Source organism: Gavia stellata, chromosome 16 (genome assembly GCF_030936135.1).
Source record: "Gavia stellata isolate bGavSte3 chromosome 16, bGavSte3.hap2, whole genome shotgun sequence".
In the NCBI taxonomy this organism is placed as follows: Eukaryota; Metazoa; Chordata; class Aves; order Gaviiformes; family Gaviidae; genus Gavia; species Gavia stellata.
The window spans coordinates 13,210,769-13,265,328 of record NC_082609.1 but is presented as its reverse complement, the minus strand read 5'-3'; the positions used below and the strand labels follow the sequence as shown (position 1 = coordinate 13,265,328).

The following is a 54,560-nucleotide window of genomic DNA, read 5'->3' as shown; positions in this document are numbered from 1 at the left end:
AAAAGATGTTAGGAAATATTTTATAAAACTTTTTTGCAATAAATGACGCATGAAATTATTAAAGACTATATGACACTTACATGCAAGGAACCACTTGAATTGTTAGTATGAAGAATCACTGCAAATAACTGGGTTTTTTTGTAATGTGACAGTCACGTTTGTATGTTTTGATAGGTGCCAGTGATGGAGCCAATTGCCTGGGAAGCTGACTGTAACTTTTGAACTTTTATTTTAATTCTTAACTTTAGCATTGCAATTTTCCATTCTATGAGGCTTAGTTAGTATTTAGTGCAGGTGTTAGCAGAGCTGTGATCTGTGATCAAAAGCATGTCCAAACCCAATTGTATTGTAAAATATGAACAGTCCTGCTATACGAGACCAATATTTCCTGTAGAGGTGATGGAAAGGACAGTGACCACAAACTCCATGTATCTCTGTATTATGGAAAGCTCCTTCTGTGTGAATATGGTTGCATTTTATTTATGCTATTGTAACACTTAGGGAATTGAGGATTGTGGAATAACGTTAAGAAGGGCTACAACGCAGAGAGCAGCATTTTGCTTATAATGCTATAACAAGATGGGAATCATGAATGGAGAGTGATTAAATGGAATGGCATTTCTATTTCAAATCATGGGTTAATTTTTCCTTTCGACATAAATATTTTTCAGATAGGTAACTAGTAGAGCAAAAGTTTTATTAGTGTTTCCAATGGTTGTTGATCTGAGTTGCATTGACTTCTTTGAATAGCTGTAAATCAAAAAAAGAAACCCAGTGGGTTTTATCCATTTTCTTCCCCTCCCCCAAACGTGTTTGGTAAGACTTATTTCAGTGGAGCTTGTGAAAGCTGGACACGCTGCTGAAATATTGAGTTATTAAATATTAATTTATTTGTCACTGATTATTTGACATTGTGTGCACACTTTCTCAGCAGTATCATGTCTTACAAAGTTCTTAGCAGGGGATTTACTAAATAACCTGGGAAAATAAATATTTGTTTTGAAGAAATGAAAACGTGCACATAGTCTAGTAAAAGTCAAATTTTTGTTTCTATAGAAATGAGAAGACTTGTAGTAAACTCTTTTCCTCTTTACTAATATCCTGATTCGAACGGAGAAAATAGAGTGTCTTTGTCTAGATCATTTAAAAACAGAAATACCTTTCAGAGAGGCATCTATCAGCACAAAGGCAGTTTCACAGCCTTCGTGTATGGAGCCTGAATTAACCACGTAGAATTTGAAGTTAGGACAACTCTATCGTTTGGCTTTGATATTGGCAACAGGTTTATACTTGTTAAATAATCGGAGAGGGGGGAGGTGAGAGGCTGGGACAGGCACCCAAATCCAGGATAGGCATATCGGCAATACACACATGCTGAGGCACTTCTTGCTTCATGTTGGTTCGGTTTCTGTTTTTCAGAGGTAAATTCTTTATTTATAAAGCCAGAAATTGAATACTTTCTGCCTACTGCTTAAAAAATAGCTATGTAATGCTGTACAGTAGGTTCAAATGGTACCATTTTTCATAATAATCTATAAATACTTTTTTAAATTCAAAATTAATATTTCTTCTACAGTGCTTTTCCTTTTCACCAGTCAAAGAGGAGCAGCAGCCTGGTCTTGTTCGTGGCCTGAGGTTTGACTACAAGTTAGAAAAACTAAGACATCCGATTTAAGGAAAGGGGAAGCGATTAGATGTCGTGTATGTGCTAGCCTTTCACCTCTGGAGACCGAACCCCGATTGTATTGACAATGAATGAGGGTCTTGGCCTGATAAATTACATTTTTACCCCCACGCACAAAAAAACCCAAACAAAAAAGAAGCCACCAAACAACACGGCACAAAACAGTTTCTGCTCAGGAAAAAGGCCCAGGACTGTAATAGCAGGGTTATTGCACATTGGATTGAAAACGGATTGATGTTGTAAGTAGAAGCCAGTAGTGCCTGCCTGTGTGACATCTGACTCTTACCCAGTGCTCTTATTTCCTCACCTTCGTGAGCACTTGTGCACAGCAGCTGAAATATAAAAAATACACTTAAGAGAGATGCAGGTCTCTGCATTGGAGAATATGGGTATATAAGCAAATAGCATAAAAATAGACAAGGTAGCTAACTCTAGTTGCGTTTCTTTTCACAGAAAGTATTGCAGCCATTTTGTTTGAAACCAGATTTTCATTTTGAAATGAAATTGTCAGGGATATTCTAATGATAGAGAATTACAGTAATGTATTGCTTTTCACTTTTTTGCTTTAGTTGCTTAATATTTAAGCTTTGCTCCGTGCTACCTTCTTGTCTGTATATTGAATGGTCACTATGCCTCTTTCATTTTGTAGACTTGAATGAGGAAAATATGATTCACCCTTTAAGGTTTGCTGAGAAGTAAATGATAAAGAATGTTGTGTAACATTTATTCAAATAAAGCCTTGATTTTTTTCAGTGCTTTTCTAAAGGGAAATAATGTTGAATAATGTTTTGATGTCTTAACTTTCTTGTTTTATTAGTCCTTGACCCAAAAGCCTTTGATTTATGTTAAAATCTTTTTTCTGAATTAAACAAAGATTACACTGAAGTTACTAGTCCACTGCTGGAAGTCTATCACCTGGACAAGTCTCTATCCAACCTGACCTTTCACCACAGTGGCTAAAAGATACCAAGTCATGCTCAATCAGCCGGATGCTTCCTACAAGCAATAGGAAAAAACTTTTCTTTTTCTTGTGTAATTAGCAAGAAAAAATCACGTGTACGTTGTAGAGACAGGTACAAAGAAACCCTGATGGCTCTGTTCCATGGCTGCGACTGAGACGCACTAATTCCCGGTTAAAGGAGGAAGGTGACTGTCATGGGAAGAGGTTGCTGCCCCTTGCAGACGCGATTCCAGCGCAGTCAGTGAGCGCCGAGCGAGCTGCAGAGCTGGGGGCCAGCTCAGGGCTCCCCCAGCTCCGCTGGGCAGAGCGAATCTCACTGCAAGCAGACGAGGTCCGTGCTGTCGCAGCAGCAGCAAGGCACAAAGCAGCTGAAACACAGAAAAAGTGTTGGGCCTTTGAATACCTGCCCGCTGCCCGCTGATCTTTTCTTTGGCTGGTTTTTACTGCAATACTAACAGTTTCAGACAAGTCTGTCCATTGCAGGTAAGTGTAATTGGGTATTTCTCCATTTAGGGAAGAAATGCCTTGCACTGAGTTGTTATATCTCACCATGGTGCCCTATAGGAGGGGGAGCTAGTTGTGCTGTAACAGCTAACTCCTGTACCGGAGCTCTCCATCACCGGCACTGCGGTCAAAGGACGGCCACGTCGGCAAATATTTCTTGAAATGGCTGAATCTGTAGAGTTGCACTCTCCCTTTAAATAGAAGGTAGCACTTATATAGATTTTTTTATTTTCCACTTGCATTTTTACTACTGTAAAGAAAATATATCCTAATTTTGGTTGAGCTTCTAGGTTAAACAAAAAATAAGCTGCTCAGGAAAACTTGATTTCTTAGGAAGTTCTTATTTCAAGGAAGCATTAATGTTTTTATGGCGCACAGTATGCCAGGAACTAGTGGGTGATACAGAGGTACTAGCATTTTTGTGAGTAAGGTGTTTTGTTGCAGTCACCTTTTGTCGATAGTCAGAAGTCTTTCCCAAAAATCAAATTATCTTCTGGAGCGATCGTGCACGTGTATGCTGTCTGTAGCGACTGTTGGCTTGGCCCTGGGCCTCTGAGGCTTTTGAAACCAGTTGGTGCCTCCTGTAACTGTGAGCGAACGTCCACATCTGTCTGTTGCTTGGAGCAGAGCTCCAGCATATGTGTTTTTCTTTCCCTTCATGGTATTGTTTCTTATTCTGTCCAGATTACAGGAACTCCCATCCTTTTTCTCTCATTATTCATTCATCCTTGCAGCAGTTCCTCTTGAATTGGTTATCCTCATTAGGCTGTGGTGGAGAGGGGAAATCCTGCTGAAATGTAATTGCTCACTAATGGCTTTTCCTTTGTGACATTGTGTTGGTAGCGTCTCGCTGTGGGAGTCTGCTGGATTTGCTGCGTGACTGTGAAGCCCACGAGAGAGGTTAGCCAGGCAGATTTCAGAGTTCTGCAATTACTCCATTGATTAATCTTCACTCCAGTAGTTCGGTGACGAAAGTATAAAAGTAATCCAACCTTCAGCACTGAAGCCAGTCCTACACAATGCCGCTCAGTAATAGTGTTTACTGCTGCCCTGAAGCATCAAAAGGGTGATACTTAATGAGGGCAAAAGTGCACGGAGCAGCTGCTCAGCGCAGCTCCTGGCGCAGGAGGATTTTGTGATAGCTTGCCAGCTAAAATGTGCGGGATCGGTACAGAGAAATATGCGTTCTTTTAGGGTGAGACCAATGGGCAGATTTCTTAAGGAAATCGGGTAGATCAGTAACAGAGAGATGATGTAGTAAATTCAGACGCTGTCAGATGCTCGTTATTTTTAAGCGTTACGTGGCGAGGAGTGCGGTGTGAGGATGCAAGCAGCCCCCTGCCTGAAGCCTCATCTGCGGCTGAGGAAATCACGCGAGGGATACTCTCGCATTACCTTTGTGCTCCCTGGGCTAATCTCCCCGACTGACAGTATTCTCCAAGGCTACTAAGGGCGTAAGGGGCTGCTGAGATGTGCGTGGTGAGGTCCTTCTCCTGCTTTTGCACGTTCTGGAAAGTTGGGAATGCCACTAGGCTGGATCGATTCTCTGACACCTGTGGTGTGGTTGTGCCTTGCGAGGAGCACCCGTAAGTGCAGCAGAGAACCTGAGCTGTTTTGAAAAGCAGCTCACCCCTCTGCTCAATCAAAGGCAAAGTGATGCTCAAACTGCCAAACGCTAACGAGTGCGCAGAGGCTGCCAGCAGCGTGACGCAGCAGTACCAGCAGGCCTCCACGCAACTGCCGGGGCAGAAACAAGCCCATGTGCATATGGCCTTGGTATCCACTGCCGCTCACTGTCATCGTTTTTTATCTCTTGCGCACTTGCCCTTGCTCAAGTCATTGTAGGTGGATTTGTCATTCTCCCTCTTTCTGCAGGGATGGCGAGTGGAGATGGGCTTTCCAAAGGCAGTGTGCGGCGAGCTTCAGCCTGTGCTGGGTGGCAGTAGGAAAAGGATCACGTTGTTTGCTGGTTCATACAGTGCTGGCAGCTGGTTTTTATTCGCATTCTGTAGCCTGTTTATGGTTCTGCTCCTGCTTTCCCTTGAGGGTTTCTACGGTCTTTGTTTTTACTCCCTTGCTGGGTTTGGAGCACAAGCCGTGGGCGCTCCGCACCGGGCAGGCTGGACAGCCCTGTGGAAGTTTTTGGGGTGTTTTGAATTTGGGGTAAATATTCAAAGCCCAGGAAGGGTAGTTCTAATTTTGAAATCCAGATTTTCAGCTAAAAGAGCTCCGCATCTTAAGAGCTTAGGGACTGGAATTTCCAAATGTGGTTGTCTTGGTCATTAAATATTAAACTGAGGCTGTGCCTGCTGGAGGGCTCATTCAAACATTGAAGCATTCTGAGCCATCAGAGGAAAGGGCTGGCGGCTCCAGAATGCAAACGGATGAATACTGGACTATGCTAAATCTAAGATCCCAGATATACTAATACTGCACAAGTAGATATGCATAATCCTCTTGTGATTTACTCGGTTTGCTCTGTTTGCCTTTATAGAAAGACAACATTGCGAATGAGCTGTAAGAACGGGGGCTGGGGTAGCCGTACATCGTACATCTTTTCATTAATACTGCAAAATCATATCAGAAGCCATCGGTCGTGTCTTGGCTTAGTAAACTTGCTGCTGGCTGCATGTACCATGGTCTCAGCTGTGTTTGAGCTTGGAGCAGTAACACGCAAGTACACTGGGGCACAGAGAGAACTGTCGCTCAAGGCCAGGTCAGGGGCCGTAGCCGTAGGCAGTAAATCCATCAGCTTCCAGCCTCCTCCTTTCCCAAAGTTTCCAAATACTGCAGTTCCTCCATCCTCAGGTAGAAAAGAGCCCCACGATGGAGGCCACAGCCAAAGGAGCTAATGGAAATGTGTCAGTCTTCACCAAGATAAAGATGCGCTTGTGAGAAGCTGGGCTCAAATGCAATTAGGCAAGCAGAGCCCACAGCCCCGCTGCCTCTCCAGGGGCCTGTTTTATCGCTTGGCACTTGCCAGCACCACTTCAGGAATACATTTAGGAAGCTATTCCAGCAGCCAGGCACAAAGCTACCGCCTAGACTAGATAATACCATTTCCCCCCTCTTCCTGACATCTCACTTCACTGATGTGTCAGCCTGCAGGGAGGGTGTTGCTCAGGAACACCTCCTGCACCGCCGCACTCAGGGCTGGACCGGGGTCAGGCTGCATTTCACGTGCTGGAGTTAGAAAAGGAACAGAAAAAACCTGCCCGACAAGGCATGTTTATCCCAGAGGAATGGGCATATGGACTAATGCCTGGGTGCTTGAAGTCTCATTTATTGTGGCTGCAGGAGGGTCATGTTCTTGGTCGGCAGCCATGGGGGACCCACACTCGTGCACCCAGAGACCAGCACCTGCCCAGTCACTGCAGGGAGCTGGCGGATGTGATGCAGGCAGTACTGGGAACGAGGACCAGAGCAACACTCTCAGTCGGGCTAGGAAAGGCAAACCTATTTCTGCTGCGTCCGCTTAAGGAATACTGGCTTTGTAAATCATCTTCTTGGGCGGATGAGAAACGGGCAGGTCCGGGGACTCCAGGCTGGAGTTGTAGCTGCAGATGGTGAGGTTTCCAACTGGGGGGATTACCACTGAACACGCAGAGTCAGAAAAATGTTGCTTATTTTAGTTTTCAGTTGGTTTAGGACCTTTAATCTATAAAGGACTTTGCTTTGTCAGGGTAGGCAGTAATGACTCTGGCTTAATGCCACAGCAGCCGAGAGCCTGACAATTTACTGTGCCTCGGCAGGCAAATGGGCTAACCAGAGCCTCTGCCGAAAAAAGATACTCCCCAGCAATTACATCCTTTCGAGCTGGAGGCTGCACAGGTTTTAAAAAAAATTAAGCTGCTGAACAAGAAAATGCTGGGATTCTTCCAAACAGGGAAAGCTTGTGAGTGAGCAATGCATTAATGCTGCACATTAAATGTGCCCCTACACATCTTTACCTACTGTTAAAAAGAGGTGGCACTTCGATATAATTGGTTCTTGGCCGCAGCAGCTGACAAGAGAGCTTGGCTGTTGCAATAATCCCTCGGGAATAACACAGCTAATTAAAGCCTAGGAACTGGTGACCAGCAGCTTCTCCTTTCTCTCCGGCTATGTCTGTGCTAATCAGAGGTAGGTAAATCTCAAGGAAGTTTTGTGCTGAAATGTGCTAACCGGGGAAAGAAGGATTTGGCTTCAAAGCTTGGTGCTTTATCAATTCCTAAATATCCCAATGCGATGAGCTGAGAGGGATTTCAGATCCCTGCTTAATAGGTGGGCAGGAGGGGATCAGCAGCACAGTGCTTTCAGTAAGTCATGGCCATGGTGTATGTCAGACCCACGACCTCTTTTCCGAGTATTGCCTTCCGCTGCCTCGCTGGGGGCTGGTGTTTTGGGAGACAGATCTTATGATGTGAATGGAGGGCTTATTTTTTTTTTCTTCTAAGAGATGCTAAATCCCCCAAATGCTGGGTGAGGTTGAGGGAACTACAGGTCTTCAGCTCCTCTGAAGGCCAGGCCTTGGGACTGTCACAGTCAGAATCCCGAATTAGCTGGAAAATCCTGCTTTCACCCAAGCAGCCCTTCCCAGAAGCACCGTGCTCCCAGGGGTTTGGCAGAGTGCGTGAGGGTCAGGGCACCAATGTTTTATGCCCCTCGAGGGTGCCCTGCAAGCTTGAGCTCATCCTGTGGACCTGGTTTTATGCTTTTCCTAGGGAAAATTGATGGACTTTGCTGGTTACTCCTGATTTGCCTGGGAGCTGGGCACTCCAGTAATCCCAGTTAAGGGCAGGCAGCTGTGCCAGTTGTGGTGCAGCCGAGCTGCCTGCCAGTCTCCCACCGAGGGCAGTGGCCATGGTCTGACTGTCACAAGTGGGCTTCTGACGGTCACAAGTGGGCTAAAGTGATACTTCGTTGCTCGATGGAGCCCGGTTGATTTGCCTGCAGAGGCCGCGGGTCCTAGGGGAGACCTGGGAGAAGGGGGAGGACAAGCGAGAGGCGCGCCAGGACCTGCTGCCCGGGATGCTCGGTGATGGCAGCGGAGCAGCAAGTTCTGCAGCCAGCACGGCCCGTGCGGGTCGGCAGCTGCAGCTGAGGGAGCCCACCCGAGTTTGTGATTTAATGGCCAGGGTCAAGGGGAGGCGAGAGCGCGCGGAGGTGGGCAGCAGCACAGCCGCGCCACGTACACAGAGGAAAGGGACAGATCTGGCATGTGTCCTCATCCAGGAGCCAAAAGGCAAGAGCAGGCGGGAAGGAGCAGGGTGGTGGTAGGAGGGGACGGGGCCTTGCACGCTGCCAGGGGCAGAAGGAGCAAAAGGGCGTCCACTGCACGGTGACAGAAGCAACCCTGGTTTGGTTCCTCTGCTGACTTGGTTGTGGTGCTGCGTCAGGTTTGCTCGCAAGGTATGTGGTGAGATGTGGCAGGGTGAGTGTTTGGGGGAAGAAACTTTCGGGGGCATCCCACCTCCCGCTGCAGCGAAGGGACATGGAATAAAAACAAACAGGATTTTGACAAGGTTTGTGGAGCCTTTCTCTGTAGCTGGGTGGATAGCTGTGCTTTGCTGAGCAGATGGTAAGAGAAGGCTTTTTCAGGGGGTAAGTGAGTGTTTGCTTTCTCAGGAACCCGCTGTATACACCTTAGAGCTTTGTGTAACAGCCATTTCGGAAGTCCTGCAGGTTGGCCACTGCCGAGCGCAGTGCTGCGAGCGCAGAAAGGCAAGCTGCAGCTACAAGGCTGGGTGGGTTAGAGAGCCCCAGCAAGGGTCTGCTGCCAGGATAACCACAGGAAGGAGAGCAGATTGAATTACTGAGTACGGGACACTACAGGGGCACTGTAAAGTTATTTATAAAACCTCAGCGATTCTTCCAATCCCTTGAATAAATGAAGACAGACGCTGGAAATGGCTGTACTGCACTGCACAACCTGGATTTACGCCATGGAGAGCTCCATTGTGGGGAAGGTCATCTTGAGTGGGCTGAGTCCAGCGTGCAAGCCCTGCTGGCACAGCTAACCTGCTCTATTTTTAGTAATTTAGGTTTTGTGCTAACCTAGACACCCACTCTGGACTTTCTCTGTGTCCAGGTCTGACCCGGGAGGTGGAGCTGGCTTAAGCGGTGGCAGAGAAGTGGAGGGTGAAGATGGCTGTGCTCGGTATCCCGCTTCCATCACACATGAAGAGGAAGAGGTAACAAAAGGGATAGAATCTGAAATTTAGTGTTGTAAATAACTTGTACTGAATTATCAGAGAGCACATAGAGGTTTCTAGTTCCTCATATTCCTGTACAATAAGAACATTTGCACAGCCTCACAAATGAGAAAAGAATAATGATGTAAGCTTTAGAATATGGTAGTGTAGTGGAATGACCTTAAATGACTGGACTGGCAATTACTGGGTATTACTCATTCAGGAAGGGCAGAGTAAGCAGAGGAAGAAGCAGTAGCAATTTTAAATACCGTGGACTAAAACAGCTACCAAGCACATATCAATGAGCATGATGATAAAGCTCAGGAAACAGGACTAATGGGCCCACCAGAAAACAGATGAGCTACTTTTCAAGCGCCCTTGTGATAAAGAGATAAACTGCTGGAGACATACTGGGCACTCTGAGTTTCCTATAATTATTTCTAGAAGGGCTTTCTAATATGAGATCCTGGCTATTTTACTTGGAGCCATATTATAATAGAGACAAAACTCAGTGTCCTGGAAGTTGGTGGTTATAGACCAACAGAGTCTGGATTTACCCGCAGATCTATGCACATCTACCCACTTCTAAATGTACGAGTTTTTTCCATTTCTACCTCTGCTTTAAAAAACCTAAAACTAGAAGGAAAAGTTGTGTAAACTTGACTAGAAATAAGAAAATTAAATGTAAATTTCTAAGATGCTAGACACAAGAAATATAAAGTTTTTAAAAAACTACAAAATGAAGTAATCGTTGGCTATACGGCCAGGAGGTTCAACAGTGATAGGAAGGCAGCAACTAAAAAATAAAAACAATGCATATGGGAAGACAACATAGGTAGTTACTATAAACTTGGTGTAAGAGAATACAATCTTGATGAGGAAAGCTTAAAAAAGGCATGACTAACGACGATAAGGATGACACAAGAGAAATTTTAATCTATTAGGAAGAAAAGCAGTGCTCAAAATGCAGTGGTGGCCTGTTGCTGACCATAAAAGTACTGGTGTTGGGTATTTCTCAGTTTAAAGCCAGTGGGATGATGTGTTTGCCGTTCTGTTAGCAGAACAGTAACAGGATGGAAAATAAGCCCGGATATTTCACCTGAAACGGCCAGCTGGCTCACCCACTTTGCCTTTAATGTACGCTGGGTACAGAGACAGGTCAGTGGAGCAACAGAGGGCAAAGATGACAACCCAGGTAACTATAGGCTGGTTAATCTGACATCAGGGATAGAAATCTGAAAACAGGATCAGAAATCCATCAATAAAGAATTCAAGGCAAACACGCAATTAAAATCCATCAAAAATAGACCTTGTCATTCAACCAGACTTAGTAAGTCTAATTATAAAGATGCATCACCTGGCATGGCACTGTACGGGATACACAATATTTATAGGTAACTATCTACAATATAAAATAACAGATGCACACGTGGATTAAGGTTGTTTCCCTGACAGATCTCAGACAGTTTGCCACTGTCCCGAAAACAGGGATGTTTTCTGTGAGATTCTGTTCCAATCAGTGCTAGACCTCATACTGTTTGACAATTTCATCAGGGACTGAGAAGCAAATCTAAAATCGCTCCCAAAAATGTTAAGCAACAGCATGGTGGGAAAACACCCAGAAAAACATACATTGCTCAGTAAGCCAGGCCTCCCAAACAAAATGTGACTTAATTTTGCATTTAGCTGCATTAACACATGGAAGAAAACATCCACAGCTGCAGGAAAGGGGAGTCTGTATCTCAGCTATCCCAGCAAAGGCTGAGGGGAGGTCTGAAACATAGCTCATCTGTCACCAAAAGGGTGAAGACAGTCTTTGAAGATATAAACAAAGTGAGTAAGAATGTCATACCTTCTGTATTGAGCAGAAGGGAGACAAATCCCAGTGTCAGTTCTGATGTCCCTTCCTAAATGTCAAAAAATGGAAGGTCTCAGACATGAACGTTACGGAAATCCTGGCGACAGTTCTTTGTAGGGAGAGACTTAAAGCAGTGCTGTCTCTTCAGCTTATGGAGAAGACCAACAGGCCCCTTCATTCCTACACAAACATGTCCAGGGAGAAGAGGCCAGGTACTGAAAAGGTTTTTTATTTGGCAGGCAGAGTGAGAAGGAACAAAGGCTGGGAGCTGAGGACAGACACCTCCGAGTGGAAAAAAGGCACATGCTTGTTACAAGAAGGGTGAGTAACTATTGGAACAAATTAGCAAGGAACTTGTTGGTTTAAGAGCACTTATATTTAAAAGATTATGTTTCATAAAACATTTTTTCCTATTAGAGGTTGTAAGCCCAACATGTGTGACTGAAAGCACCCTGGCATTGCGGTGGAATTGTGGCCAATTATCCCAGGAGGATGTACCAGTTACCCTTCTGGTGACAGCTGTGATGACTAGTTTAGACATAAAAAACCCCCCTTAAAAATAAAAGGCAAAATAAATGCAATTGTTCAGGATTTGGACAATGCAAAAGGACCTTCTTTCAGGCACTTAATTGGAATTATACCCAGAGGAGAACTTGCTGTAATGGCAGATAACACATTTCAGAGGTTTCTGGTTTTGTGGAGTGGCACTTTGAGTAGGTATGACCTATAGATTTGAGTCCTCCGTAATGGTGTGCCCAATTTCCAGTGACACTAGCTCCCCTCTTTCACACAATGCAATTAAATTACAAACACGAGTGTAGAAAGCAAATCAGGTGTAATCCTTCAGCTTCACTTGTTCTTCCCTTCATTTTAAAACCATACGTACACATCAGGCATCCAGCAGGCAAGTCACACACTTATTTTATGATGTGTTTGCACCACAGGTAGTAATTTCAAAAGTTTTGTTGTGCTTTTATTTTCCAGAATAAGTTAACCAGCCTCCACCCAAGAAGGCATATTTGCAGCCCTCCAACCCTTTAAAGATGTGAAGCAGGAACAGAATGGAAGGAAGAAAACTTGTCACTGAATTCATTTGTAAGACAAGTAGCAGGTTGCTAAAAGCCACCGCTTGTAACTCTGCACAACAGCTATATACTGGTAAATAATATATACACACACAGCATGTGTAAAGATAGCAGTTGATTGGTAATAACAAAGATAGCTATATAGAAAACTCAAAGTATCCATAGTAACTTCAAAGTGGTTCCATTTATGTATGTTCTAAGGGTGCATATATATGTTGCAGTTGAGCAAAGCCCAGGGCACAGACCTAAGCTGCTTCACATTCAGTGATGCAGGACTAGTGCTGATGTTGGTAAATGAGACAAAAGCCCAGATGAACACCTTTCCCCACCCTTCGGTCCCTGCGGAAAGTTAGCTACTGTAACTCAAGAGGCAGTGGACTGTCTGGCTCCAGGTGCAGACCGAAGGTACTGCTTCCAGGGCCAGCCACTTTTTCCACTTCAGGCAGCACGGAGCCTGCAGCAGCAAGAACTGGCATCTCCACCCATCCCATGTTGAACTAGGAGCTCTAGGGAAGCATGATTCAGACATACCCGAGTGCCTCAGCCTGGGCACAAGCCAAGCTTATAAGCTTCAGCCCAGCACTGCCTCTGCCCAGGGCTCCTTTGAAGCAGCTTGGACACCTTTGCTCTATAGCATTCCAGGTTTCAGGAAAGATTATTAACATTTATATTAGTCCCAAGCCTCTGCCCAACCTGATAAGCCTTCCCTGAATCTGAAGAGCTCAGTTCAGAAAGCAGAGCGGTTTTACAGCTAATTAGCCTACCTGGACCTGTACAGCCTCTTGGGTGTGAGCACACTTCTCTCCCAGCAGTTGCCCTCATACCCACATCACCCAGGTAAGCTCAGCCCCCTGCCTGGATGCTGGCATCTGACACACCCAGCCTCTGGCTGGCAAACCCGGCTCCAGCAGCACAGTGCCTGCTCTGAGGAGCAAAATCTTTCTTTAGAACCTCCCATCCACACACCTACCCCCTTGCCCAAACTTTACTAGTAAAGGAAATTCAGCCTTGCACATTAGAAACTTTACTCCAGTAAAGCACGGCATAGTTACAGTTTCAGCACGTGGAAATCCTAGAGGCTGGTTGCTGTTATTTAGTTAAGTGACATTTTAATTATGCAGATGTTAAAGGCTGCACAGGCCTCACTGTGAATTAGGGCTGCTCTCTTCTTTTGACAATGACATTTTAATTTCCGTAGCCTTAATACATACTTACTGCAGACTTGAGATAGTTTACAAACAAACAGGTAACCAACCACAAAGCCAAAACTGAAGATGCAGCAGGACAGAGTTAAACAACCATCAAAAACCGCTCCACAGCTGCAGAGACAAAAATGAAAATAAAGCACCAAGAACACCTTAGCTTGAGAGACTATTCCTTTCAGGTATATCAGTGTAAGTACTGGAGCTCTATCATTTCAGTCCTTAAGTACACACACAGAGACCTCCTGAAATAAATTTAAGATGACAACTGATAGCCAACAGACAGCCACCACTAATTATTTAATTAATCATGTACTGAAATCTGCATGGAAACAATGGAAAAATCTGTCTCCAATGTAAACATTTCAGCATTGACATACAAACCAGCAAGAAGTAATTACAAAAGACACCCCTTCTTCAAAATCTGAATTAATTACTTCAACAGCACCTATATATATAGATACTTCAAAGTCTTCAACATCTAGTACACTATGATGATCTTTTGCAATCAACTTTAACATCACTTATCTGTTTGCCATGATGCATATCTGTAATATGAATCTCAGACAAGCAAGTTTAATTAATTTCATGGTACCATTAAAAAGCATGTGCATGTATATACACACACAGGCACAAAATTTCCTTGTTACCTTCAGAAAAATTAATAAAAAGTAAACAAACTGTGGTGTAAGGGGGGCCTGAAGTTAATTTACTGATATTGCTAAAAGCAAGACAAAAAAAATAATAGAATCAAATGCTTCAAATTGATGTCTTGCAAGTATGTTATTTGTGCGTGGCTATAAGCATGTTTAAAAACAATACCACCATAGGAAGGACTCAAATAAGGCAAGAACTTCACAAACCAAACCGACAGAAATACCAAGCCTTTATTACAAAGAAAAATTATTCCACAGAAGAGGTTGGCTTGCTTCCATGCATGCTGTCAGTCATATCCACCTGCTGAGTGTGGAGAATTGCTTCTGCTAGATTCATTAATTCCCCAGGACACCATTAGGCTTTGTTGTTGGCTACAGGTCCGTGGACATTTTGATTCAACTGAATTGCTTGCTAGAATTTTGTTGCCAGCACTGAATGGGACAAAATAATGAACCTGACTGTTGGACAAGCCAAACACTGCAAGGGAAGAAAAAAAATTAAAAAAAAAATTAAAAAAAATCACACACTGGACACTGTTATCACTAAGAGAAGTCAAATGACTTGCTTTACATCCACACGGTAAATAATTTCACAAGCAGAGAAATGAATATGCTTGAGTCTTATCTTCACTTGGGGAGCGTGAAGAATGTTTGCTGAATCCTTTTATTGGACGTGCAAGCACACGGTCACGAAGCCTGAAAGCCAGCAGAACTAGATTGAATTAAGGTTATCTATTGTTGTTTGGATTTTGAACAAAATTGATGGAGTATGAACCAGTTGATGAATCCTGTTTTATCTGGAAATTTTCTGTTGACAGGCCAAAGGGTCGGAGAACCAAATTCCCAAGATCCTTCAGTTTGCCTACAATGAAAAGAAGAGATAACACATTAAGTATTAAGCAGAGGGAAAACTCCAGTTGAATTATGCCCAACTACACAGTCCAGCTCTACTAATTTATCTACCAATTTAAGGTAAATGCTGTGGAAACCTCTGCAGTTTGTTGAATATTTAGGCTCTTACATGAATTAAAAAAAAATCCCAATTGTGATGTAGTTACTGTTTTCAGCCCCAAAGTTGGCAGATTGCTATGCTGTTTCTGAACGGTTTGTCAGGCAGCCCTGATGAAGAGCCAGCAGCTGCAGACAGTCATGACTACACGGTTATAGCTATCCAAAAGCACCTTATTTCCTCAGTTATAAGCACTTGAGGCACGAGAGTTTAGCAGCTCACAACAAAGTACTGGTCTCCCCTATACTTATGCTTGGATGTTTTCAGTTCTGGTAATTTCTGATGCAGCTACAGCTCTATAAACAATCAACAAACTAGCCAGCTTCCTAGACTACCGAAAGAAACAATGAAAGCCAAAGTTCAAACTGCTCATTTGTAATTATTAAAAATCCCTTTCTAAATGTGTATATTGATCTGAAGAAAAATAAAACAAATTCATCCTTGCAACTGTGTTTGCACCTGCAAACTAAGCAGTTCCATCTGAAGCATACAACTTCCCAGCCATTTTGCTTGCAAAAAACCTCAGCATGATGTCATGTGACATGAGATCATTAACTCACTTTCAAAACTGCAGTTCTCCATGACTAACTTACCACTGCTAAGAGCTCTAAGCAACTATTATTTAACAAGCATTGTTAAATATACAGAAGGTATGACGGTTAATAAAATCTAAAGGCTTCTATCAATGTATATGTACCATACATATAGGCAGCTTCCTGACTCTAGAAAATGAATCTTGCTACCACCTATAAAAGGGGAAGGGCAACAAAAGGTCATCCTTTTTAAAAAATCGTAGCTATATAGAGATGACAGAATAGATAAAGTGCATAAAATTAAACTAGAAGCAGAGGTAACAATTTCAATGTCGGCTAAACACAAGCTGAGCCCCTGACATGACAAGACAAAGGACGAAGACAGGTCAGTTTTCCAAGAAAAACGTTATTTTTCTCCTGGCTTCAATGTAGAACTGTCGACTCATTTCCCAAAGAACAAACAGGAGAAGTTTTGACAAGTTGAAGCCTACCCTAGGTTTGCATCCACCAGCTACACACCACCTTTCAAAAAGCCCTCTACCTTTACTAGATCCTCAAGGCAATGGATTTTGTTTTGCTGGGAGTTCTGTGCATGCACACGGTGAGGGAAAAAGTGATAACAACAACAATAGCTGGCACACAAGAAATCCAGTTAGGCAACTGAAGTAGTCACAATCACGTAACTAAAATGTGCAAATGCCACACCTATTCTTATTTGCATGCGTGTGCTTTCCGCAAGCCATCTGAAGTCATGAGAAACATCTCTGTTATTCTAGTCATCTTCACCTTTATTTCTAAACTAACGTATTAGAATCTAACTGCAAAGTCATATGAACACATTTATTTTCTTTGCTTTTCCCAAGTTCTTTTGTTTGTCTGAAAACCTGCTTTCTGCCCAGCACTGCAATCATCACTACTGCTATTAAGTAAGTTTCCTCACTACAATGCACCAGCCGTAATTTAGTTCAGGCTTTGTTGCTAAGCTATACTGAAGCAGTAACTTCACAGCAGTGATAAAAGAATATAGAAACATTAGGAGCAAAGCCATATGCAAGTTCTTTACAGAAAGAGACAAGCAGTATTTACGTTGCACAAATGGAATACAAACAGATCAAGAGATTTGCCTTGCATGACACTGCAGGCCTGTGACCATGCTCAAAACAGAAATCATATCCAAGTCTGAACTTATCCCATGGAAGCATGCCCCTTTATCTCTTACAATCTGGCAACAATTCAAGTCAGGTTGGACACCATCACCATAATCCAAAACATGTTATTTTTTCAATTACATTTCCAAAATTGAACTGAAGGCAAGGGGAGCTTTTTTGAACACATTCACAAAAAATAAAAAAAAGAAGCAATAGCTGGGGGAAAATATAAACATTTTATTGTAAGGAAAAACTAAGTCCTGCATAAAGAAACTAACAGCATTACTACGGTACTCCTAAATATGCCAAAGTAATTAAGATCTTGCATCAAAGTGCTGGTTCACAACTGGTTATCTTTCAGAGATTTCTGTAATTATTTTAATGCAAGATTGGTCTTCGACAGTCAACATGGAAATTCTGTGGCCTTACACAGGAAAAAAAGGCAACCTTAGCCTACAAAAGCAGCTAGCTGGTGAGACAGAATTTTTCTGCAATTTGATTTTTTTTCCTGTGTGGATTAACAGATGAGGTCGTTAAGTGTTCTGGCCAAAGTCATTCCAGTGAGTGGCTCAGCTAGGATTAGCTTCTTTGTACTGGTGGTGTTTTTTTTTTTTTAAGCTACACCCTGTTTAAGCTAAGTTAACTATTAAGTTCATAATTTTATACTGCATCCTAAAAGCATTTTGGTTATAAAACTATAAAGTAGTTCATAGCATCTCTATGACTGAGATGAATAGTTACTATTGTACTTCTAGACAAACATTTGGTCATTGCTTAGCTTCAGGTTCGGGGTGAGAAGTGTCTTTGTCTACTGGTGGAAGAATTCTGGCATAGCCTGGCATTGCTGGAGCCAGTTGTAAACAGTTCCCAAGTTACCCAGGCAGTGCAGCTGGCTCAGGAGCAGGCAGATGAGTTTGCCTGTTTCAGGAAACTGTGAAAGGTCTTTTCTAATTGGAGTTTGTATGATGGCTCTTTTCCGGTCATACTAGAGCCAATAAACACTGAACACTGCTTTGGTATTCTTCCTTGTAGCTAGGCCAGCTCTTTGGGAGAAGCAAAAGACTATATCATATATGTTATACTTTATTCTTCATCTCACTGGGATTGAATAATTAAAACAATACAGTCATAGGTCACCTTCCTGTTCTATCACTTAAATCCACATACAGCAATGCCTTTGGTGCAGCCACATTTAATAAATTGTTAATGAAGCAGAAGAAAGCCTTGCCTTTTCCGGGAACTCAAGCCCAAAGCACCGCTCCTGCTGTCTTGGTGCAAATAAACCCATCATTGTAGGAAAGCACTATTTCCTCCTCCCCCACTCTCCTTTCATCCCTAATTTAAGATCTGTAGTTAAATCCAACCTGCCCCTCCCCCCAAAGAAAAGCTCTCTTAAAACAGAGACTGTGCTTGAAGGAAGGAAAAAGGCATGTGGGGCTGTGACTCAGCTGCAAAGAGTTCTCAGCAGTCAAACACTCATTTGTCCCCGAGCAGGGTCACATTCTCCTCTCTGAGACCATATTTTCACAGATCTTGTTCTTTATATTTTAGAGCCTGTGTCTACTTTTCACCTGGAGCTCCAGCATGTTAAGTTACTTCAGCAAAGTGATATTCAGAGGTTAACAAGAAAACTAACAGGTAAAAATCAATTTAGGGCTCAGAACTCTGATTCATTACTTACCTAAACTGCAGTGTAACATCCTATTGCAAAAGGCAGACGCACGAAAAGGTTTCTCACAATTTACATGAAGATGGAACAGCCAAAATTAATTGCTACTCAGTCTTTCTGGCAGTAATTCTAGTATAGTTGCTAGTGTTAATGTGGTGTTTGGAAGTTGAAAAGCTATATATTAAGATTTTTTTTTGATAAAAGACAAATTTCCTGATGAGGTGTCATCTTTGTCTAACTTTCTGTATTACCAAAAACATTTCTTAAGCAATTAAAAGAGCGAGGGCAAATCCTTATCCATTCCCTAAATGGTGAGGGCTGAACTACAAGTAACTGTATATTAGCTCTGGTTTGAACTATTTAAAGTGACCTCCCTATATGCACTATTGGGGTTTAGCAGCTTAGTTGCAAATACAACACACCTTTCAGTATCAAAAAAAAGAAACTAATTTTTTAGGCACTAAGCCAAATAAATATCTTTGCTGATCTCAAGTAGCTGGAAAAAATCTCTTATTGGCAGAAAGACCCAGGTGATATGCTCTGATAGTCCTTCCCATTAATCACATTGATAATCAAGTACATTTCACTATTTTCTGGAATGCATCATTTATAACTTAAACTGAAGGTCCCAATAGTTTTTAATTAGATTTGATGAACTCTGTGTGTATAAGATGGGTTATACAGATTGGCATATGTGCCATCCCATTTTTTATATCCAATATACTTGGCTCCACTGTAGCCATGCAGAAAACTGTATTGTTGTCACAGCACCCGAGCTGCTAAACCTCGCTAAAACTATTCCAAACTTCCCCTCTTCTCATATCCTCTACCCAAAGGAGCTGGTCCTAGTTATCACAATAATTACGGTTTTTCTAAACAAGACTAGCTTGTTGCACAATAGCTGGAAATCTTTGGCTTTAAAGTCAGAAGAGAAATAAAAAAGAACACAGAAAATGGTTAGTATATGTTCACATCTTGGGCAATTACTAAGGCAGAGGACGCTCACTTTATGAAAGCACAAAGGGAAGAGCCACATGGATTTAAAAGCTACTTTCAAAGTGTGCTGTAAGTTAAGCTTTCATTAATGTGAAACGGAGGTTAGTTCATCGTGAGCAAACTTCAGTGGCACTAACCTGCAAAGGCTGAATGGAAAATATGAAAATAATTTAAATACAAATGTCAGCTTGGAAAAGTCAGATCCTTGCAGAACACATAGCAGAAATGGACTTGTTTTGGCAACAAAACATGTTTTTTCTAGTGACATCAACTTCATCAATCACATGCACTACCAGTTGCACACAAGAATTCATAGTTAGGTAGTCTGGAAGAAAAATCCAGCCAAGAATGTGTACTCTGATTTATTTACACACAATCACTTAAGAAGTGGTTTCAGCTTCTGACAAACTATGTGGTAATGAGCTGTAGCACTGGAAAACAGGAAACACACTTGGGAGAGAAGGAAGATTCACTCCATTTATTTTGGTTTGTTTGTACACAGCTCCAGTTTTCATGACAGTCTGTGTTAGCTGGGTATACCAGGACTTAGTTTTAGTTGAAAGAATAAAAGCCTAGAAAAACGTTATTGGCTGATTCATTGAATAAAATAAGAATTCAAGTCAATATCCAAACTTCAAAGGAGCCAAAGCATGAAGTGAGACATTCTTTCTAAAGATTTTGTGGGTGATTATGTTAAGTTTAGTGTCAGTGCTCCTGGACCAGGCCTAGCCTGGAACTATTAGGATGTGTCTGACTTGCTCTCCTGGAACCAAAAAATCTGGGGTACAACCCAGACACTTGAGTTGACTCCCCTGTGAGAAGGTGAGGGAATGAATCCTTGCACACCTGGCACTGTTTAACCAGTAGTCAGGTCATCTCCTAACAGATGACCACAAGCAATTGTCTATTCTGACACAGTACTCATTTGGTAAATAGCATTAACAAAGTTCTTGAATATGAAAAATTGAAACAGCTTAAAATAAAATACATTGTGCAACAAAAACAATCCAAAGAAATCTCTCAACCACCACACTATATTTAGTTTGTCTTCTTTCACTCCTTCCAGAACTCCCATCTAATCCCCCTATCTCAATTGTAAGGGTTTTTCCTTGACCTCAGACAGAACAGCAGCATTTTATAAACCTTGGAAAGTATTTCCTTCCCAGGCCTTCATTGTTAGATCCATGACATCACTGCTATCTCTCTTATCGACAAGATACAGGGAATTTTATAACGTTAGTCTGGTTGCTGCCCATATTCCTAACTTAATTCCAAGTGTTCTAGTAAAAGAATGTATTACAGAAAAAATCCTCAATTTGTGTTACACTGGTGATCACAACCAGTGCTAAGAATAAAATACCACCTGCAATAAAATACCAACTGACACCATATAATTTTAACGATACATGTGACAATTTATATGAATCCTGTCACACGCAAAGGTTGTGGATGAACATAGGGTTATACACTGTACTATCCCACACTGAGTCTGGTTTTCCTGGCTGTTTACAAAGTAAACATCATTGAGAAGGGACTCCTTTCTCGAGAATCCCAATATAAACAGCCTGAACTGGTTCCCAAAAGACCAGTTCAGTTCTGAAATTCTAGTTGCCACTGGATTAACACTTCTTTAAAAAGATCACATCTAGTCTGAAATCTAGGCAAAAATTAGCAGTATAGAACTAGGTTTGTAATGACAGTTTATAAAGCTGGATTTATTGTTTCAGTATAGTCCCTTGTGATTAGTGAGGCCCTTTAGACATTGGTAACAATGGTACAAAGGGAGAGTTCACAAAAGATCAGGAACCGTTTTCATATTGCTTTGTGTTGAAACCCATACCATGTCCTACAAATGGGCATGATCCTTCTGGATATTTTCTGTATTTGTCATCTATTTAGAGCACTATCACACTTAACCATCTTTATTTACGGCTTGTTCTACGTACAATAGTGGAAACAGAATCTGATGATGTAAAGATCTAGAAAGCCTCACTGCAACTTTACTAGGCCAAAACAGGTACAGCAAGAGCAAATCAGCCTCCCTGCACAGCAAGAAAAAAAAATTGAAGAAAAATATCAGCTTCAGCATAAGCCCTTGAAACAGTCTCTTCTTCCCAAATACTTCAAGTATTAGTGTTACAGTATACAAGACAGACTGAGTTTATTTAACCTGATTCTCTGCAGAATAGCAAAACACTGCCTTCCTCTTTCCCATCTCAAACCCTCAAAGCCTACTCATCTTAAAATAGCGTTTCATCTACTACTTGTCACACCTAGAATGAGTAAACAGATAACTGTTGAAAGCTATTTCTGAAACAGGTTAGGTACAGTTAGTTTCTCTTTATCTTACACTGTCATTTGTCCTTGCTCTTCTGTGTGGATTTTCTGAACAGTACAAATGAAAATATTATATAAAAACTCATTTTAAAAAGCACCAGAACATCAGATTGGCTTATGTAGTATCTGACCCTAAAGAATTAAGGAACTAGGAGACAGTAAACAATGTTGACAGCAGTCTTTTTTTGGGCAGGAGGTTCCCCCAAAAACTGTTAGTTTAACCATAACACTATGAGTGGTGCAAGGAAGTGCTTTATACTTAATATTACACATGAAAACCAATCTTGCTTGGGCAATCTTATTTAAGTAGTTATCCTTTTGAAATACATCAAACCAGTTAAGATATTATCCAAGCAATACCATATAACACGATGATGGTGGCACATACATTCAAATGAGTTACATTAATTAAAATCTCTTTTCTACAAACAAGTAGAGTCAATAGTGTCCTTTGGTATAGAATTGTAAAAAGTCTAGAGACAATGAGCGACGCAGTTAGGAAATCTAATTCCGCTCCTAGCAAGGCCAGATGCCTGTTTGTAACACTAGGTAGGTCTAATTCGGCCTCTACACAAACAGAACTGAAATACTATGTAAATCAAGGTAAACGTGAAGACTTGGAGGTCTATAGGTTGGAAGTGCTACAAAAAGAACCAGATTTACTTCCTCAGACACAAGATCAAACATGCTTAGTTATTACAGCTGGTTGACTTTTTACACAAAGGTTTAGTGAAAACCCTGTTTTATCCCTTTCATGGGAATGTTTCCTTTGAAGGTTTACTTGCAGAGAGAAAGAGCAGAGCAGTTGGTCTCTTTCAAACCATTTTCCCCTGCTTTTACATGCACCAATATTAAATTGTTTTAGAAGGTCTTGAGTATTTCTTTCTTTAACTAATAGCCTTTTCTGTATGGGAGAATTATTTGGCTGGAACTTACTGTAAGTGAAACCAAGCAATAGAGAACTACGAAGAAATCAGGAGTTTTGTTTAACACAGAACAAGCATTTCCTTTAAGATTTACCTTCTTTAAATTTTATACAAGAGATTCTACTCATGCCTTTTTATTTTTCTAGTAGACTATAAAGATTATTATGCAAGTTATATGTACATGCTACTTACCTAACATTTCTTTCTTTAATTTTTCATTCCGCTCTTCAATTTGTCTAGGTAATCGCTGTGGAGAGAGATAAAAATTGGAATCAGACCCATGCTTTCAATAATACCGTAGGTTAAGCTCACGGAATTTTCATACACATACCCAGGATACACTGTTTATGACTTAAAAGGAATCCTTATGTCAAAGCACACTTTCATCTTATTTTGGAAACCCCTAATTCATCCTGTGACATCAGTTCACATAAACAGTAAGTTGTAACTTGTAAATGCAGGTTTCACACAGGCATACATTTTTACCGCTGAAAAACAGATCTGATCTGTGCTTGGGATTTTAACTGAAAAGCATATGGAATTTAAGAGACTTACAATTAAAGTATATTTTAGCCCTATCTCCTCTGCTGTGTGCATTAAATTTGGTAAGAGAGGCTGGAGGAAATAAGCAAGCACAGCATTTGACTTCTGAACATAAACGCAGGTGTAATGAGGAAAACATCCATAAAGGCAGCTCTCAGTGGCATCACGCTCCAGGGAAATCCGCACTGTGAAAACACGAAGATCTTCTAAAAACAAATAATTTATCAGAAGCTCACTAAATTAACTGTCTATGAACATAGTCAGGACATAGTTTAATGAGCAGCATCGTACTACACAATGTATGGTATAGCTCTAAGGAGGACACGGTACTACAAATGAAGGCCTTGATTTGGCAATTGATCATGGGGAGGGAACTCCCACAGTTCATCCTGAGCAAGATACTAGTCCAAGTAACAGTTCATCAGTGTGCTTCTTCCCTTCTTAGAACTGGCACCAGTGTTAAAATCTGTTGCATCATCACAAACAAACTTATCACATGTTTCTAATGAGCATTATGTAATTGCATGGTCTATGCATTCCTAATGATTTGAGATTCCCATTTATGCCTAAAACAGCTGTGACACATCTCCCATCCTTACACAGTACTGGTGTTTTGCTATATGATTGTAATGATAATTTTTAATTAGAACTTTATATTCACTACAACTAAATTTACCATTGTATCATTTAAATTTTGCATTTTCTATATACCGGTTAAATACAATACTAAACCAAAATATACTACGAATGAGAGTCACTGTTTATACATATTTTTCATATTTTTCAGAAGTACTATTTCAAACTTTTTTACTATGCTTATTACTGTATAATTCTGGCAGTTCAACATGCAATTATATGCATAACTATGCTGTCTCTTCTTGTGGAAGTCATAGCAAATAAGACAAACCTGCTGTAATGGTGCTATCAGTAAGGACACTATGGTACCAGGTGTGGAATTCACTCCTGATACACTTCCCTTGTGATAATTGGCTTCTCAACATAGTTAAAGAATTCATTTCCTAATCTCATTCCTTCCTGTCATTTACAGCTCCAGTCATCATGGATAAGTTTGTCATCCTGATATCATTGCCACAGTGAAAAAAGACATTCACGTCAAGAAAAAGCCCATTGACAAGGCTGCCTAACTCTTCCTCTCCTCTTCAATGCAGGATACACTGGTGAACACAGGCAAATACAGTTCATTTTCTATAGTGATGGGGAAGAGAGGTGGTACACCCCAGGAAAAAAAGCAAAAAAAAAAATCAACAGAAAAACAAGTACTAAGGAATAGAATGCAGATATACATGGCTAAGCTTGAAACCAGCCCAGGCCCAGCATCACCACCAGTGAGCCAGATCTAATTAGCCCAGTCAGACCTCATCTGACTCCTGCTGACCCAGAGGGGCTTATTAAGTTGGGTGCAGATCTGGACCTAAGCTGTCTGCATGAAAACATGTGTGGATATCCCCAGGCTCTAAATTCAGTTTGCATTGTGGCTGTGAGATTTGCTGAATCTTGGACGAGTTTGGCATATATCATGTGTCTCTCACATCTGGACATTAGGCTTTAGCAGGAAATTAAGACACAAATCCTTGATCTGAAATACATACTCCATGTTTTGTCTGTCTGAATACTACTATTCCAAAGACTCAGCATTTCTCACTCCAGAAATTTATTTGCAAGGTTAGTTATCTATAGAAAGGTGTCCGTAAGGACAGCTATTTATCTGGTGTCTATGATACTTATTTCAAAGTACAGCTTCTTTTGGTAAATAAGTTTATCTGGCCTGCCAATCCCTCAAAAACTGTGTTGAAGGTAAAATTCACACAACACTGCTAAAAACAAAACCTAAATATTGATACCATATAATTAAACACTTTCTGGGAAAGCATCAATAGGGATTATTTGACCACAAAACATTATAATGTCAAACTGTTTAATTTGGCATTGAAGATGTCAAAAGTAACTGAAGTGTATGACACTAGGATTTAAATCAAAACACTAGCACTGTACTCCTGAAATATAAACAGTACTTAAATTTTAGAGCAGCTACCAAATCAGGAATCAAAGCAAAGAACTACTGCATATTTAATATCTTTAAACTGTCATTTAACAAGATCACGACATTCCCTAAAGCAGTATGTGAAATATTTTCTATACACAGGAAGGAGAAAGATTTGCTCTAACAGTGAATGAAGCTAATTTGCAGATTCTCTTGATGCATCATTTTCATCAACAGTGAGGGGAAAAAACATGCTGCGATATTTCTGCAAAGAGCAATGCACTTTACCTCACAATAAAGGAAAGTTTCTTAGTCTCCTACATATTAGATATGTTAACTACATATGTGGAGTCAACATTACAGCTGGAATTGGTTTTTTTATTATGAAATTTAGAGATTTATTATGAATATTTTAAAAAGTGTCAGTATTTCCTTAACAATTTTTCAAGAGGGGAGTTTTAAGCTTCAATCTCAAAAGGAAAGTTTCTTAGTCTCCTACATATTAGATATGTTAACTACATATGTGGAGTCAACATTACAGCTGGAATTGGTTTTTTTATTATGAAATTTAGAGATTTATTATGAATATTTTAAAAAGTGTCAGTATTTCCTTAACAATTTTTCAAGAGGGGAGTTTTAAGCTTCAATCTCAAAAGATTGCTTCTACCCTGAAACTTGACAAAGAATGGGACCAACACAGGGCAGAATGTCCTAAATCCCACTGCAGTGTAAATTGAGGGTACTTTGTACAAAGTGTTCTGCACCACATGTGAGCCTAAAGCCTCTGCCTAGTAAAATGAGGTCAAGGAGCGTAACAGTCAACCTCTGTACTTCCCAGCTACAAAAATTAAGAATAAATTACTGATCGTTCTAAAACATTCCTGAAAGATGGCCAGGAAGAACAGCAGCACTGTTTATGATTCTCTTCTAGCCCTGATCTCCAGTGGTTATTGAGCAAGGGCTCTTTTGTGAGATTATTAGAGGCATACTCACTGAAAGAAAACTGTGGCTTTGCGAGAGGTATATACTTTCAGGGGGTTCCAGTCAGCCAAAATATATGTATTTTAAACTCCTTACATTTTGTACCAACTACTGGTAGTGTTCCCAACTCAATCTGTGGAGTCCTGACTGGTGGTTCATAACAACCTGTCTGATCTTCACAGTTGTTCTTTGTATGATAAACTGCTAAAATGCACTCCATCTACACTAATACTATTTTACCAAGTAACTGGCTAGATAACGCTAGGCCTCTCTCTGGAGCTAGTCTAATGCTAAAAGACTACAAGCTACAGAAAATAAACCCCATCGTTTCCTTTAGATATGTCAGCAGACTCCTTGGCTGATTTCCTGGATCAAATAAGCCATAGTCTCAGCTAGGAGACTATAAACAAGGCCAACACAAATACTCTTTTCTAGACTGTGATTGACCCATCACATTCACTACCCATGCAGTAATGATGTTTGACAAGCTTGTCATTTATTAAGCCATTGCCAAGAGCTAGGTGATAAAGTGCTCTCCTGCTCTGAACCAGATGCATGCAACAAGCATCAGGGGGTTGTTTCACAGTACAGTAAACTGACCTTGTCAGTGGGTGCTGCCAAAGGGGATGGCCCCAATTCCTGCCCTGCCTTGACCACATCTTTCTCACTAGCATTTGCAGTAGGACTTGTCTGACTGCAAAAAGCCAAGGCAATATAAAAGTATTTACTTTGGGGCTTTTTGGTTGCTGGCTTTTTTTGGTTGCTTGTTGCTGTTTTTCCCTTTAGCTGAGTTAGTTGTCTGCCAGACTCATATATAGAACCAGCCAGCCCCTAGGGTGGGACATGAGCTGGTACCAGTGCTAGCACAAGCAAAGCAACTGGACAGCTTTCTAAGCAGCAGGCAGTTAGTAGATCAGTTTAGCTGTTTTGTGAAACCATACCATTATAGCAATTACACAATTAAGCAGAATATTTTTCTGCCATCAGTGCAACTGATCCAGTCCCAAAGGAAGTAATTTCAGGCAAGGCTTCTTGTCTAATGCTATAAAAGCAGTTTCTAATCTGTCACTTACAATACTATAATATAGGGAAAGAAGGGGGGAAATCACTACTAATGATTTATTTTCCCATATGAAGACTTAAAACAGTTAAACCTAAGCCTTTCCAAAATATTTCTGCATTGACATATTCAACATGGTTTTAGAGATAATTTTGCAGGTGAAGCAAATAATTTTTTTTCTTTATGGGGCAGAATGCGTTGCAGGTTCACCGATGTGAAATTGAACTAAAATAATTACGCCCTTTGAAAATTTAACCAGATATAAATAGTCAGGTATTGGCATACGGATTTGGGTGCCCAACTAAGAATTAGGTTTTAAAATTGCATCCATTTACCTTAAAATGGAAGTAAAGAATAGTTTGGCTGTGGTTTTCCCTGCAGAGGATGGTCAGCTCTTTCCAGGCTCTCTGGTGCTTGCAAACCACTCACCTACCATGACCTGAAGGTCCCACTTTGATAAAAACTGACCACCACTGTACTTTTTATAGTGGCCACCTTTCATTAGCGCATGTTCCTTCAAAACCACAGGCTGTCTGGCCACATCTTTGCCACATTTGTCCTTTCAACACAGCCTTCATAACTTCTTTTCAAAAATAAGAACAGCAAGCAGCCTGCAAGAGGAGCTTTCTGCAAAAAATAAATTCCCCTTCCTGCTACCCTTGTGAAAAGACCCTCTGAAATTGTCAAATCCACAGCTATTTTCCACACTGAGCATTAACATACTAAATATCACTAGAAGAATCACTTCCTGCTGGTATTTTACAGAAAGAGTTACTTAAAACCTCAAATCAGCAGGCTGTGGCAGTGACTTTAAATGCCCATTGAGTAGGGATTATTTACATGTTAGATCCAGGTTTCAGGAAGTGCTAGGGGTTTACCTTTTTTCATCCAAGCTGACACATCCTAAAGGCCAAGGAAACTTTTAAAGCACTTCCTTACACTTACAGAGATATGGCAAAGATCTGCAAGAAAAGTTTAATCCTGAAGTATTTGTAATTTGATTGAAAGTGGACATTGGAACACAGTACTAAGCTACAGAATTGTCTTTTTTTTTAGAACAAAGAAAGTAACCAAATCAGGAGGGAGTGCTGTTTGCAACCACAAGGTGCCTTTTCCTTCAAGTGAAAGGCTAAGTTTTTGAAGATTAATAGCAGACTTCAGTCACTATTAGTAAAATAACTCACAGTGGCCAATATACACACAAGGCATAGCAAAGAACAAGAACAGAAAACAGCTGAATCAAGAAACAAAAATACCAACGTTTTGAAGTAGATACAAACAGAGATACAGACTGATAGAATCCTTTCCCTTTGCCATTCTCAAAGCTATATAATCAAGTAAAAAAAAAGTAATTATAATTATGCCACAAAGGCATTCGACTGCAAATTTACCAATCGGAAAAATAATTCTACTGAAAGAAAACCAGACTCCCACTAATTAAATAGCTAGCAAGAACTGTATTATAGGGTGCTTGTATTCTGATCTCCAAATTGCAGATCTGTATTGAAATGATGGCTACTAAAATGCAGCAGTGGTTCAGGCAACCTTTTCTAGGACATGCATAAATACAATTCACAGCCTCAATCAGAAAACTAGAACAAAGTGTGTGTGTGTGCACACCCATGTGCTGTTCAACAGCTAAACATGTAACTACATGCTTACAGCCCGGAACACACATTTACTTTCACTCATTTTACAAAGGTAAGAAGAGGAGTATGCTTTATGGACCTGAGACTTGTCATGGAAGTTGTGGCAGTTCATGTAATCTTCCGTACACGAAACCAGATGAGAAAACCCCTACCCTTTCAGACTCAAAAAAAAAAAAGTTATCACTACGGCATATGAAGCTGCTTGAATAAACAGCATTGAATATTTAGAATAGGAAAGAAAAGACCTTGGTTTAAAGTTAGGCCAAAGTATACTAAAAGGCTTACCATGCAAGCTTCTCTGGCTTGATGAACTGATGGGTCTTTTTCTAGGACTGCCTTATAATCTTCCAGCGCTTCATCTAGTTTTTCTGTTTTTTCATATAGTTCTGCTCTCCTCAGCAAAGCTCTAATATAGTTAGGATCTAATTCCACTGCTAGAAGACAAAAACAAAGCACAGTATTTTACTTGAAACACTTCTACACCTCTCGAATGAATTCTTAAGTGTGTATTAAATTCTTAATAGTTATCTTTACAATGTAGCTTAGAATCAAGCAGAGTCACAGTTTAAAAGCTGTCATAATTCAGAACAGCATACATGTGCCTGTGAAAGTCTAATGCAAATGATCATATTTCATTTAATGTCTACAATCTATCACAGATAGAAGTGATTTATAATGCACAAACACTTAATTTTCTAATACTATAGATGCAGAGATTCTAAGTGTCAGTTCAGAAATTTTAAGGACCTGTAAGATGCTTTTCAGCTTTTGTGTATTTAGTAAGTGTATATTATTAGATTACAGCTAAAGTTAAATATACCTAAAGATAAACATAGCAGGGAAAATAAGCATTTCCCTGCTTAACTCGGTTCAAGTTGAGACAAACTCCAGGAGAACTACTGGTGTTCTTCTGAATTTAATATCAAACAGTCAAAATTGGGTTGGGAATCCACAGTTATATTAGCTCTACAAGTTAGCAGAGGGGCATACTGACTGAATTTAAGCTTTTCCTCTCTTTATTCCCTTGGCAGCCATGACCATGTTTACAGATGCAGTTAAGACTGAATGCTAAACTTAACAGTAACCTGCAAATGGTAATTTTGCAGGAATTTCTTCATCCATTTTTCATCATAGAAAGAGGGAGTATGAAAGACCACCCATTTTATAATTACTAACCTATTAAAATGGTTCTCAGAACAATTAAATCTAGGATTATCTAGCTAAATATTCTAGCTTATTTCTGGAAGGACAAAGACAATGCTACAGTCAGCAAGTTGCAGGTTAGTGTGAATTGCTCTGCTGTGCTCTAAGTGTTGCATTGCAGTTTGTAAGCCAAGTCCCTGGGGAGTGTCAAGCGATGGTAGGTTTAAGTCTCACTGCTGCAAAGCAGACCAATACCCTTTCAGCCACTACAAAATTAGCAGAAGTGTTTTTCAAAATGCACCACCACCAAACAAAGGCAAACCCCCAAAGTGACAGAGGCCAGCTAGAATTTGTTACCTTCAAGAATACTTTTAGCATGTACAAACTCATATTTACTGTACAAGCAGTACTGGCATGCAGCCATTGGATTAGTTTTCTGATTTGTAATTTGGACTTTTTTCCCCAGCTGTCATGGGGAGTTTAACAAATACTCAAGCATGGGTGAGTGGGTGGAAGCAATAAAGCAATGCACAGCTGAAATGATTTCACCAGAAGTTGCAGAGAGAAAACTATGCAGGACAATAACGGGAGAGCGTAAGCTCTTGTGACAAAGCAAAAGCCTTGCATAAAAGGGACTTGATAATGCTTTTAACTCCATAAAGCCTCACAGTTCTTTGGAATCTGGGATTAAACCAAGATTTGGGGGGGAATGGCAGGTGGAAGTGGGTTTAAAATAGTAGGTGTAAGGAAACAGCTTCCATAATAAAAAGACTTCCCTATTAAAAAAGTACAAACAGCAGCCTTACTGGCACAAGAGAATAGAAAGTAAATTATTCCAGACAGGAGAAGTTTGACAGACATTTTACAAAATAATTAATATAAATAATATAAATAATTCTAGATTCGGGTGTCTTCCACCACAGCTTTTCTATAAATTCTTTAAAGACCCTTATGCCCAAAATTACAGCTCTGCAGTAAGGCACTAACTGGCATAATTTATGTACGAAAGATCTGGCACAAGAGCAGCACGCAGAAGAAAAAGTCATACCTTTGCTGCAGTCACTTAGGGCAGCTTCCGTCTTGTCCTAGAACACAAAATAATTTTCTTATCTATAAGTCATATTTCTTGGGAAACAGATTATTTACAATTGCAAGCAAAAAGGTTTGTCTGGCATTCCAAGGAACTAGGATGTTCATGTAATCAAGGCTTTTCATACCGTTGCTTCTGATGTAAAGCTCTTTACCAGTGACTAGCTTCCTCTCTGTGAAGGCTGCCAGTGTTCAAATTGCACGGCTGCCCCACTAATGGGTCTGCACTGAACAGCCAGCAGCAAGCTACAGTCAAAAGGCTGAGTCACATCTGCAGGCCTTGGCTTAACCCAGCTACAGCTTTTCTACCTTTGTCAAATAATTAAGGGGTTGGAATAGACGGTTCCCAAGACTCCCAGATAAATTCTTGTCTGTACGAGCTAAGACATTTGGAAAGCAGATACTGCCTTTAGCACTAATACAGTTTTCTCTACAAGGGACAATGCATGAGAGTTCCAGAAGTGGCAGGGACAAGATTTTAGTCCACCCAGACAACCATAGTTAGAAGATGAGAGCCAGGCAATCCGCTTATAATGAAACAAGAAAAAAAACCCAAAAGAGCTGAGACAGAGATCCTATTTTCATTCAAACTCAAAGGGCTTAAAAAAAAAAAAATAAAAAATCAGGCTGTTCTGTACTTGTATTGTTGATCTAAGTAGCAGTAATCTTTCTACACCCAAGGAACTATTTTCCCCTCCATAAAACAGAAGCTGTCTCACAGAAGAATGCCTCACAAGCTTTTTTTGTAGTGCAAAGCAAATGGGTGCAGCAGGTATGGAAGAACAAACTTAATGGGGAAGTTATTAATAATATTAATTTATTTTCAGAGTAATGTATTGGTCTGTCAGGTTCCACTGATCTATACTGGTGAGATACACTAGTTTGTGCACAGCTCTTCTACCATCTTGGGCTCCTTTGGGGACTATTGGATTAGTTTCCCAGTGGTATGAACAGTTAACATCTGCATTATGAGGAGGTTTTTCAGTTTATAGCTTTCATATTTGAAAGGTTCCAGCATCTGTTATTACACATTTTATTAATTTTTAACTTGTCTGCCCACACAATTCAGTATCCCAACAGTGAATTAGATAATTCTAGCCAAACAAGAATATTCTATGCTGAGGAAGAATTTATTTATTTACACCTATTTACATTTCTAAACAGAGCTGCATCTGTCTCAATACTGGAGGAAAACTGCAAGAAAGTTCCCTTTGCAGGAAGGTAAACTGAGGATAGGAGTTACTGTGCTATTTTTCTATAATAATTTAATCTTAAAAACAAAGGCAAAAATAGGGAGTAATTTCCCCAGAATTTTTAGTATGTCCTCTTTCTAAAGAAGTGAAAGTTTCTGTTCAGACAGATTGTGTTCTATGCCTTCCATGCTACCTAACTGGATTGCTGATTCTTGGTAACATCTGAGCACCTGTCCCTCATCAAGGAATAGAAAACACAAGAGAGCTGTAGCCATTCTACCCAGACTGTGCCCTACTATATAGGTCTGTCCTACTATATAGCAACTGTGTAGGAAGCAGACTAACTGAATCGATAAAGCCATAGTTAGGAAGTCCTGCTTATGCCTCAAAGCATTTGAGCCAATTAAATGAAGACAAGTGTATGACAATCCAGGCTTTTAGAAAAAACACTTAACTAGCTACAATTCTAAACAATCTAATACATTGTATGCATATACTAAACATGCTTAAAGACATCTGTTCCACATGAACTTTGAATTTCATTAAAACAGACAGCATGAAAGAAAAATCATTGTTTTAAATATAATGCAGCAGAGCAACTTTGAACAGCTGTTCCAATTGCAGCTTCCAGGTTTGTATTCATCCTCAGAAAAACCAAGCGTACCAGCATTTCTACTGGGAGCATGAGAGACTGGGCAAGCAGCTAAACCTGCAAACAGCATTATTCCTTTGCCCTCCTTTATGCACTTCTAATGACTTCATTATTGCATTTGTCGTATAATCAATACATGGTGTTTCATAAAACAAAAAGAATATTCACCTGTTTCATTTTTGCAGCAGCTCTGTTTGAAAACAAAACAGCCCTATCTTTTTGGAAACAGGCTGGACAAATCTGCAGAGCCTTCGTGTAAGAGTCTTCTGCCTCTCCATAGTCTGCAGACGCAATAGAAAAAAAACCAAAACAGACCATTTATTTCAAATGCCAGTACAGTCAGTGAACCACACGGCTAAGATTTCTTTGGAAACAATTCTCAACATATGATGCAATATTAAACCAGAATCAGTAGCTGCTCTCAAAGTGCATTACTAAGTAGAACATAGATCAATGACAATTAATTATTTTAAAATCAACACCCTTGTAAAAGCAGAAATATAGTCCTGAGCTTAATGTAAGAAGTGCAGCATGATGTGCATATAATTCTCATCCCTGAAATTATTTCATTTTATTTAAGTACCAGCCTTAGAGGTAGAGTCTCTTTAGATTAAGCATATCCTTGATCTGAAAGGAAGCATGTGCTAAACATGTCACTGCACTGATACCTGTTCAAAGCAGCTACGGAGATATTTTATTTGCCACATCATCTTCAATGACTGACTTAAAGGTCAGTCACCACAAACCCATTATCACCCAAAGGTCATCTGTCATCAAGTCTGGTCTAAAGCAAGGACCAGGGGTAAACCACATGGGATTATCAAGTTATTCATTTTCTAATAAAGGTAGAGTCAAGAGTGAAAAGGCCCTATACTGACTCTGAACAATGCCCTGACAGCTGACAAGCACATTGTCCTCAAAACACAGCAATTCTTTCTGTGCACATTAGCTGGTGACCATCCAGGTGCTTAGAAGGTTGTATATTCCTGATTAGTAAGCACTTTGGCAGGCACAGACCCACTGAAAAGATCTGCCAAAGAATTTGTCAAGAAGAGGCTATGGATGAGACTTCTTAAGATGATTCAGCCAACATTACAGGCTTGCTGCTTTCATGGTCCAAGCAGTTCACTTCTGTCTGCTCCGATGCTTGCCTGAATTGGTAAATCATTCCCCAGGAATCTTGCTCTCTTAGCACACAGTAAGAGACCTCCAACAGGAAGGCCACTGTCTCGTTATCCGGGTATACTTCTGGGAAGGGGAAGTTACTTGTTTGTGTCCCTGCTGACTGAGGAAAGTATGAACCTACATGTACTGGTTTCTTTGTGAATCCTCTAGCCACCAGAATGTTAAATGAAAGGTAAGTGTCAAAATCACTTGCCCCTTTATGTTTTTTAATTAAAAGCATTGGTACAGTTATTTATTACTGACCTCAACCCTGTTGTTATGTGTTAACTATGTTCAGAACATGTCCAGTTCTGGCATAAGCTAGAAATTTACATACCTCTAGATTTTTTTTAATATATGCATGTGTGTGTACGTCTACATTTCTCTCTATATACACACATACACACGTGTGTACATCTGTATATACACATACACACATATGTAAATACATGTATATATGTATATAGATGTACATATACATGTGTGTATATGTATATATAGATGTCTCTCTATATACATACACACACACATAAATAAAACATATAACAGACAGTCAGTGGATAAAAAGAAACATGCAAATGTACAAAGGTATGAGAGAGCTTCTGAGCCACTGAGTCCTGCATCAATTCCAAGCACATGCATTAGCAAAATTCAGAGCCTAGTGGAAGCCTTTTTGATTAGTAAAAGAAACCCTGGCACTTGGAAGGCAGTCAATTCTGCATCATGTTCTTGGATTTAAACACTTAGCTTTCATGAGAATCCTGCTTTAGTAATCCAAGTCTTTGTGATTTAAACTTAACTCTTAAGGAGGTCTGCTATCTCTTTCTGTTCTCTAGAGCTGGGTGAAAAATTATATAGATGATAAATTTGAACAATGATAGGTGTGAGATCTTCCTATGGGCTCTCTGCAACGTCACCATGATGGCTAAGTATTAATTTAAGATTCTCTAACATCCATATCGTGTTAAAAGATTATCAACCCACCTCCTTTCTTGAACTGCTCATTTCCTTTCTCCTTCAGCGTTGTGCTCTCCTTTCTTCTTTTCTACAAAAGAAAAGACAATGTCTCAAAGTATTTAATTGAAATGAACAAGTAGGTCAGCTGCAGTTCCAAATAAAGTATAAATGGAAATCAGAATAAAACATAACCTGAAGAATTTTAACTAATACCAAGATCCCTTGCTTGTAGTCATTGTGACATGATATACTTTATACATCCATGAAACACTGGAGTATAACAACAAGGCAATTAAAGAGCTTCAGTTCATGGACAACAGTATGCAGAAAGAGCATTCATAGTGAACTACATGGTTTAAACTAATACGTTAGCTTTTTAGCTGGCTGTTTGCTTCTCCTTTCCAACTCAGTTTAATTCAATCAGTGCAGGTCAACTATGCAGAATATATTTTAGATGTAATGGCTCAGAAGTTTTGCTTGAAATAATTCCACCTCAGAAATTCATAGTTACTTTCAGAGATGTACAAAGCATGTTGAGCTGACTGCATTAGAAACAGGTCCATGGATAATACTGCCCTGAAAGATTTCTTATGCAGAGAGTGACGAAACCATCAGACCCAGAGACAGGAAGATTGTTCTGTAATACAGTGAAAATTGCACATGCTGAGCAGAGTTGTGTTTTCAACCATGAATATCTTAACAGTACTCTTGGCACAAGTGAAGTTGACATGAATGCTCTTAGCCTCTGACACAGAAAACACAGGATGTCATCAAGCCATCTCTTCAATCTATTTACAATGGAAGTCTTTCACATGCAGACATACCTCACACAAGTAAAAACAAAGCAGTGTAAGACAGACAGTAACATCAAGAAGCAATGCTCATGTTCATGAATCATTTTATGGTAGAAAAATTATCATCTGGCCACTGATTTTGCCCCCAACACACATGCATACACAAAGGATTTAAATCAAGGTGTCTATAAATTACAGATCATTGAGCAATTAAAAAGCCAAGAGTAGGAAAAGGAGCAGTCTCCTTTCCTGCAGATTGTGTAAACCAAGGATTAATGCAATTATCAATATCGCACAGAACATCTCCTTGGAAACAGCTAAATATAGTACTCTTCGTGGAGCGCTGCACCATCTCACAGCTATGCCAAGTAGCTGACAAACAATACAAAATCAGAGGTTCTCTCCTCTTGCTTTTATTGGTTTTGGAAAGTAATTCATCTGACCACTGTCACCATCTTAGTAATAACAGATCACAATGCTCTGAAAACTAGGCTCAGGGGAACGGCATTCAGTTGTGACACACAAAATGACACAGTGAAATACCATCTGACTCTTTCAATACATGCCTAGATCACTAATTTTTTTCCTATCACCTATTAAGTAAGTTTTCTAATAGTCACTGCTCCTCACATTTAAAAAAAACAAACAAAACATAGGTCAGACAAAACATGCACCACTATTTAGAAATTGGCTTTCCTCCAGGGTGGACTGACAAACCTACACAAGTCCTTCCACAATGTCACTTGCACCAATGTACACAAGCTAGTTAGTGCTTTCTAAATTAAGCATACAAACAAATTTAAGCACTTAAGGCACAAGCTGCATTAAAAGCACAAATTCTTTGTATATATGTAGGATTCCGCTGTTCAGCACAGGGAGTATTTAACTGCATTTGAAAGCTGTACCCAAACTTTCGAAGTGCCAGACAGAAGAGCTCCAGCAAGGTCACTACCACAAGCACAGTGGCAGTGCCCTCCACACAAAGAAATTTTAAAAACATCTTGAATGTGTATAGAGTGAAAGTTAGCACAACAGAAGTAATTTTCATACCAGTGAACAAAGCAGCCAGATTTGAGCACAGAACAGGTTTGGAGATGATGATCCTACTGGAAAACATGAAAGATGTACATAGACAACTCTCATTCAAGAAAAGAAATGCTCGAAACACTAGCCCTACTGACTTTATTGCTCATGACCTATTTAGAACTGGCCTTTAAGTGCCATTAACTGATTCACTGTTCCGTAAGGTAGAGTTACAACTCTACGATAATGAAAGAATTTTTTTCATATAAAATGAGAACTACAGCATGGTCACAGTACTCCTGATGCAGAAACGCTAAAATAAAGGAATACTGAATGAAAACCTTTACCTGTATTATCATTATTTTGTTTCATTTTATTAAAATTATTACAAAATATTACATGTTAAGAATTAAATACTAATATAAAAAGTGATTTGCAGCAAGAAGGCTTCAGGAGAATAAGCTTTATATTTAGGGGAAAAAAAAAAAGGAATAAAAAAATTCTTCAGTTGTGGGATTCCTTCTCAGATAGCCAAGAGGATTGTGACCTAGAGTCTCAAAAGCACAGAAGAAAGACCAAGGTGGCTGTATGGCCACGTTCACTGGGAAAACATGGGCAGAAGAAAGTTCTGAGCAACTGAAGAGTTTAAGGACTGTCACACTGGAAAGCTGATGATTCATCTAACTCTCATCCTCCAAAAGCCTGCTCCTTGGTACGCCCTCTTGCCTGTGAATCAAACTGCACAAACTTGAAGGAAAGACGACTATTAGTCACATAACTGTTAGAGACATACAAATGTCAGTGACGGTCTTGCGGTCACTTCTGACTATTTGACCAGAAAAGGTGTAGTCTAAGCATGTTTCAGAAGCCAGTAGCATTGTTAAGAACACCGTATATGGTTTTGCTGCTTACTCAGCCCCTTGGAAAGCAGCAATGCGAGCAATGCAGTCCTGGTTCAAAACCAGCATTGCTGTTATAGCTTGACGAACGTTTTCAAGATATCCCTGTATTACGGGTTTCAGGCTGTCCCGTAAGTTCCAAACTGTACAAGTTTTCACAGTATTTTTCAAAAAGGTAAAGTCTATAAGGTACCTCACGCATCATTCTGGCTTTGCATTTGCAGTATGACCCATAAGCAATACATAGTAGCAGACTATCCCTAAAGCAAATACCTCTGCCTTTTCCACAAAATGTAAAAGTGTATGTATTGGCACGTCACACCCTAAACGCACTGCCCTCTAAAGCACGCTATGTATTTGTGAAATAAGTAAGTCATTTATTCCTCCATATATACATTTCTTTAACAGAAAATCCTAACACAAAACCGGTGGAAAGTCAACTATTTTGGATGAATTTACATTTAACCTGAAATGACTGCTCCAATTGATGCTGTTCGAATCTGTCTTCTATTAAAATTCAGGTTAAAAAAAAAAAACAAACCATAAACTAAAGCCCTCTTGGAAGACTTAACCTCTTCACTCAGTATGCTGAATTTCCAGCTTTGATGGACAATTGCAAATTGACTGGTCATCAGCTCACTGTGATCGTATCAGCCCAGAGTGAAAAAATTGCAAGTGATTTGTCCTTGGGACAAATTTTGCACAATGTCATTTCAGTGTCCCCACCCACTCATTTTTCAGAAAAAGATTTAAGTAGCTGCAGGGCAGGCTACCCTTTCCTCAACAAGGGAAGTAGGTCAGACTGAACTCCTAGAATGCTCTGCCTAAGGAAAAGATATCTTGACCCACTATGTTCCCTGAGGCTGCTCATATACGACGTTGGGGTTGCACACAACTTCCCCAACTTACACTCTATTATGATTTTCTGCTATTCAAAGTCAGCAAAATCTTAAGGTTTGTTTTTTGCAAATTTTATCAACACAAAGATGACAAATTTCAAGTGGCAGGCATTAGTTTCTGATGTACAAAGTAAAAAAATTCTTTTTTTAAAGACCAGAAGAAATAACTATATTCAACTAGTAATATGATTCTTAAAGGATCTGATTAGAAATGTTTACAGATTTAGCTGCTGAATTACCATCGTCCATATTCTGAAGAAATTAGGATCTTTACATAAACCTGCCTGGCAAGCAAGAGGTGCTGAAGATTATGGCCTGATCTGAAGTAATGAGAAAAGACAGCTTGGCCTTCTGACAATAAAGTACAACAATTCAAAAGAAAGGCCATCAAATACAGACCCTGGACCTCAGCTACTCTGCCAAAAAACTCAGGGTTAAAAATAAAAGCATTAAAGCATTATTCTACTATTAGAGAAGAAAGCAGCCTACCCATTTTCACTGTTTGTTTTGGAAGTAACCAATATAATAGAAGTGCTGGAAGTGAAATCCTTAAATATAGCTGGTGAGAGCTGAAGGATGAACACCCTCAGTTTGCAATGCTTCCAACTATGCTTCTGCTGGCTGTTCCTATGCATTTTATTTGATCAATTGATTTAACTTTGCTAGGGAACTGTTCTTGGCTCCAGTTTTGTCAAGAGCAGCAAATGTGTACTCTCTTCTCTGTAAGGCTATTTATACAGTGTGACAATGCACATCTGCATCTCATATGCCCTTTTGTAAGGTCACCAAGTAGCAGTCAATTTAAAATTACTGGGGTTCAAAGGGTGCACAGAAGCAAGGAATTTAAATAGACAAAAAATATATTTTTCAGCTTCAAATACCAATGCTATTTCTAAGTCATCCATTAGTAGCAATCTGCTTCCCCCTGCAGTTTTGTGAAGCTATTGGTGTATAACGCATTCAAGGATTTGAATTTCAATTTAAGGTTGTAGTCACTCAAAAAAATCCTTTTTCAAATCTTGCTAGAGTTGTCACTTGAAAACTGTGCCAAATCTATCCTGTACACTCAAGAGGTAGAGTAATAAGCATTGCTAGACTCTGGCCGATCTCTGCTCATTGTAACTCCATGGTAAAGATGCATTAGTCTTTCTACTGCCAAATCACTATCTTTTCCTGAAATTCTAAGCAGCACTTCCAGAGACAACAGGTCACATCCATCCTTGACAGTCAGTTTAAGTTAACATGCCAGACTAACTGCGACTATTCCTGAATGACAATATGTGTCATTCAGGCATTCCTGTTCCAGAGGCAACAGCCTCAGGCAGAAAAGTGGAGCTGACCACTTAATGCATCACCACCACAAGTCCAAACCTTTAGTGATAAATAAGCCTGAGTTTTGTAAACCAAAGGTCTCAATTTGACAGTATCAACATCTTCCAGAGAAATGCAAAAACGAATATAAGACTAAAATCAGAGAGCAGCACTGAAAGAAAGATAAAGGTATACTTTTTCACTCTTTCTATTAAACTGCCATTCAGCAAAAGACTTTTTTTAGTTTTAAAATGTAACTCAAAGAACTATAAATGACACAGGGAGATTATAACTCCAGATTTTACCCAGGTTCTTCTCACCAGCACTTGGAATTAATTACCCTAGCAGATATAGATGTACTTCTCAAATGTACTTCCCCAACTTTGATTAACTCAGAAAATATAACAGGATGTTTTGTTCTATTCTGCAAGCCACAAGACAGGGCAGTTTTAGTCTAGCAATCCATCTTTTCCTCCAATTTGACCAAAACAATAGCATATTTAGAATTGGTGCTGTACTGTATACAGGATTCAGGCTATTAAAGTAGGTCATTTGAATAAGGGGATCACCTTTTATTATATTTCACAAGATTGCATTGTGACACATTCAAAACCCAATTGTCTTGCAAGTTTTATTGCCATACAAAATAATTTTGAATGCTGATGAGAATTGTTAACAAAAGATATATTTCTTACTGGTATTTGTCAGTAATTTATGTAGTAAGTTTTACTGCTGTGCAGTCAGTTGCACTGTCTTATGTATTAATAATCTGGGGTTTTTTTGGTCTGACTACAGAATTCTTCCTGGAAAGAGTTCTGAGACCATCTCCAAGTGATCAACACCTGAGGACTGTTCCAAAATATTATTTGCTTTGTTGTATCCTATCTCCCATTGTGTTCCTTAGCTTTTATTTTGTAAATTCTATAGAAAAAACAGTAACTTTGACAGAGTCAAGGTTACTATACTATATGCACAGATGGAACTAGGAAAACGCCAAATGCTGAAATGAATGACTACACCTGAGAAGCCATCTCAGAAGAAATCCCAGATCATTTCTTCAAATCCTGGAAAAGCAAATTGTATACAGAAGCTATAATTTATGGAAGAACAATGGGATCAACCTGAAGCACAGGGAAGAAAGTGTGAGGAGGGGAGCAGTTTAAAGGAAATTTCTTGATTAAGACAATGTTCTCCAACACATCCTAGAACTGCTGGAGAAAACGGGGGGGGGGGGGAAGGAAAAAAAAAAGGACTTTTTACTGTTTAGCCCAGAACTGAAAAAATCTCAGGTATAACTCAAAAATACTATTTCTCAAAGATCAGTTTCACTTAATTCTTACAGAGTTGCTAACGAGATACTAATCAAGAATCTTCTCTACTAGAGCTGTGTTCATTGTCTTGCTGACACATTTCCTACTGTTAAAATAGAAGTTGAGCATGACTACAGCCAGCTGTAGCTCTAATGCACATGCAACAGCCCAAAGAAGGGAACTGCTTTTGAGGAATATTAGATATTTATTCCAGGATCTTACAGCAGCTAGAAAGGAGTGTTCTATATCCAAAATAAGAGCTTACTAGGCCAGGTGCTTAAGTCTTTGCCAGACAAGGCCCAAAGAACAAGACAACATCTGTCATGATGGAAGAGCATGAGAGATTCGGAATCTTGCTGCTGGATAAACTCGTAATTAATGGGTGTCCCTCCAAAAGAGGACTGGGTCAGACTGAAACAATTACTATGTAACAGCTGTTGGGTGTCTTCTGATTAATTCTGCAGACTAGACCAATGTCAAAGCCATCACCGTCAATGACAACTAACCAGAAAAATCTGTTTGTAATGCATCAAAAGCAATTTACTGCTCAGTGCCTCTGCTGAGGCAGCAATCAGCATGCTTTTGAAACAACAACAACAAAAACTTAAACATGATTTTTGTTTCAGGCTGCTTAATTCATAAAAAGCTCAGAGTTGCAAGTCCAGGCAAGTAAAAGGCTCTACGCTACATCTGTTTTTAAGAATACTTCTTGCAGGTTTGTGTCTTAATATCCCTTCAAGTTCTTATTTTGCTTCATTGTGCAGAGAAGACTTCTTATGGTATCGGTACTGTTTCCCTGGAAGTAATTCCTGTTGCTTAAAATTAGAAATCTTACTGTACAGGGCTCTCGAAATATAATGGAGAGAAAATACACAACCGCTTGCTCCTTCACTTTGATCTTTGCAGTAGCTTCTGCATGGATAAGAATTTCTACTCAGTGCTGCTACCATGAAAGCTTGCACATAGGATACACATAAATACACAGAGCAAGGACTAGAATCTGTCTTTGCATCTCCAGAACAAACTGGAGACTTTCTTTTCTACAGGCTAGTTATTGGAGAATATCACTCAAAGGAACTGATCTATTAAAGCTGCTAAAACCTAACAATGGGCTTAGTTTAAAAAAAAAATACCATTAAGGTGTAGCTCCATAAATTTGTTTTGAGCAGGGCTAACATCCAGCTTTCCTTATGACTTGAGCACATAGTTTATGGTTGGTGCTGCAACCACAGTCCACAGGAAGTTTTTCTTATTTAAGCAAGTAGTCTAATTGAAGAAAATCCATCTACCCCTGCATGCCATCACGAGGCTGCCATTTGATGTCTACTTTTACCAGCACTGCCCTTGATCTAAAAATACAGCATTATTTTTCATCTGAATCATTCCCCGTAAGTGGTTCACTGCACATTCACACAGAGAGGTGTGCTAGCACAATGACGGAGGCAGCAGGGGGCTGGGAATAACTGATCAAGGACTGCCTAAGTAGCAAACACAGCACTGCTGCTGAGTGTCTGGTCACAACCTAAACTGTCAAATAAACAAGTTCCGAATATTGCTGCCCCATTTTCTCCAGCTGCAAAAAAAAAAAAAAAAAAAAATCATGCTGCCCTTCTCAAAAACGACCTTTTGAGTAATTGGAAGGAGGTTTAAAATGTTTGAAAAACTCTGAATAAATGGAGGCACAGCAGCTGTTTTCATACCATAACTGCAGTATTTTTTTCTTAAAAGCGACATCATTTAACAGATTCTTTTCACTATCAAAATATACAGAACGTTTCACTTTTACAAATAAAATAAAATTTGCAGCAATCAATTCCAAGCACTATGAGGAAGGTTGGAGTGGCAATTCAGGAGTGACCCACCCCCATGGTTTTACTACACAGAGAATGTAAGGTGATGCAGGGTAAGATCATGCAAATGGGCTACTTCAAGAGTTATAACAACTGCTGTAAGCTTCCAATTCATCTCTAGTTTCTGGATTTCTCAAGCTCTGCTTATAAGATATACCAACAATATTTTGTTAGAGAAAAAAATAGCTATATTTTAAAGACTGCTTATATAATCCACTCAGAAAGCTCTCTATGGAACATAAACCAAGTTCACAATATAAATATTGCCAATCTAATAGTTATGGTGATACTAAGAGATGGAATCCCTCTGTTTCATTAGGTATAATCATAAACCAAGCTGGAAGGCACAATTGCTCAATACCGCTGAAAATAAACCTACAGAAAGATGAGAAGTGCAGCTGTCTCAATACTTTCTTGAAGGAAATCTTTCCAGCTTTAAACAGTTATTATTTTGTACTCCCATAGCACATTTGAACGGAGTTCCACAAAGCTGAATGCAAGTAGTCAACATTCACAATTCTTTTGCTCATTTTACAGAAGGCAAAAAATTGATGTGCAAAATTAAATATTACCTAACAATACAACAGAAACAAGAGCAGCACAAAACCTGAGACACTCAATTTCCAGGCCTGCTTCTCTTTCTAGAGTTTAATTGTATGACATGATTTCCCCCCCAGTTCTTAGCATTTTGTCTATGAAACTCTCAAGCTGCATTCAAGTTACAGGCTGCTGCAGAAGACTCATCATGAGTCATGATGACAATGCTCCTTGTTGTACAAGCAATAAATACAACTAGAAGAAAGGGACTGCTTAGTCTAAACTGGAAAAGACGCAAGGGCAATGTGATAATGTTTTTCCTGTGTAGTGAGTATGTCAAGGAAAGTGATTATTGCCCTCTGCTCAGCACCCAAGAGAATGCATTTGGAGAGTGGCCGGTTTTGGTGTCCCCCTATACAACAAAAAAAAAATAGACTTCCCAGAGGGAGTGCAGTGGAGGACCCCCAAGATGGTCATGACTCTGGCAACCATGATCTAAGCAGACAGCCTAGGAGAACTGAGTTTGTTCAGCCTTAGGAAACAGTGGCTCAGAGGAAACTTCATTGCTTAAGAAAATGGAGACAGACTCTTCCTGGAGGCATGCAGAAAAAGAAGGGCCAATGGTCACAAGCTGCAACAAAGGAAATTCTAATTAAATACAAGGAAAAAGGCTTCTACCATGAGGGTAATTAAACTCTAGAACAGGGGCCCTAAGGGGCTCTGCAGTCTCCAGGCTCTGAAACGTCTGTGTGGCTCTGGACAGGCTGATCTATTTGAGCAGAGGGTTGGACTAGATGACCTCCAGAGGCCCTTTTGGGGCAAAGGATGCACCAGATAACCTCTTGAGATTCCCCCTCCCCCAGTATTACAACTGGCAAGCACCATTATGCCCATTTTACAGATGTCAAAATTGAGAGACGGAGAGCAAGTGATATGAAGTGATTTCCACAAGGTCAAGCATCAGACAAGTGTTACATTAGTCTCATTCCTACTTCAAGGAGATTAAATTCTATGTTCCCCATCTGCACTAGTTCCATATTGCTTTTCCACCTCATGGAACTTCTACATTAACATGATGCTCTGTACTACAGAGGAAAAACTACCTTTTTGTCTTCACTGATGTATTTTGATCAGATATCTCACCCTACCAGCAAGGGAACTATTTGAGCCACAACTTGATTAAATTTCTGTATACTGGTTTGTAACAAACAATTTAGACGTTTGGTTGCCTCTGACATCTTAGGTCTCCATATTTCTGCCCTTCATTCTCTATTTACAGTAGCTGACAGTAAGACCATGGCATAGGCAGGTTACTGCCAAGCCCCTCCCTCTTTCCAACCTTTTTGGGCAATGTATAGCCAGCATTTATTTACTTACACAACACAGACAGGACTAGCCAATAGTTAAGAAAGCATGGTCCAGCTTTACCAAGTCAGTTGAATTAGAAAAGATCAGCCTGCCTGTACAAAAGAGTAATAAGCCCCTATAAATTCACTGAAACATTTGTAATATTTTAAGCACTTTAAAAAAAATTAATTTGGTATGACCCTTCATTTCTTCTTTTTCATCAAATGCCTCATTTTAGTAGTACTTGTACATTACAGTAGTAATTTTTTCTACTGCTCCTGGTGATTTGGGAGTTTCCAGAATAAAAACTATACAGCAATACAATACACTATCTTCCCCTATGAAGTAATGCTTTCCTAAGATGCTGCCTACCTTCTCTTGTCAGCTGCCATTCCTTACTCCACTCTCTCCTTCCCCCATCATAATCAGTTATTCAATGTTACCCATGATCCAAATTGTGCAGCCAGCCTTCCAGTAAGGACTCTATTTCCTTTATTAAAATAAGACCTAATTCATGCCTACAGGACTATAAATAAGGTTTGCTGAAGTCTTCCCTTCACATAAGTTACGATACATCAGAATTCCATCTTTTCCCCGAGTGCCAAAGAACATAGTAGTATTTTTCCTCACTATTTCAATTTTCAGTACAAGTAACTGCTCGTTTGAATAATTTAATGAGATTTTAAGAGGCTGGATCAGTTCTTTGAAACATGATCTGTTCAAGAGGTCAAGCTATATAACTTGTCAAAAATAGAGTTCTCAAAAAAAAAATTACAAGAGCTGTATGTTGGGACATAGATTTTAGTTTAGTATCTTTACTCCTCCACCACTTGCAAACTAAAGTTGAAAAAAATTAGGAAAAAAAATTCCATAAATCAGTAGAAAGCCTTCCATCATTTGGTATAAAAACGTAATTACCAGCAGAAATTCATTGCATTACTCAAGAGAACAGAGTCTAATCCTGAAAGCGATTTAACAAGCTTTCTCAAAGAAGTTAGGAAAGTCCCATCTTTTTTTATAAGTACTCGATGACCGTAGTGTCTTAGAACTCTGAACACTAACTGCTGTCAAGTGACACCACTGACTGTGGGTCAAAAAAAACCTGGTTCACACAGACCTATAGGGGAGTAAAGGTGATTACAGAGGCTGTTGGACCTCCCACCAGACCTATTTCTTTACTCCCCACAACATTACCCAGTTTGTTACCCAAACGTTTTGTCCAATGTAACCACACTGAAAATAAACAAAACCACCCATTTAATGTGTTTTGTTTGTTGAAAGCTTAAGTAACCTATATGGATGCTTTCAATTTTAATCCCAATTAGTTGTATTACATAAACTAGCCTTTCAGATATGAAAACTATCCTGAAACCCGCTCTGAGTTTTGGAAAAGCACCTTGCAGCTAATGAGGTGAAAACAATGAATGCACAGAACTGAATAGCATGAAACAGGGAGAGTTTTGTTCTTATAATCTCTCTCAGTCACAGTAACCTTACACACTGGTGAAAGTAGCCAAAAATCTGCAACGGAATGTGATGATTAAGAAGAGTAAGGAAATCTAATAAAAATATTTGTCACCTAAAAGAAGAAATTAAGAACAGTAAAACTAGACACATAAGAGTTTTAAAGGTCCATTTTCATGCTGGTCGCAGAAGTATGACACTGAAAATATTATCTTTTCATATTCAACATTGGTACTTTGGATTACCTGTTTTTCTTCCTCTGGCATATCTTTCTCTAGTTCTAGTAAGTATTCTTCATCTAATTCTGTCTGCTTCCTTGAGCTATTCTCATCATTCTCTAAGTTCCCTTCATCATCCAGCACAGGTTCTTTTGCCTCAAAGGAGTCGTGACAGTCATGGAAACACTCATCTGCTGTTGTGGGATCTTTGGCTGAAGATGGTGTATATCCACTTTCAATGTTTTTGGGATTCTGTGCATCTTTGGGGCCAGCCTCTGAAGACTTCTGATCAGAAAGCTTTAAGTGATCAAGTAATTCTTCAGGTGGACTTGCATCTTTAAACTCTTCCATGTTAGACTCCTTGGAGGGGTTAAGGTTTTAGAAATGAGAAAGAAATAACCCTCAATAAGCATAATATAAATGCCTTGCCAGCAAACGAATCTATAAAGTATTTAAAAGTACTCTTGACATTACATGAGGGAAACTATTATCCCTCAGGAAAGGGAGCAACTTACACATTCTTATTCTCTGCACTGTACAGCGACATGGGGCCAGTACACTGCTCCCGTAAATAAGTTAATTCACAACCTCAGATTCCCAGGGCCAGCACAGCACTATCCTACAGCTTTTCCTTTGCAATGGGACTGAAGTACACACACTTGCCTACTCACAGGCCTCAGCACGCCCCCGCCCACCCCGGCCCCCTGCGGACTGCGTGCAGCGAGCCCCCCGCCGCCGCTCCAGGTGCCGCCTGCACCGCGCTCCCCTTCAGCCCCGTCACGACCCCCCAGAGCCAGGCCCCAGGCAGCCGTTCCCGGCTCTGCCATCTCAGCTCTACCCCGCCCCCTGAGATAAGGGGCCGGACTGTGGCCAGCGCCCCCCGTGACACCGCCGCCTCCCCCCGGGCCGGGCCGGGCCCACCCCAGGCCACCCTCCCGGCCCCGGGCAGAGACCTGCTCCTTCCCTTCCGGCCGCCGCTCGCCTCCCGCCCCTCACCCTTCACCCCGCAGGTCGCTTCCTGCCTTCGCCAGCCAATAGGAGGAGGCCGCGCACAGGCTGCTGGGATTTGCAGTCTTGCGAGGGCGCGTGACGCACAGCGCGCGCGGGGTTGGGGTGTGTGGCGCGAGAGGGGCGCGGGCTCTCCTCAGGCAGGGGGCGGGTGTGGGCGGTGGCCGCCCTCGGCGGGAGCTGAGAGCTGAGGGAGAGGGAGAGGGAAAGGGAAAGGGAAAGGAGCCTCGCCCTCGGCCTCTTTCTCCCCAAGGTTGCACCCGCGTGAGGTCTCCCTACAAGAGGGGGTCTCTTGTGGGTATTCGGGCTCGCTGCAAGGTTAGAAGTTACACCTTGGAACTGCCCCTGTGGCAAGCCCCTGTTAGGCTGGGTGCAGGGTAGCTGGGGGGTGCCGCTCCAGAGGCTGCTGAAGGGATCAGGTGCAGTCAGACTTGCGCCGAATCCTGCACTTTGGTCACAACAACCCCATGCAGCGCTACAGGCTTGGGGATGAGTGGCTGGAAAGCTGCCCCGCAGAAGAAGAGCTGGGGGTGTTGACTGACAGCCGGCTGAAGATGAGCCAGCAGTGTGCCCAGGTGGCCAAGAAGGCCAATGCCATCCTGGCCTGTACCAGAAACAGTGTGGCCAGCAGGAGCAGGGAGGTGATCGTGCACTGGTGAGGCCGCACCTCGAATACTGTGTTCAGTTTTGGGCCCTTCACTACAAGAAGGACATTGAGGTGCTGGAGCGTGTCCAGAGAAGGGCGATGAAGCTGGTGAGGGGTCTGGAGCACAAGTCTGATGAGGAGCGGCTGAGGGAACCGGGGTTGTTTAGCCTGGAGTAAAGGAGGCTGAGGGGAGACCTCATCGCTCTCTTCAACTACCTGAAAGGGGGTTGTAGAGAGGTGGGTGTTGGTCTCTTCTTCCAAATGACAAGTGATAGGACAAGAGGAAATGGCCTCAAGTTGCGCCAGGGGAGGTTTAGGCTGGATACTAGGAAAAACTTCTTCACTGAAAGGGTTGTCAGCAATTGGAACAGGCTGCCCAGGGAGGTGATTGAGTCATCATCGCTGGCAGTATTTAAAAGACGTGTGGATGAGGCACAGGTTTATGGTTGGACTTGATCTTAAAGGTCTTTTCCAACCTAGATGATTCTATGATTCTATAAAGCTATGGGAAGTTCCAGGGATGCGAGAGCCCTGGTCCAGTTCTCCCCATCCATGGTAAAGGTATGGCTTAGGCTCAGCAGGAAGTGGTTAAGGGATGGGGGTTGTGTGGTAAATGAAGCACAGGGCACAGCTAGGGGTGATGTGGGTGGACAGTGGGAGAGGGGCAGTCTCAGGCAAGTACCACCTGGCTTGAAAAGATAAATCAGGGTGAAAACGTGATCAGCTGAAAAAAAAAAAGTGAGAAGAATAGAGAGGAAGGTCTTGGTAGATGGACAAAAGGAGGGATCAAATCCACAGCAGCAGATCAGTGCTGTTGGTTCAGGTTCTGTTGCCTGCGCTACTTCAGCCTAGTGGTTCATTTATCTAGTGAGTGACTATTTAGCATGCATGTGATAGCTGTATCACTTCTAAGGCACCATGAATTGGTTGTTTCCAGTACAGACTTAAGTTTTGCTTTTTCTATTCCAGTGACATATGAAAACTGAGTTCTATGTGATCAAGCACTGGAATAAAACTCCCTTTCATCTTGTTTTGCATGCATTTCTTGTGTACACCGCAAATGTTAATCCCCAAATTTTGAAACAAAACTGAATTTTCACAAGTTTTGAAGTCAAAGACATGTTAATCAATGCCTTTTTATTGAAAATCACTGTGCCAAGCCATGAGGCAGTTAAGGCATATTCTTATGATGTTTTCCTTGCTCTAAACAGCTTTTCAGTAAGCAAGTTCTGATGAAAAGTAAGTTCAAAATGTTCCTCTAAATAAGTTTTTAAATGCTCTAATTTAAGAAAAAAAAAAACAGTAGCAAAAAACAACAACAACCAAAAAGCCCCTGCACTATATAGGCTGTTCCAGATTTGGGTTAGGTAGAATCTGTTCTGATCAGTAGGACATAGTCAAGGATTATCCTCAGAGAACTCGGGTTCTTAAAAACAGAAGGTTATCAATCTTTTATTGAGAGGGTGATTCTCTTTCTTCTTTCCCCTCATAGTGTAGGGTAATATGCTGACTGTTAAAGCCATATCAGCTCTTTTGTAGTTACCAGCCACCATTGTTAAAATACCAAGAAAGTATTAAATCTGGCAGAGCTCCATTAGTGGACTGAAGTGTATCTATCCAATTTGAGAGTGCTGAGGAGGTGCTTTAGAAATGTTTTGAGATGCGTCCTGACTTCTGAACTTCTAACTGACATCATCCAGCTTTGATTCAAGCCTGAAGGGCCTGTGGGATGTTTGGCATTTCAAAGTTGGGGTAGAAATTGAAGATTCAGATGCCAGAATAATTTTTGGTCTTAATTTGTTTGATCATTGCTTCTAAATGAACATTTCTGATGACTGAATCTGTTGGTGACAGTGATGGATGAGGGTATTAACAAGAGGTTGGAACACTTTACAGTAAGTTGGCAAAGGCCTGGCTAGTTAGAATGAAAGCAAACAGGAGCTCTATGGCTGATTTTTCTCCCTCTCTCTGGATAAAAAAGTAGATTCAGCATTCTGCAACATCCCAGCTGCAATGATTTAGCCCACAAAAATGTGCCTTTCTGCTGTTCTGCTAGCACTGTGTAATTTATTCTGACTTACAGAAAATATTTCTGAACCTTTGCACTGTCCTGTTAAATATCATGTCATTTGAAAGGGAGAAGGAAATTACAGCTGTGGTACAAAATCAATCCATGCAGTTTTGAATTTTCTGAAATGCTATTTAAATCCTTTCTGGCTGTGCAAAGACCACAGGGGTTTGAATAAGTTACGGAGTTTCATCCCCAGAAGGAATCGAACTAGTAAGAATAATATTGGACATCAGGGGTCAGCAACCCATCCAGGGTGGTGTGCTAGCATTTATTTTAACTTTTCCAAAAGAGAGTTTAGTTGCCAGAAAAAACTCTACAGGAATTGGACCTGCTTAGAAGTTTAGAGCTGCTGCTGATCAGTGGCAAGATACTACCTTGCCTTCATGTGAGGGTTTCTAGCTTCCAGTCAGCTCCAAACTTAGTGGGAACCAGGACTAGGAACATTTGCTTTTCAGGAATGCTGTGGTTCCCAGTTCCAGTCCCTGGCCAGCCCTGTTGCACACCGTCCAAAATCTATCTGCCACCTTTGGCTCCTATCCCATGGGGTTACTATTCCAAAATAACAATTTTTCCTTATCACATTTTTAAATAGAGTTCCTCAACTTTGATGAAACATACCATCTTACTGACTTCATAGAAAGAAGTGTGAGAAAAATCAGCAAATTTTACCATATAAATTTTCTGCCTGCATCTCCTCTGATCTGGAGGCACTTTGGGGCTCCCTGAACTTTATAACTGGAGTTTATTCAGCATTTTGTTTCTCCCAACACAACATAGGGGAAAAGGTGCAACTCCCCAGAACCCCAGTTCCCTGCTCTCATTTAGGGGTGACTATTCTTTTATGAATTTTTACCCTAGATCTAGCAAGAAGGGCAAGCTTTCCCATGGTCCTACTTTATTAAAGATGGGGATGTCCCCAGGAGTCCTTTTTAGCAGAGTGCCCTTTGAGCCTCATGGCTGCTCTTCAGGATTGTTGGTTTCTCCTGAGCTTGGCCCTGAGCAAGCTGCAGCTCAGTGAAAGTCTCTGAATCTCTCTCCTGTGGAACTGCTCCTCAGTGCCACTATGAAGTAAAATCCCAAAGGCTTCGCTGGTATTCAGGGAATAGACATACACCAGGAGAACCAGAGACTCTCTGCCCACCATCAGGGGACCGATCCTCCAGCTAGCAAATGAAGAGGCCGAGACTTTCTAACCCCTCGTTAGGTATCAACATAGTCAATGCGTATGACTTCTGTCTTTAAGGTTCCCAAGTGCTGACTTACTGTCTATATGTCTCACTTTCTCTTCTTTACACTGTAACTTTCCTTACAGAAGTGTTGTGTTCATAAGTTACTAGATGTTTGGAAAATATAAGAACAAGTCGTTTTATAGTATTTTCAAACATACGCATTTTAGTAAAAAACACTTACCCTGGAGGTTATAGGGCAGTTGCCAGCTTTTACCCCTAAATCTTACTTGTTCAAACACAGAACATATTACTGCTTTAATCAGTTTTTTAGAACCTCTAATTCATTGCTGTAAGTGGAAGTGTATGAATAGCTGAAGATTGTATATATACAAAAAATGAAAACTCGGTATAATTTGTTTCATCTTCTTGGTGCTAAGGGATTTTTCAGAGCATTGATGTTTGTTTAAGTGAACACCTGTTGAAAAGATCAAGAACATATAATCCTGAATAAGTTGATATGTTTGGACAAGAGTTCAGTAATGGAATTCTTAGCTTGTGTTGTTGAGATTTACTCCCTGTTTTGAATGGGCTCTCCGGGTAGGCACGCAGCAGAATCCAGGGCCACTGAGTACCTCAAGTGGAACACTTTAATACTACAACACTTTTATTGAGCCAGGCGTAAGTTGAGGAGGTGAAGTCAGAGAAAGAGTCTATATCTCAAGACTTTCCTCCAGCAAGAACTTCCAAATTTTTTCCTGTTTCTTCCCAGACCCACAGCATGATCTGGCATGATCAACAGACTCAAGTGCAATGTAGTGTGCCAAAAGAAAAGCTGGAGGAAGTAAACAATGTTGTGTTGACTCTAGCTTTCTCAGTAGTGCTGAAAGAAGATGTATATTCTTTTGTTTCTGAAATGCAAGTTTTCTACTAGATTGCATAAAAATACTTTTTGCTTACTACTTTCAAGACAAACTTAGATTTTGCCTACCTTTTATAACTATTAATACTATTGTGGAAGACAGGAGGGCAACTGGGAAGAGTAGAGCATTTTATTCAGACTGTTAAAACCACATATTTTTAAACTTCATAATAGTTACTCCCTATTTTGCAGCAATGCCTAACTGGCAGTTGGTGAAATGACTCTGCTCTTTTGATAAAGTTAAGGAATTCATAGCCTAATATCCTTGAGTTCACTAAAACATCTTCTAACAAGACCAAAGACAATGAGAATTTCTCATATTTCCAAGTGTAAAATTTTCATAAAATGTAACAATAGACATACAATAGTTTAAATATTACAGGCCAGCTGATTTTATGCTGAACAAACTCCTGAGAACAGTGCCTGGCAACTAAGTCTCACTGGGAGATTGTAGTTCCAGTATTTATGGCCACATTTTCAAGATGGCTCTGCACACAATTAGGCATCTAATCTGTGTGCATAATTACAGTGATTTCCGGGACACATTAGGTGACACTTTACTGCTGAATTTCATGTGTTTGCTCATTTGCTTGATTTACATGAAAAAGCAAGAAAGCTGAGCATAAGAAAAACAGATATACCTGCATTTTGAAAAAATAATCTTTAGAACATTTTGGGTCTTGTGATAAAAGCAGCTCTTTGCTTATTAGAGCTTGCATTCCCTCCTGCAGACTTGTGATACCCACATATTTAATTTGTCTTTGTGGATAACAATTTTCTAATATTTCATTCTGGAAAGTTGCATTGTTTTTCTAATTTTTTCCATGAACTGTGAGTTACTCCAGTTCTGAGCTCCCCTGATGAACATTTCATGTTTATATATCTCAGGAATATGGATTTTCCCATGTAACTTTGAGATGATCCTAAACTTGTTTAGTCTCATATACCATTCTTGTTTCATACGATATTAAAGGTGTTAAGGTATTTCAAATCTGAGCCTGAAGGGAGGTTGAAATTTTGCCAGTAGACGGAACCAAAACCCTGGATTCAAAGAGCCAGAGACTGTGAGGATATGCATTTGAATTTTGCAGTCTTTAGACATTCTTAAATACTAATATTTACAGCAGAAGATTCACAAGGTAGAACCAATGCGAGGCCCACAAACTGAGCAAAGTGTATGCATGCTTCTTGTTCTTCACAGCTTTGCAGGAGGAGCACAGCAGGACTAGAGCAAATTTGGGTTATGAATTCTGCATATTAAAAGGAACTTTTCTCTGTAACCTGTTCCGGGCTTGCTGTGTTGCCCACCTGAGTGCAGCTCCTCTCAATTAAGTGTTGCACTAGGATCCCTAGGCTGGAGTCTCTATTTTGACCCAGTCATGAAAGCAGGAGCCTTTGTTGTTGGGTGAAAATGGCTAATTTACACTCAAGCTTATAAAGTATCTGCTGCTGGTAACTCCTGATGTATTTTAAAAGTATGCATTCCTTGAGAAAAAATCAGGCTTGTGCTGCTTAAGACAAGAATAACGTGAATGAACAGGCATACAACGAGAGTTTGTTAATGTAGATGTTCAGGCACTTCAAGCCACATTATGTGCAATACTGGTACAATAGCAGCACTGCAAAGATGCATACGAATTATTGCACTCACAGCTAGGATGCAGACAGGCCGACTGGCATGTGCTGCAGCTGAGTACCGTTTGTGCTGCTAAAATTTAGCATTCTGGAAAATAGCTTCTCTTTTAGTTATTATTATTATTATTATTATAGTAAACGCAAGTGTTTTGCACAAGAAGTGAATTATTTTAGAAATGAAGACTGAATGAAAGGGTTTCTACTAAAAAAATGCATGTTATATCTGGAAGCTTTCAGTCAAAGGAAGCGGTGCTTTTCACAGCTTTCCTTTTTTTTATAGGTTCTA

General features: G+C 40.4%; 1 protein-coding gene across 1 annotated transcript; it reads right to left on the bottom strand.

The window, feature by feature from the left end:
- Window positions 1-14,286: 14,286 nt before the first annotated feature.
- Window positions 14,287-47,801, bottom strand: TTC1 (tetratricopeptide repeat domain 1). The gene is made up of 8 exons (XM_059825412.1): window positions 47,780-47,801; window positions 46,854-47,186; window positions 35,202-35,262; window positions 33,222-33,334; window positions 31,168-31,204; window positions 29,262-29,410; window positions 22,934-22,988; window positions 14,287-14,985 (listed from the first exon to the last, which is right to left on the bottom strand). The coding sequence occupies exons 2-8, from the start codon at window positions 47,175-47,177 to the stop codon at window positions 14,852-14,854; spliced, it is 873 nt and encodes a 290-aa protein (XP_059681395.1). The 5' UTR covers window positions 47,178-47,186; window positions 47,780-47,801; the 3' UTR covers window positions 14,287-14,851.
- Between the last annotated feature and the right edge of the window lie 6,759 nt (window positions 47,802-54,560).

What these genes read in the sequence shown, in the direction of transcription:
- TTC1 (XM_059825412.1), bottom strand. Translation starts at nt 47,177, where the DNA reads ATGGAAGAGTTTAAAGATGCAAGTCCACCTGAAGAATTACTTGATCAC. An exon ending in TGCCAGAGGAAGAAAAACAG is followed by an intron (nt 35,263 to 46,853) that starts GTAATCCAAAGT and finishes TTTCTTTTGTAG; the next exon opens with AAAAGAAGAAAGGAGAGCAC. An exon ending in CCTAAGTGACTGCAGCAAAG is followed by an intron (nt 29,411 to 31,167) that starts GTATGACTTTTT and finishes TTTGTCTTCTAG; the next exon opens with CAGTGGAATTAGATCCTAAC.